Source organism: Seriola aureovittata, chromosome 3 (assembly GCF_021018895.1).
Source record: "Seriola aureovittata isolate HTS-2021-v1 ecotype China chromosome 3, ASM2101889v1, whole genome shotgun sequence".
Lineage (NCBI taxonomy): Eukaryota > Metazoa > Chordata > Actinopteri > Carangiformes > Carangidae > Seriola > Seriola aureovittata.
Window position 1 is genome coordinate 26494207 of NC_079366.1, and position 60948 is coordinate 26555154.

At 40.4% G+C, this 60948-nt stretch overlaps 6 protein-coding genes across 13 annotated transcripts in view; 4 read left to right on the top strand and 2 right to left on the bottom strand.

The window, feature by feature from the left end:
* Positions 1-6591, top strand: part of LOC130162801 (ubinuclein-1-like) — a 7935-nt gene extending 1344 nt beyond the window's left edge. For both annotated transcript variants that reach the window (XM_056366640.1, XM_056366648.1), the window contains exons 3-14: positions 213-317; positions 439-537; positions 846-986; positions 1187-1266; positions 1387-1960; positions 2070-2140; positions 3097-3226; positions 3322-3446; positions 4407-4529; positions 4691-4834; positions 4944-4994; positions 5129-6591. In XM_056366640.1, the coding sequence (XP_056222615.1) occupies positions 213-317; positions 439-537; positions 846-986; positions 1187-1266; positions 1387-1960; positions 2070-2140; positions 3097-3226; positions 3322-3446; positions 4407-4529; positions 4691-4834; positions 4944-4994; positions 5129-5741 (2256 nt within the window). In that variant the 3' untranslated portion in view covers positions 5742-6591. The remainder of the gene's footprint in view (positions 1-212; positions 318-438; positions 538-845; positions 987-1186; positions 1267-1386; positions 1961-2069; positions 2141-3096; positions 3227-3321; positions 3447-4406; positions 4530-4690; positions 4835-4943; positions 4995-5128) is intronic.
* A 140-nt stretch (positions 6592-6731) lies between these two features.
* On the bottom strand, positions 6732-11875 carry LOC130162818 (vascular cell adhesion protein 1-like). The gene is made up of 7 exons (XM_056366659.1): positions 11642-11875; positions 9916-10111; positions 9680-9755; positions 8353-8491; positions 7937-8266; positions 7486-7713; positions 6732-7282 (listed from the first exon to the last, which is right to left on the bottom strand). Exons 1-7 carry the CDS (start codon positions 11694-11696, stop codon positions 7212-7214), a joined length of 1095 nt encoding a protein of 364 aa, XP_056222634.1. The 5' UTR covers positions 11697-11875; the 3' UTR covers positions 6732-7211.
* A 1135-nt stretch (positions 11876-13010) lies between these two features.
* LOC130166571 (pyrin-like) lies at positions 13011-14708 on the top strand. Its single transcript, XM_056372257.1, has 3 exons — positions 13011-13117; positions 14121-14394; positions 14519-14708. The coding sequence occupies exons 2-3, from the start codon at positions 14130-14132 to the stop codon at positions 14671-14673; spliced, it is 420 nt and encodes a 139-aa protein (XP_056228232.1). The 5' UTR covers positions 13011-13117; positions 14121-14129; the 3' UTR covers positions 14674-14708.
* A 2064-nt stretch (positions 14709-16772) lies between these two features.
* LOC130166726 (protein GPR108-like) lies at positions 16773-28794 on the top strand. Its single transcript, XM_056372454.1, has 18 exons — positions 16773-17153; positions 17451-17573; positions 19561-19611; positions 19827-19918; positions 20020-20090; positions 20227-20408; positions 20484-20546; positions 20639-20740; positions 20823-20956; positions 22807-22882; positions 22965-23038; positions 23121-23238; positions 23413-23543; positions 24775-24818; positions 24919-24968; positions 25471-25554; positions 26046-26167; positions 26958-28794. Exons 1-18 carry the CDS (start codon positions 17058-17060, stop codon positions 27043-27045), a joined length of 1701 nt encoding a protein of 566 aa, XP_056228429.1. The 5' UTR covers positions 16773-17057; the 3' UTR covers positions 27046-28794.
* A 1187-nt stretch (positions 28795-29981) lies between these two features.
* Positions 29982-37390, top strand: soul5l (heme-binding protein soul5, like). The gene is made up of 7 exons (XM_056371815.1): positions 29982-30273; positions 31290-31349; positions 32869-32950; positions 33054-33174; positions 33274-33413; positions 34768-34931; positions 35514-37390. Coding segments are annotated over exons 1-7 (1062 nt in total). The 5' UTR covers positions 29982-30271; the 3' UTR covers positions 36007-37390.
* Positions 37391-38130: 740 nt separating this feature from the next.
* On the bottom strand, positions 38131-56105 carry LOC130166290 (calmodulin-regulated spectrin-associated protein 3-like). 7 transcript variants are annotated; one of them, XM_056371813.1, is made up of 20 exons: positions 56073-56105; positions 55654-55949; positions 51084-51361; positions 50751-50891; positions 49876-49962; positions 49277-49312; positions 48672-48719; positions 47525-47663; positions 47087-47226; positions 46323-46416; positions 46155-46206; positions 45936-45997; positions 45813-45843; positions 43154-45533; positions 42937-43058; positions 42523-42809; positions 42327-42426; positions 41641-41756; positions 41407-41525; positions 38131-40564 (listed from the first exon to the last, which is right to left on the bottom strand). In XM_056371813.1, exons 2-20 carry the CDS (start codon positions 55787-55789, stop codon positions 40235-40237), a joined length of 4698 nt encoding a protein of 1565 aa, XP_056227788.1. In that variant the 5' UTR covers positions 55790-55949; positions 56073-56105; the 3' UTR covers positions 38131-40234. The 7 variants fall into 7 exon arrangements, with proteins under 7 accessions (XP_056227788.1, XP_056227783.1, XP_056227784.1 ...); XM_056371808.1 differs by having other exon boundaries at positions 43154-45635; XM_056371809.1 differs by having other exon boundaries at positions 41641-41753; positions 43154-45635; positions 56073-56104.
* Positions 56106-60948: the final 4843 nt, after the last annotated feature.

Genomic DNA, 60948 nt, shown 5'->3' on the forward strand with positions numbered 1-60948 from the left:
GTTTGTCTTCATTTAAATGTTTAAACTTTTCACCAGGATAATTGCCTTAATCTTTTCAAGATTTCACAAGCTGTCCAACTTTAAAGTGGCAACACATTTGAACAACTGAGATAAATGAATGGGGCTAACTGAGCTAAATTTCTGACTCTAGGATACAGAAATATTTATTTTTGTGTAAAATGTAATGGTTCATAAGAGACTTTACATTTTAGATCAACCACACAAAAGCAAAAGACCCACTGAGCAAATATGAAGAGGAAGAGGGGAGAGAGGATGATGAAGTCGCTGCCATTGCCAGGAAGTTGGAGGAAAAATATGTGAGTAGCTTCTCTTTTTTTTTTGCAAACCTGATCCTATGAAGACAGGTTTTCCTTCATTTTGGAATTTTAAGTCTTCATCGTAAACGGAAAGATAATATTTTGCATCCTCTCACTGCAGGGTGGCAAACCCACGAAAAAGAAGGATCGTATTCAGGACCTGATCGATATTGGATACGGTTATGATGAAGATGATTCTTTCATCGACAACTCTGAGGCTGTGAGTCCACTGCTATGTCACATGTTTCAATTTCCCCAGAACTGTTATCAATTCCTTTTTTTTTTTTTTTTCCTATTTTATATATCAGCATCTTCATTGTGTTGCACAAAGACACAGTTTTACATGCTGTATCTAGGCCTTGTTGATTCCCATGTAGTGGAAATTTTTTTGCTTTTCAGCAGTTTACTTCACAAAAAAAAGGTCTTACGAAATTTCCTCTGCTCATATTTTCTTTCGGCTGTATAAATCCGTATTGATAGAAATGATTTGAATCTGATTACGATATTGCTTCTGGCTGGTCTCTGCAGTATGACGAATTTGTTCCGGCCTCCATCACAACTAAATTTGGTGGATTCTATGTAAATTCGGGCGTGCTGCAGTTCCGCCAGGCTTCCGACACTGAGACCGAGAACTTGACAACAGAGGAGAAAACGCTTGAGTCCTCAAAAGTAAGTAGTGCATCACCGTGGAGCATTTTAATGGATGTTTTGTACAGACTTGGAGAGGAACAGAGTTTGTGTTTCAGGAGTGACTGAATTCCAAAACTGTTCTTTGCACCAGTGTTTTGTATCTTGAAAAAGTTTACAATTTGATTAGATTTCAAAACCGTATCTTATCAGACATAATGGCTTCAAACATACATTTGTAGAAACGTAAACTCAATGCTGGACAGGATAAGCCGAAGAAGAAGCAGTGCAGAGCAGATGAAGAGTCAAGAGCCAAGTCAAGGTGAGGGGCGACAAAGTAAATTTATCTTTTGTTTAAAAAGCCAGTTTGACACTGATGCTCGAACATTTGATTCAATATGATTCTCAGAATAATTTTCTCATAAGCGTAATCATCTTGTAGCACTTTGTCTGAACTCGAACTGAATAAGAAGAAGAAGAAGAAGAAAAAGGCTGTTGGCACGTTAAGTGTCACAAGCATGCTGAAGAAGTTTCAAAGAGAGAAGGAGAAGGAACGACAGAAAATGGAAAAAGCAAATCAGAGGGCAGCAGGAATCATCAGTGTACCCACAATCCCTCTGTGCCCGGCAGACGCAGCCGGCGGTGGGGGCTCAGGACTGACCGACCCGCTCCTCAGTTTAATCGGCTCGACCAACGACCACGCTCTTATCCAGGCAGCCAGCACAGTGGACTTTGTTATTGATCTGGTCTCTTTATTAGATGCCAGCGAAGAGACTTCTTCACCAAAACTGGTTCCTCAAGCTGCCACAGAGACGCAGCTTTTCCAACCCAAAACAAATAATCACAGTCTCACTCAAGCCCAACCTCCAAATACAAAGACTAATTTGGAGCGGAGGACTCATCCAGAACCAATCCAGCTCCTGTCAGAGGCCGGCTCTACCTCTCTTCAGCAGTGCGCCCCGCTGCCGGAGGGACTTACCCCAGCACTGGAGGACAGCATTAGAAAACTCGTGGCAGTAAGGTTAAATTTTATTATTTATATATGCTGAAATGAAGATGTCTGTGTGCATGTGTCAATACACTAATGCAGGATGGCTACACAGATGATGTACACTCATTTTTCAGACTGCCAAGACCTCGGAGGGAGGCTCGAAACTCAAGTTCTTCACTCCAGAAATCAACTCAATCCTGCTAGAGTGAGTAATCCAACACCACAGACAGCAAATGTTGTCTTGATCCAGGAGCTCAGTGGAAGCCTGTTTTTAAAACCCGGATCAACTACAAAATGCCAGAAATCGTGCTTTTTAACAACTTTAACAACAGATTTCACTTGTGGAGAAGCATGTGGTTGTTAAGTTGTGTCATTAATCAGTTTAAACTACAGCTTGGATCGCCCAGAATCCACTTGTAAATATCAAATGTTGTTTCCTCAGACTGATCTAGGTTCAGCAAGATTTAGAAGGCAAGATATTTGAATGCTCGAGTCCTGGACACCCCAGGAAGATGTCAGCTGATTGTTTGTATACTGTGGCTAAAAGTATTAAAGGCAGGTTCACACACTCGTGTCTCCCTCAGGATGAAACGTTATCACTTTGGTTATCCATCGACCTTTGATCTGTACCTGCAAAACTGACATTTAGCACGCTTACTCACGTAACTAAGACGACGAAAAAGGTAAACATTACATGTGCTAAACATCGGCACGTTAGCGTTTTCATTAGTTAGTACAGCCTCACGGAGCTGCTAGCATGGCTGCAGAATCCTGGCCTTGTTTCTAGATCAATACTGAAATCAGTTGTCGTGGTAAATTGATTGTGCTTATATTAGCATCTTTAACCTCGGGAGAGTGCAAAGCTTACATACACACACACACACACACACACACACACACACACACACACACACACACACACACACTTTCATACATAATTGATTTTGAAGTGCTAATTAAAAGCAGTGTTTTGCTCGTGGATCAAATCACCAGACCTGTGATCAGTTGATGACCTCAGCTCCCTGAGCTTCTCTCATCCATTAATCTGACCCATGTTCATCATCAGGCTTTCAGTGGTTTGTTCTTTGCTTGAGCCATCCATAGTGTTGTTGAACATAGTGTGTAACAGCATACGTCAACTCTCTGACTTTCTTGGCCCAGTATTGAGTTGCAGTGTCGGGAGCAGGGCGGCCAGTTGCGCTCCAAAGTGTACACACACCTGTCGTCATTCCTGCCCTGCAGCAGAGATGCGCTCTTAAAACGCGTAAAGAGACTATTTCTCACGCACATGGTGAGTGAGGTTAACGCTTTGAGTTGTTTTATTACAGAATTGGTGGAAGTTTTGTGTTTGTATGCGACTAACTTCTTGAAACTGACTCTGAGAAGAAGGAACCTCCTGACGTGGAGGATCCCGTGCAGAAACTTAAGGAGGCCATCGGCAAAGCTATGCCTGAACAGATCGCCTGTTACCAAGCAAACTGCCAAGCATATGAACACGTTAAGGCTTCAAAGTAAGTTCAGTGGCATAAATCGTGGGGGGGGGGGGGGATTCTTCTTATTCACATGATGACAGATGCTATTCATCCATAGTCCATAGCCAACAATGTTATGTGCACCTGGGGTGGATAGCCAATGTAGCTGTTTACGCCTGGATTTTAAGGCTCTTCTGCGGCTCTTCCATGAGTCACATTTTCTAACACATGGTGAACATTGTGAAAAGGTTTATTTTAATCCAAAGCAGATTTTTCTTTAACCTAACCAAATAGTTTTGTTGCCTAAACCTGACCAAACTGACCTAAACACTGATTATAATAACAACAAGATAAGTCAACCAGGTCTGAAAATAGATAAATATCAACTTTTCATTTCACACAGGAGTGTAATCCCAGTCTCCTTGGAGAAAGTCCAGTGGCTAACCCATTCATCCGCCTCGACCTTCTCCCCATGAGGACTTGTCGCTCTTTATAATATCTCACCTGACTTCCTGAAGTCTTTCTGCACTGGTGGCATTTAATAAGCACCTGATAGCAGCAGATGTTTAGATCGCCACCTGGCGTTTGGCACTTGCTACACGGACATGCATTGCAACATTTTGCGTCCTGTACACTATTTTGTAACAGTGCAAAAAAAATGGCTTCGGGAGCCATTAGGTGTCCTGTACGGGTGTAAATACCTGAATCGGTGCCATGTGACTATTTTCACCTGGGTGCAAATAAACAGTTTATTTAAACAATACAAAAAAAAAAACAACAACAATGTAGAGGGTTGTTTTCCTTAAATTTAATTTAGTTAAATGTCAGAGGTCAAATATGTTCCAAGCCTGAAGTGGTTGTTTTAAATTTGATGTCACAACATCACTGCTGTTAATCACAATAGACTACTTATTCTATCTGTCTATAACTGTTATTAGAAGAACAAGAAATAAAATCTGGCCACACTGGAAATAGTAACTGTGCCTATGTCCATGTCAGGGCAACAGAAGAGGGGAATGAGGGCAAACAGAGTGTGAAGGACGGCACAGAGGACAATGTGGAGGAGAGAGGTGGGAAAAGAGGAGGTCCTAAGAAGTTTTTCAAATGGAACGAGGAGATCAGGTCAGAGATGATAAAGACCAGCACACTGAAGTACAAGATCTTTTCAAATATCACGTGTGAACACATGAACAGACAGAAACTGGACATTAAGTAACCTGCTTTAGCACGCATATTCTTGCCTTTTCCCTTGTGTAAATTTGGTCATATTTTCTCTCATGCAGGGAGTGCTTGTGCCATGTGTTACGGCCAAAGATGGACAAATATAAAAATGAAAGGAAAGGCAGCCAGGAGATGGAGGAGTACCTCAAGATGTTGCTGGACAGTGAGGTCAAACCGCTTTGGCCAAAAGGGTGGATGCAATCTTGGTACGTCTCTCCTACATCTTAAGTCATAAAATGTCTTTCAAGCATTCAAAAGTTTTTCACCTAATTGTATATGCAGACATGCCCTTTCTTTAATTGTTTCCTTTTTTAGGGCACTGATGAGGGAGAGCAGGAAATTATTAGGCCTCTTCACCTCATTACCGTAAGTACAGTAATCAGTCCAGTTCCAGCTACAAGTTTCATTTTGTAATTTGCATGAATTTCTGAATGTTGTTAAAGTGCCAACTAATTTGACAGCTCATCAAATATCACTGAATCTGTCTCACATGTCCCCAGAGTAAAGAAGGCCAGATCAGATAAGAAGCAGTCCTCTGTCGGAGGAGCTTGTGCCACAGTGTCAGATGTTCTCCAGGGAACTCCGCCACTGGAAGTAGAACTCCTCCAAGACACGGACGATGTGTTTATTGTAACCTCAAATATTTGCAATTCCATGCAACTTGGTGTGGCGAGGACGGAGGCAGCTGCCTCGAAAAAGATGGAGAGTAAAATTGGAGGAGGAGTGACAGTGGATGCTGGTTCTTCTACACCTGCGGAGTCAGGAGGCGAACTCCGGGTCAACGCCACATCCGCGCCGACTCATTCACTTCTGGATCTCCTTGCTGATCAAGCACTGGCTCGAGAGCAACCTCTCAGAGTTTCTCAGGAGCTCCTGGCGGCAGCTGTTGCAAAATACAAACGATCAGTTCAGCACTGGAGCTTTGAGGTGGACACCAAAAATCTTCTTCCACCTCCTCCAGCTCCTCAGTCCAGCCCAGTCGGCGGTTTGCCAGTGAGCGGGGTATGTCAGGTTGTTTTTCCGCAGCTATTGCCGACAGGAAACTTCGCCGGGCACGTGGATGCTGACCAGATAGAGATCATTTCTGATGATTCGGACATCATCGTACAATGACCACTCCCAGTCCAGATTTACAGTTACAAGTTTTATTGATTTACTTTTTGGCTCACAAGAGACTAAAGGGATTAAAAGAATGATCATAATCGAAGCAGCAGAGGTCAAACTAATCCTCACCTTTAGTCCCTCATTGGATCCTATAATGCGACCAAGAGCATCTTTCTCTTAGACCGTTCCTGACTGTCACACTCCACAACAAAAAATTCCACCCGACATCTGTGGTGCTGAAGACCAAGAGATGTGGCTGAAAGCTCAGGAAAAAAGGTAGTCAGTAGATCTTGGCTTAATATTATTGTGTCAAACTTCTATTTCCAAGGTCAATAATTTTTACACTCATTCACAGCCCCAGTTTATGTCACAGGCTTTCTGTTTAAAACTCTGAGAAAATTCCCCTGATGGATTTAATAATGACGACATCAGTCTTGACAGTTTTTGCAAATCTCATTTTTAAGATAAAAAGAAAACCCCCCCAAAAAAGTAGCAGAGTATTGTATTTTTGCTAAAGTGCAACCCAAAAAACTTTGTTCAGTTGCACTCAGTTTTGTTTTGTAGACTTTATTTTGCAGATTTTATTTATATAATCTTCCACATTTGGTGACCTTCATCATTTCAAGGTGTGTTGTACGTCATCGGAGATGCAAAGAAACTAAAGAGTAATACTCGTGCACTTTTATCAACGAGTAGACAAGTGACCCGACATCTCATCTGAAAACTGAGACCAATCTACTCAGTGAATCACTTCTGATAACCTTTAGCTACGACTTGTAATTGAAAGTATTTTTGTTTGAAATGTAAATAATTTACTTTGAATGAATAAATAATAAAGAGATTAAATGCTATAGGCGTTTTTGTAACCTGTGTTTTGGTTGTGGTGTCAGCAGGTCTGAAGTTTCAGTCACACACTTTCAAACATGTTGCACAGAAGTGTTGCACATATTTGTAACTATAGGGAGTCCATGTCTAAAGCAAGAACGTAGTGCTGCTGGATGCATGACAGTTCATTTTAATGTACAGCAAACAACGTGACCTCAGTGAAGAAAGACGGTGCCACACTCGGGCCGCTCCATTTACACGGGACAAACACTAACATTGTTCAGCAAAGGTTCAGACATTTCATAAAACAACATTTACAGACAAATAAGCAAGGAGGTAAAACCTATGCTAGTATGACTGTTGGATTATGAAGTTGTACAAGATGAGAATGATTTTTGATGACTTGAAATGTACTTGTGCATTACATGGAGACAGCAGAAGAAAGTACCTGGGCAGATGATCTCAAGCAGAGAACTTCATTGTTCCCTATTTGTTTTTTTTTTTGAAAGGTTGAACGTAAAGATGAAGACATGAATCCCGACATAAGAGGAGAGACACAAAGCAGTGAGTCTCCAAACATTTCTCAGAGCAGGAGCAGTTCATCCAAACAGCACAGAGAGACGAATCACAGACCTCGCTGGGTTCTTTTAGGGTCTACAGCCGGTTAATCGTCTGAATAAACAGGACGGCCAGAAGGAAAAATATATTACAGCTGTTTGAGGTTCCTACAAAGAGGGAGAGACAAATGAATTCCATCAGTGCTGGCAGACCTTAAATCTTTGCCTCAGAAGACATTTTGAATTAAACCTCTCAATGTTTAGAATAATGGGAATTTAAAATGTAGATTGCAAGTTTGAACTCTTCGCTGGTTTATTTCTGTTGGAAATTGAGTGTTTTAGTTAAATTTATGCAGATAAAACAAACCTACCACTGCTTTCGATGACTTCCACCTCCACTGTGAAGTTTTTCTGTACCAGTCCTTTTGTCCAGACTGTGTAATTCCCAGCATGCTTTCTGCTTGAGTTAGTGGGCAGGTCGACCGCCTGCCCATCTCTGAACCAGGTGACTGATGGTTGAGGGTTTCCTCTCACCTCAAAGATGATGCTCTCTCCCTCTCTCACCTGCAGTTTTGTGGGACAAATAAGGTGTGGACCATCTGAGGGAGAAGAAACGTCGCAGGTGGGAGTGGAGGAAAAGACAGTTGATATGTTTAACACGAGGAAATGGGCGAGAGGAAGTGATGTATTGAAAAAAAGGATAGAGATTTTAAAGATGTGAAGAGACCCAAGAGAGGTAGAGGGAGAAGAAGAGAGAAATTCTTATAGGTAAAAATTACACGCTTGAAATATGTAATGACAAACGCTGGCAGTTTCACTCACAGAGGACTGTGGCATTGAGTTCTTGTGATGTCTCCACTGGAGGATGCTGCGGTCCTTCAGGTCCCAGTTCCAGCTTGGCTTCACACCAGTACTGGACTCCATCATCTTCTTTACTGGGCAAGATGTCCACAGTGAAGATCTTAGTCACCGGTGTCCTCTCTGTGTCGTTGGACTGTAGTTGACCCAGAGCTGTTTGTCCTCTGTAGAAGGTCACAGTGAGGTTTTGAACGGGAGCAACGTCCTGTACTTCACACTGCAGAGTGTAGTGACGGCCCTCAAACATCGGCCCGGAGTGATCAACAAAGCTGATGGACACGCGGTCTGGAGGCTCTGTGGAGACATGTGTACAGGTCAGCCACACAGAACAGGCTTGATGCATGTTCTCACATGTCAGAAAGATAAAATTACAAACTCACTGTAGACTGTTACAGGGAGATTAATCTGGCATTGTCCTCCATGGTCAGATAGTGCGTAGCATGTAGACGTGATGTTCCACTCAGTCATCTTGTCCACGCGCCAGACCAGAAAATGATTGGGAGTGATATCGAGAGGTGCCTGGAGTTGCAAAAGGTCACAAAAAAAAGCTATTGAGATTCTGTTCACTACAATAGATGTTATCATCTGGGTGGTGGCCTACTCGCTTATTAGGGGCCCCTTAACAGTGTAATCCCACACCACAGCCCTGCAGTAAACCCTGTCTTTGTGGGTGTTCAGGAGGTGCGGCATTCTTGGAGTCTTTGGGTGTGGGCCCAGATAGGGCCACTTCATAGTTTAGCTAAGGCAACAATAGAAAAACTTCGTAGGTGTGACTGAGAATATCCCTGTGGAGATATTCTGCACGTCTAACTGGGAGGGGACCTGGATCCACCCAGAACACCCAGGGGTCCCATCTGGCCTGGAATGACCCTGCCTGGGCTAATGCACTGTGGACATGACATTTCAATACAGACCAATACATCAGCAATAACCACAGTGTGAATGTGACAATAGCGTTGAATCAGCCCATCTGACTCCGAGTCAACAAAAGTTTTATTGCAGGAAAGTTAGAGTAACCAGGTAACCGGGCTGAACAGAAGGGTGTCACTGCTTTCTCTGGCTTAAAGTTTTCACACCCTCCAACTCCGGGATCAGTGCTGGGAGTGGTCAGAGTGCGGTTTGCTGCACTTGTAACTACACCCCAAAAGTGATGTCACATGGGTCCTAACATACGCCTGTACATCACTGTGGCAAGGTGAAAAGTTAAATAACGGGGGGTCGACAAAGACATGATGAGGGATGTTAAAGGTCCCATATTGTATAAAGTGCTCAGTCACACAGAGAAATGCACACAGCCTGTATTCAGAAAATGAGCCTAAAAACTTTGTGATGTCATAACAAAGCAGTCACTGCTCTCAGCCATGTACCAAGACCCGTCCAAATTTGCAGGATTTGGTTTTGGAGTTTTTACCTGAAATCTGCAATATTTTGATTGGATCACTCAGAAATCAGTCAGCCAATCAGAGGCTCAGAGATCAGAGGCTCCTCTCTTCTGATTGGCTCACCGACCTGTTGTTACTAGAGCTCCAGAGGGAAGACTGAGAGAGGAGATGTAAAACTACACTGAGATTGTTTTTGGTTCTTAAAACCACAAATATATCTTCTTAAGGTTATCAAAACTTCAAAACAAAACAAAACAAAAAAGTGTAGAATATGGGACCTTTAACATTACTCAAGTCATACATTCAACAACACTGATTCCCCTACCAGCGGGACTTCCCAACCCAGAAAAGGAAAACCCTTCCCTGATACAGAGCAGTTAGCCGTGAATGGATCTTCAAACCTGTGATGGGAGAGTTTACACGCAATTAGTGACAAATTCACACAGAAACAGGGGAAAGTACACTTCCCACACAAGTCAGTGGTTACACAGATACGGAAAAGCAGAACAAAAGAAAATATTTTGGGAATTTGGTTGTCAGGTAATAAGTTATTTGCCATACCTGACCACCAGAGTGGAGGGTGACAACGTCAGAGGGCAGTGGGGTCTTTCTCCTGGCTCCCCAGGGCTGCCGATGAGGGGAGGGATAGTGAGAGAAGAAGGGAGAGGTGGGAGATTTGATGGAAAGGGTGACGGGGGTGAGATTTGCGATGGAAGACGTGGAGCATGTGTGTTAGTGGAAACAGGGGATGGGGTAACTGAGGTTTCACAGGAGTGGTCAGGGAGAGGGGAAAGGAAGAAAGACACAGTAAGTCATATATAAACAAGTCATATGTAAACACTGAATGCAGGATTAACACAGTACAACAGAAGCCCCCGTCCGCAGCAGCACATCCCTCAGCTGCCTATCTGAATCCACCGCAGGTAAAACAATGACTATGTATAAGCACCTCACACAACCCCATGTAAAATTACCCAAACTATCCCTTTAAGGAGGCCCCATTAGAAATCAGTGGATCAGATAAAAATTCCTAAAGGTCGTATCAGTACATGTTGAGGTATTTGTGGTGATAAATCCAGTTACAGAAATACAATAATATGTCCCTCCAAATGTTTATCTTGGTGCAGAGGGTTGTATGAACTTATGAGTCATTTTCCCCTGCCTTAACATAATACAGCCAAGGGTCAATTGAATTTTGCCATCTCGTGAAATAATACACTTTTTAGCTGATCTGTTGTGAACCATTGTCTTGTAGCGCCCTGAATACACCCAGTGTGTTCCTCTGAGGAAGGAAGGACACCCTGCCCAAGTCAAAAGGACTCCCTTCTCTTTTCTGTGACCATTGTTCCACTGAATCCTGTGCTTGTTCTGCCTATCAGACGATCTCACTGACAGTAGCCCGCCGGTGTGTGTGTGTGTGTGTGTGTGTGTGTGTGTGTGTGTGTGTGTCAGCATACCAGCTGTCAAAATTTATAGTTATGTTTCCCACATGCCACTCTGCAAACTGAGTGTAATGAGACGGCTACCAGGTTCTGTCTCTTCAGACTGTCTCATCAATAGAGCGAGAAGTCTGTCAAAAATCAAACTGTCAGGATGGAATCACACATATGTCTCATCTTTTGACCATTTCACCTATTTTACTGATGCATTAACATGTAACAAGCTCTTTAATTCTGTAGCTGGTTGCAGTGTAGCACATTTTTATCTGCCAAATGTTATGGGAAAACAGCAGTGGCTGTCAGTGACATGTAGTGGAATAAAAGGGACAATATTTCCCTCTGAAGTGCAGTGGAGTTGAGGTGAGTATAAGTACTTCAAGATTCTACAGTACTTTAGTTTCTTTGTACTAAACTTTGCCAGTTAATGACAGAAGAAGAAGAAGATAATATATAACTGCTCCTCAAAATTATTCGTTATTTTTCTCATTTTGTCAGCTTACTTTATACAACCCAGAGTTACATGTTTGTCTGAAAGGACTTTACAAACTCTACAACATACTCTGTCCACACACTCTCAATCCCTGCTCATCTCTCTGCTTATACTTCTGTTTCTTTAATCCTATAAAAAAAGTCTAAAATAATTCAATCTGAAAGTGAAAAAAAAAACAGTCTTCGGTTGAACTGCTCAACAATGTTGACACCCACAATCTGTGATGAAGGGTAGCAAGCACCGTACATCCCTAACAGCAACATCACAAGCTAAAAGAACTGGTTTACTGATTTAAAAGAGCAGCCTGTGTCATCTTCATACCTGTCCATAGCACTCATCCAGGTGACATTTCACTCACCTGAGCCGAAAAGGCGAAACAGCAGAAGCGTGATTGGCCAACCACAAACAAACATCCTTAGTCAGTTTCCCCGGCTCCAAAACACAGACTGCTGATATGAAGTCTCTCTGAAACACACGGTACTTGCTGTGTGACGCTGGCAGCAACTCGGTCTGAGACTTCTGAGAAAAACACTGACTACTTCGGGTTTTTATAGGAGTGTGTGTGTGTGTGTGTGTGTGTGTGTGTGCGTGCGTGCGTGTGTGTGTGTGTGTGTGTGTACTTATGGCTGAAACGAATAATCAGTGATTCCTTTGCTTTGGCCCATGAAACCCACCATGGGCGTTCTCTGTTGGTATATCAAGAGAGGAAGGAAGGGAGGGTCAAGAATAATGTAGTGCAGTGCTGAGGCATGGAGGGCAAGACTGAGTGTGTGTGTGTGTGTGTGTGTGTGTGTGTGTGTGAGAGAGAGAGAGAGATCACTTACACAGCAATGGTAAAGCGGGGCCACTCTCATGGCCTCACACTTTTGGACCCTTTTGGACAATGACAGCTATCAGCTCAGTGACATGACAAACATTATCAGGTTTTTTCTTTATTTGAGAAAATTATCGCACAAAATCGTGAGATAATCAAGATGTAATATGGATGTAGAGAGCGATCTGTCCCACTTTTACATGCGATTTAGTGGGTTCAGTTAATTGATTTTTTACTATGGCTGAACAATTAATCCAAATATTATCAGAATCATAATATGGCCATTTGCAATATTCAAATCATAAGAGCAGCAATTTCTTTTGATAAAGGTAAAATGTGTCACAACAGACCATAAATAAAGCATCGTCATGATGCTCCAGCTTGTAAATCATATTCTACAGACATAAGGAACTTGCTTTTAAGCCCCCACCAAAAATCACATCACCATCATTTTAATTTGATTTTCTTTTTGTGAACTAGAAATGCAAAAATTACTATTCCAACTGAAGCAATTGCAATATCTTAATAAATAATATTTATTATTATTATTTTTTTTTTTCATCTGTCTGAGAGGTGATAAATATCATGTAGAGCTATCTTATGTAATAGACAGGCTTTGAGTCATGTTGTTTGTTGGTTTTGTCTTAGTGTGTAATTTATTGTCAAGTCTCACTGTGATGTTAAATATTCTGTGCAGTAAAATATAAAACTACATTAATGTGGACCAGGAGAAGTTGCTACTGTTAAAATACAGTTGCTAGTGGGGATCTGCATTTACTATTAATTACTATTACATTTAAGTATAAGTATATAAGTAAAGTCTAATAATCTTTCATTGGGTGACTTTTAAGAGAAAAGTCTGTCTTACCACTGGGGCATCAGTCCTGTGGTTTTGTATGAACCCAGCTGCTGTGGCCTAAAGTTTCGTAAACTTCCTGTAGATGGGTTAGAAACGAAACTACCCAGCCTGCAATTTTGCGCCATTTTCTTTACATTATCTGTGGTTCAGTCGGTGACACGGTGAGTGTTTCTGGATTATAGGGCTCATTGAATGAAACGCAGCTCTCGCGCTTCGGTTCTGGTTCTGGTTCTGGGTCTGGTTCTGGTGTCGGTGCGTCTTGCTGCTGCGCCGGTTCCACACTTACAGAGTCACTTTACAGAAGTGTGTAGAGATCGAGCCTGACGGACCTGTTGATTCAGATTGTGTTGTGTACCGATTATGTGTCTGCCGCGACTTTAATGCCGGTTGTTTTATATAAGTATTATTATTATTATATCGTGTAACTATATCGCGCTGTCACACACACATCTGTGTAAACGACTTGTTAAATGGACTCGTGTTTACTGCTCTCCAGGCTTCACGACGTGTCCACTCACATTAGATCCTCAGAGCTAAGAGCAGATGAACCTTGTTTATTGTAAGGGTTTGTGACGAGATCATGTAGCTACAGATCCAGGTGTGAATCCATTAATGTTACAGAGGATTTCTCGTACCACTTTCTCGTAACCCTTTATATAGAAGTTTTAAATTGTAATTAATGGCTCCATTCATGGTAGCAGATCATTTTCTGGTTGCCAGGTTCCTCCTTCGGTATGAAGCACCTTGAAGGGTCACTCCACTGTCAGTTTACTCCTATTCAACAGTAATAATGCCTTCTGTGTTTAAAAGTTGGAGAAAAAAAAATCCTGATGATGTAATAAGGTGGTTGTCAAATCGAAACTAATGTCAATTTGCATTATGGGAAAGCTAATTCGATATGTCATTTGGGGCTCTGGGAAATTGTGATGGGCATTGCTCTCTATTTTTGGACATTATATAGATACAAATTATTCAATTAATGCATGTAATTGTAGTTGCAGCCTGGGTTCAGCACATAAACCCCTGTAAAACCACGAATACAGATGAGAGATTCTTCTCATCTCACCTCATCAACAAAACAAAACAAGAGTATTGTTGAAATATTCCTTTAACCCTGAAGGCTACTCTGGACAATGACTAATTGCTCCTCCTCTGTCCGTTCAGTGAGGAGAAATGGGGGTTGAACTGCTGCTCATGGAGACTCTGGAGGAGCTGGATAATTGTGAGTTTGAAAAGTTTAAGTGGTTCCTCTCGATGGAGCTCATGAACGGCTGCAAACCAATTCCTAAGTCCTATCTCGAGGGAAAACCCCGCACAGAAACTGTGAGTAAGATGGTTCAGATGTACGGTGACGACTCGGCTGTGAACTTCACTCTTGAGATCCTGAAGAAGATGAACATGAACAATACTGCACAGAAGTTAAAGAACACACACACAGGTGCAGTGGATGATGAGTTTCTTAAACTCACCTGTGAATCAAAGTAACCAAAACCAGATTCTTTCCACACTTTGTTTACATGTGTCTGCACTGACTCTCTGTGTCTGTATCTTTTCATCTGCAGGGGGAACAACAGCTGCATCCTCCACCTCCTCCTCTGCTTCGGCACCTGCTGTTGCTCCGACCACAATATCAGCTCAGCAGGGAGGTGTGGTCATCGCCCCGACAGTCAGTGGTTCCACTGCTGGATCATGGAATATAACTATCAACAAAGCGTGATTTGTTACCCTGCTAAATAAACAACAAAACAAGCAGTGTGGCCTGTACTTTTTTTTTTTTTAACATGACACAATATACAACGAGGACTTAGAATAAAAACTGTATAAAGATTATAATCAGTCCTGTGCAACACATACTGCAGCAGTAATAATGAAAACTACTATATAGAAAGTTACAAAGTGTGACTACGCTGAACTGCCACAACTACTTTAAAGAAATGTGTTTAGGAAAGGTGCAGGTGATACCAGTTGTGTTAACACTGGCTCACTTCTTCAAATTCAACAGTTATTAATAAAACTAATTCTGTGACAGAGAGTCATTTAAAAGTGTTGATCCTGGGATTAAAGCAGGTGGTTGTCAGCTCCACGTGGTGCCAGCAGGTGGCACTCTAGGGTCACAATGATGTGACCTCCCCAGTGGACCATAAAGTTTCTGTGTTACTGTATCCAACAGCCAGTTCTCATTTCATTGTTGAGAGCTGTCTATATCAAATCAGTCCAGTTCAATAATCAGGACGAAGTAAATGTGAAACTGGATGTTGTTTTCTTCCCATTTTTATGACATGGTTATTTAACTTTTGGAGGGATTTTCCTTCTGAAACAGTTTCAGATGTCCATCAGTTATTTATCAGTTCAGAGATTGTGACCTGCTACATCTGACATTTTGGATGAACAGACCTGTGGTAGCTAAGCTTTAGCGCATTGTTATTGCTTTAATGCCTACTAGTGCAAAGGGACGTGTCAGCAAACAATAATCATAAATACGTATATATAATTAGAAAGGGAAAGGAAAGAATTAGACATAATCAAGTAATTACATGTGAATTAATTTTCTTTATTATAAGAGACATGATGGTGATTCGCCTGTGATTTGTCTGTTTCTATCTTTCATCATCTGAATGACAGTTGCACAAAATCCCCTTCCTACATCCTCCTCCTCCTCATCTTCTGGTTTCACTCCTAATTCTAAGCTAACTTGATTTTGTATATACAGTATGTTTCAGCCTGAATAGCCTATAGCCCACTGGAAGGGTTTCTTGATAAGGTTGATTGATTTCTGCAGACATTTAAAAGGCTATATTTAAAGTGAGACTATGTAACATCTTAATGAGGAAATAACATAATCTCTCATTAGCAATAAATAACACCCTTGGTATGACCAGTAGTTTATAGCAGCTGTGGTTAGCAAACAATAGATATACATTGTTTTATAACTGACATTAGTGAGTCAGTACTTTTGACTTGTCTTACTGTTACATTTTAGCGAGTCACAAATAAAGATTTTAATGATTTTATCACAAAAATAAAACCAAAACTAAACACACCAAATCTTACCCTGAGACATGCTTTAAGTGTACTGCTTGATTAAAAGTTGGTCTTTAGGTGCCTGTAGAAATAATGATACTGCCATGTATGCTGGAGGTCAATAGGGGCCTAAAAAGAAGTTTTTGCTGTGGCACCCTGTATTAGGTTGATTCGACCGTGGCTGAAGTGTTGAGGGAGGATTTTCCCCAGTCTGGCACCCAAACAACTGCTCTTATTAACAGATTATGACTATTAGTAAGTATTATTAAGATAATCGATTTATTAACCATTAAGGAATACATTAAAATTACAGCCCTTTATAAATGGTGCGTTAGCCAGATGGGGTGCTGAATATAAAATAAAAAGTACAGCTTTTGTCAGTATCTTTCTTTCATGGAAAATAAATTCATAAATCGATAAACAATAACTTAAGTTCCACGTGTCAAACATGTTTGATGTCTGCTGGCAGATTCCATACGACGTGGAGAGTCGGTCACATGAACTCTTTCAGCCGGAAGTTTACGAACCATGTGACCAAATCTAGGACAACTTGCACAAGGTGTAGTCAGGAAGTTAGAAGTAAAAAAAAAAAAAAACTAGATTGTTTAACCGTCAAATAACACGCGACCACGGACTATTCATGTGGAGAGCCTTTATAACTCACCTCTCACTTTTATAACTCACTCTTTTCTATTCTACTAGCTTCTGCTGTACGGCATAGACTCATGAATTAAATCTGTCGCGGATAATGGACGTAGGCCCGCAGCGGGTGACGTTTCTGTCCGCACCTTGCTTAACGTTTTGTTCTTGATTCAAGACCAGGAACCGAAATTTTGCCATCTACAAGCTAGCTGGTACCTTGCGCGATGAAAGCACAAAATAATTGGAAAACATAACATTAATGGTTATGATTTGATAACAAACGACGTATCATAAGAGCCGATACAGTGAATTTAAAAATTAGCTAAGCTTGCATACTGTTAAGACTGCTATCTAGCTCGCTCTTCAGCCATCTGGCAGGATTGTCGCGCGCTAACATTAGCAGTTAGTTACCGTTAGCAGGTTGGTTACTGCCCGGTGATGGCTGTGGCACAGAGAGGCTGTGTTGTGGCTGGGTATTTACTCCTACTGCTGCTGACTGGGTGCAAAGCAAGGATACACAAGCTCACCCTGGAGGTACGGCGAGTATCTCTCAAGCTAGACTGGTGCTAGCTTATGAGCTAACGTAGAGTGTTAAGCTGTTTGGAGTCGTTTTATTAGCTGGCCAGTGTTCTTTAATTAGCTTTAGTGACAGACGGCGATCCAAACGCCGTGTCCTGATGTGACAGTGTAAAACTTGGTTCGAATTAAAGTCATAATAAGCGCAAGTAGTGAGGATGACAAGGAGTGTATTTGTGAACTGAAGCTGTTACTAAAGAGGTTGCCACAGCTGCTAATCTCTTCCTTTTTAAATTTGCTCTTCTGTCCTCACAGAATGAAACTCGGTTTTCCGTCGACCTCAACAATTTTGGTTTCTTTGCTAATGGGACTCTGGATGTCAACCTGACTTCTCTGCGCTTCCATAGTGATCAGTCGGTGAACTACAGCACTCACCCGGTAAAAAAAAAAAAAAAAGTGTTTGTTTTTGTGCGTTTGCCTGTGTGAGAGTTGTGTGTACATTTGCTTACCAAAAAACAAAGTGAAACTGACATTTTTTTTTTTTTTTTTTTTTTTTTTTTTTTTTTTTTTTTTTTTAGTGAAATGAAATAAATGCACTACAGCAATAAAATGTTCAAATGTTAATGTACTTTTTATTACATTAATTTAAGAAATAAAAACAAACAAAAGTTTGGGCATCCTAATTGAAAAACATCCTCCTCTTAGCCAATTATTAAGCATGGGGATGGAAATATTCTGCTTTGGGATTGTTTTGCAGCCAGTGGCACAGGAAACATTTTTCAGAATGGGGAGGGAAGAATGGGTTCCAGTAGATATAAGCAAATTCTGGATGCAAATGTCCTGCAGTCAGTCAAGAATCTGAAGTTTGTTTCTAAATCCACCATTAACTACTTCAAGTAATCGCAAGTTGAAGCTTTTGGAACAGCCCTCTCAGTCCCCTGACTGAAACATCATTGAAAATCTGTAGGTAGATCTTAAACATGCACTGTGTGCAAGATGGCTTCAAAAATGTCTCATATCTTGAGGTGATATTTAAGAGGAGGAGGTGAAGTAACAGTGCATTAACATTTGGAGAATTTTCATGTCTGCTTGCTGCAGGAGTAGCATTTACTTCTTTACACTTCTAAAATCAATATAATGCATACAACTGTACTTCTGAAGTATAGCAACTACTGAAGTTTTCAACAATCAGAATCATGTTCTTCAAAATGGTTATTATTGAAAAGATGAAAAGGAGGAAGTGCAAACTGAGATGCATTTACTCAGTGGCCGCTTTATTAGTTGCACCTGTACGATCCATTACAATTCATTATAACAGCTCTGCAATACAATCTATCTTTGCAAGCTTTGTAATGATCAGTTGTTGTTGTTGTTGTTGTTGTTGAAACTGTCATAAAAGATATGAAAAGACATTTAATCACCAGTATGGCTTTATTACTCAGGTCATAGCTAAAGGTAGTGTTCTACTGGACTACATTATAATGGGAGGTCTTTCCATTTTTTGTCCCTTCCATTTACTTTACAATATAAGAAACACCTTTTGAATATAATGCAGTCCAGTGCCACAACTCCAGAATAACCTCAGTGTTTAAAATCTATAAGTAAATTAACCCCTTTATGACAGTGTCAACAAAACTGAACATGTAGAGTACACATTAGTGTTAAAGGATAAGGCCAGTTATATTGTCTAATTTTCTTACTGTCAATTAATCCCAGTTTTTGGGGACTCTTTCAAACTAGGCTGTAAACCAGAACCAAGAGGAGAGAGCATGATAATTAAACAGTTTTAGCTGTTCTTCACTGGCTATCGGCTAAATCAGCATGCTAAATATTTTTAGATGAAAGCTTAACAAATTGTACTTTGCTTCACACTTATGCGCTGCTGCACTTCTTTTAAAATGTTGTGTCTTACTTGATTTTATGCATTCTATTTATTGTATTTTTTTAACTTTATTTTATTATTAATATTCATTGGGTTTTATTTCCATCTCATGTTATACATTCTATGTATTCTATTTTCAAAATGATATCTGATTTTTATTATTATTATCAAGTGAGTTCTATCTTCCATCTTATGTTAAGCTTAATTATGGATTATGGCGTTCTATCCCTGTTTTTATGTCCATTCTATGTTTATTTTTTTATTTTCATTATTATTGTTATTGATATTGTTAGTATTATAATATAATAATATAATTTATTCCCTTAAGTGGTTAAAAACACCCTTGCACTTAGCATTCTAGCAGGTGGGATGAATGATTTTAATATTTATCATGAATCTGGCTCCACCTGAGAGCTCCCAATGTTTGAAACCAACTTATGGTGGCCAAAGTAAAATCAGATTCATGATATATATATATATATGTACTGGAAATGATGTGTTTTTTGACCCATTGACTGAATGCATTTATGACACTGTGTTTAGGTTGGTTTCAGCCTCTCCAGGTCACGTGTGAACGGGGTCTTGTCCTATACAGTGAGTACATTCAATCATAAATATTTCTGCAGGACTAATTCATAATTGAGTAATTGTCATGCTACTATTCTTTCAAGGAAAACTTTTGTCATGTGTCCTAAGATACTGATGCATCAGATCATTGATACTACAGTGTAGGGTTGGTGATGAGATGTGCACTGTGTTGTTCAAATGTGACTATTCATCTGTGATTTTTTAAATGCTTTTTTCTACAGGCAGAGGAGACAGAAGTGTGCCCACTCACTCTGAAAGAGTCCACCAATGACGAGCCTCTCATTCTTTTTCTTATTGATGTCAACAACCTCAGGTGTGTATGTTTCAGCACCAGTGTTAAGAAGTGTTTATTACTGTGCCATTATAACCTATTGTTAAAGTTGGCTGTATAATGTGTGTGGTGTGTTTGTGTAGTGTCACCATGAACGCTATCAGTGCGAGAGATAACGTCTTGACGGCAAAGCCAAAGGCTGAAGCACCTAAAGGTCTGTGTTGATCACACTTCATACCTCTTACAAAATCATTCAGTGTTTTATTTCCTTTTTTCAGCCATATTTAAGCAGCAGAATGAATGACAGATCATTTTAAACAGACTGTACTTGACCCTTGTGTGTCCTGTAGGTCAGAGGAAAACCAGGGATGCTACTGAGGAGAATAAACCAAAAACGGGCATAGACGTGCCACACGATGAGATCGATCAGAAAACAAAGACTGCAGAGCCTGTAACTGAGAAGAAAGATGTTGACGTAAAAGTTCCAAAAGTTCCAGTAGAAGCTAAAAAAGTGGAGGAAAATAAAATCTATGTAAGTGTTTCTGTGTCAGTTTGTGTCTGTGTGATCTATTCAGGAAATCAGTTTCTAATCTGTACTTGCTTTCAGCTGGAGAAGACCAAGAAAATGACTTTAGCTCTGGACAAAATTAACGACTCCTACAACTTCAGTGTGAGTACGCCTTCCTTAACCATTATATGTAACGTGGAACAATAATATTTAATTTGGCCGTTGTGTTAAATTCTCTGTCCCTCCTCCTGCAGTTCCACATGATGGTCGGCTTGCTGGCGCAGGGTCTGTACAGCCTCAAGTTCCACTACTGTAAGAACAGGGGGCCTGGAGTCAAACTGCCCTACTCCTTCACTGTAAGTTGAGGGTGCTTGTGTTTGTGTTAGTGTGTGTATGCTCAGGTATGTGCATTCGTTAACTTGAGTGTATTGTCTGCAGGTGGAAGTGACAGAGAGGAATCCAGGTGGCTACCTGTCGGCAGCAGAAATTCCTCTGTCCCGCCTTTACATTTGCATGGCTGGAGTCTTCTTCTTTGCTGCCATGATCTGGGTGTACACACTCATGAAGCACAGGTACACACACATGCAGACACACTGACATGAATGCTCACTGTACTGTGAAACAGAAACATACAGCTTCCTCATTTAAAGATGCCAAATCACTCGGTAGTGTGCAGAACAACTATTTGCAGAGTCATGTTTTAGCATATCCTGTAAAGTTTTCAATGCATCCACATTAAATCAGGACCTACTTGTTTCCTACAAGTTCCTTGACCTTCGAGAGCCTACAGCCATGCTAGCACCTCTGTGAGGCTACACTTAGGCACAATGTTGCTTTGAGCTAAATGCCAACAGCAGCATATTAACATGCTCACAATGACAATGCTAACATGCTGCTGTTTAGCAGGTATAATGTGGCCCTACCATCTGACTGACTAAACAGGAAACAGAAAAATCAGACACAACTGCTCCTCAAATCTTCCTACTGCCCTCTGATTGGCTGATTAGGTGGAACCACGTGGCTGTAGCCATTTGCCGTAACTGTCACAGTGTCACAATGCTTCACATTGTGCTTCACATTGTGACACTGGGAAAGGAGAGTGGGCTAGTATAGATGTGCCAGACAAACTCTATTGAGACGCTTGTTGCTTTTTCATGCTGCCTTTCACCTACAGGTTCATGGCGAAGTGCAGCACAGCTGTAGCATTTACATCCGTGTGTGCATGTGTGAGCATTCTAGTGCTGCACAATGTGCTTCATTTGGCTAACGCTACCTCAGTTTCTTTGGTGTGTTAGACCTGCATTTAATTATGTATCGTTTTCCAGTCTGTAAACCACACATGCCCCTGACTGGAAAAGTGGATTGAAAAGGACAGAGCATTTAACTACCATGTAGCCACTGTGAAGTTGTTCAGAGTGGCGGTGGGCAGATAAAATAAACTCGTGTTTAATTTTGCTGTAGAGTAATGTTCTGTACAAGTGTGTTGAAGTTCACTGTCTTTGTATTTAGAGAACATCTATGCATTAGAAATATGTGCAGACTACTCGGCTGTGGTGCAAAAGGTTGTGGTTAGGAAGAGAAGAGGAAGACAAAATCAACAAATGTGCTCACCTAAAAATACAAGGATAGAAGTGTGTTGACCAAGACATCTTTTTTTAACTGTAGTATTAGCATGCTAATATTTGAGCACAGCTGAGGCTGATGGGGTTGTCATTAGTTTTGCAGACAAATTAAAATTTTGACTTGGTGATGGTTCTAGATGAAAAGTTAGACGATTACCAAAGTTATTACAGTTCAGCTTAACAGGAACAGGAATGTCTGTAACAAACATCCACCCAGTCTGCGCCATCAGTTTCCAATCCAACAGCTGCTGAGATAGATATATCAGTATGGACCAAAGTGGTGGAGCGACCTACAAACCAACTGATGCACAGCATTAAGCCTGTGCAGTAAATTAAAGACAACACTAGTAACTCTTCTTGTTTTTTGGTTTTAGTTTACAGACATTACTGTCGGGTGCCACTATCACTCTTAATTAATCATGGTGTTTTGGGCATAACATGCAATGAACCAATCAGAGTGCTATCTCCCATTCCCCTAAAAAGCCAAGCGCACTTGCACCTTTTGGTTTTATAATGGTGCAGTGTTTCACACAGAATTAGATGAGTTGATCACATATTGTGACTGACCAGTGAGTCCTGTCCTGGCACACACACACACACACACACACACACATACACATACACACACAGAGCAGCTCTGAAAGGGCACTGAAGGGAAAAGGAAGGGCTGAGCAAATTGGAGCGCCGTGCACAGCAACGGCACAAATCACAGCATTAGACATCTTTTATGTTGACTGCGTAATACAGATTCACTGGCGTATGAAATATTTGAACATCTTTCCCTCTGCGCTTGTTTGCAGGTACAGTGTGTTTAAGATCCACTGGCTGATGGCTGCGCTGGCCTTCACCAAGTCCACGTCATTGGTTTTCCATAGTGTAAGTGCACCATCACCACATCCTCTCTTCTGTCTCATGTAATGTTGGTTGTTTATGAAACCTCTCTCTTTGTGTCTCTCAGATCAACTATCACTTCATCAACACGAAGGGGCATACTATTGAAGGCTGGGCTGTCATGTATTACATCACACACCTGTAAGTGCAATTCCTCCAGGATATGAAGTGTAGCCTGTTTTACCTGGATTTATACCTGAGTTTGTGTCGATGCGCTCCCCAGGCTCAAAGGCGCTCTGCTGTTCATCACACTGGCACTGATCGGCACCGGCTGGGCTTTCGTTAAATACATCCTGTCTGACAAGGAAAAGAAGATCTTCATGATCGTCATCCCCCTGCAGGTGTGTGTGTGTGTGTGTGTGTGTGTGTGTGTGTGTGTGTGTGTGTGTGTGTGTGTTTTTCTGTGTGTGTGTCTGTCTGTGTGTGTGTGTCTGTGCTTCAGAAACAGTAGTTGTGTGCGATTGTTTACACCCAGTGGATTACTGTTGGTGACCTGCTCACCTGTCACCCTCCAGGTCCTGGCTAATGTTGCCTACATCATCATCGAGTCAACAGAGGAAGGCTCCAGTGAATACTATCTGTGGAAGGAGATCCTCTTTCTGGTCGACCTCATCTGCTGTGGAGCCATCCTTTTCCCTGTTGTCTGGTCAGTGTGTGGGGTCTATCCAGTTCGACTGTTCCATTTAGTTTTCCACTACGGCTACTTGAGATAACAGAATGTGTATGGCAAAACAGAGCACTTTGAGTGCTGTCCGGTTCCTGAAAAGCCCCATTTTCAATACATTTTGTAGAAAAAAATGAATTTAACTTACTAACAGCAGTAAGAAAGTGGTTGATTGCCATGAGACAAAGAATAATTCTAGGTTGCAGGCATGATGATGGGCTTTAAATTAATGATGATGTGATTTTTGCTGGGTTCGTACCAAAAAAGCATGTTCCCTTATCTCTGGAGAATATGATTTGTAGGCTGGGGCATCTGTAGCACCACAATGCTTCATTTATGGTATATTGTGACACATTTTACCTTTTATCAAAAAAAAAATTGCAGCTCTGGCAATTTGGATATTGCAATTTCCATTAGGTTTGGATTAGTTGTGCAGCCCTACTTCCCATTCATTTCTATGTGACATGAGGCAAGACACATTCACTTCTGGTCACAAATTGATGCCCGCCTCCTTCACTATGCGCAGAATCTTATTCAAGTTTAACATATAAACTCGATGTGTGGCCAGTTTGAGAGAAGGGCTGGGATTACCCTCTTATTCAGAAAATATTGTTTGTTTATATTCTTGTTTTATACCTGGATGCTGAAATAATACAAGCAGCAGAAGAGGAAGGATGTTGCTTTGTTTGAGTTGGTGTAAGGACAAATTAAATTTTGACTGGCTCATTTTGGTCTGACTGCAGTTTTAGCTTTTTGTCCTCTCAGCCAACTCGCCTCATGAATAGTAATGAAAACTACTGAAATTTTCAATTTCACTCCAAAATATCCAGGTATAAATTCCAACATAAGTAAATAATGAATAATAAGTGTTACATTGACAATGCATGCAAGTTTACGCATGATGATAAATAAAATTTTGTGTTTGCACAGCATTTTTCAGGATTAATCAATTAGTAATTTTATCTATAGAATGTCAGAAAAGTAGAATCATATTCCGACAGATATTCAGTTTGCAGTGATATTAAACACAGATAAGCAGCAAAATCTTCACAGCTGGGGACCTCAAACCAAAGAGTATTTGGCATTTTGAATAAAAAAGTGATTTAACGATTATTCAATTTTTAGAATAATAATTTTCTGACGATCCACTAATCAATTAATTGTTTTAGCTCTAGTGATTATGTATTCTTAAACAAAAAATTGTTGTTTTTAGGTCTATCCGTCATCTACAAGAGGCTTCAAGCACCGATGGCAAAGGTGAGAATCCTGATCAGTTACAGCTTTAAAACCTTCAGGTTTATTTTTTTGGAGAGTTGGTCATTTATTTGTTTTTAAATTTGGTTAACGTCTCTTTCAGCTGCCATGAATTTGGAGAAGCTCAAGCTCTTCCGGCATTATTATGTGATGGTAAGAGCAAATGCAGCTCAGCAGTATTTCAGTTCTGTCATCGACCCTCCACCCACCCACCTACAAAGATCTGACGATTACTGGATCGCCAGTGAAATTGAAATTGTAAACCACACTATAGTTTGACAGCTTAATCCCCTCAGATTGCAACTCAACATTAAAGACTGAAGTTTGTGGTGATGTTGCTTAATTGTTTTTATTATCTGGCATCAAGCATTATTCTTACAGTAAATTATACTGAGTCATGGTGTTTGGCAAGGCCACCCCGTGCTTCTCATTCAGCACAGTCACTGCTGCAGAGCCAGAACAAAAGCTTTGCAAACAACCACACACTGTGTGACATCTCCAATAATATCCGTCATTACACTTGGTCACAAAGCAAGTTTTACAAACCTTGTCTAAGATGCTAAACGATTGAAAAATCCACATTGATCAAAGCAACCAGCTGCCAGTTTTGTGTGATTTCTGACATCCTGTTCTCTTTTTTTTTTTTTTTTTTTAGATTGTGTGTTACATCTACTTTACGAGGATCATAGCCATTCTGCTCAAGGTCACTATGCCTTTCCAGTGGCAGTGGTGCTATGAGGTAAGGCAGCTACAACAAGGTGCAATAACAATCTGACTTCATTACTTTAAAGAGCATTTGTTTGTAAAGGTCAAAGACATCCTGTACCTTACCCTGACTCAGGAATGAGTCAGGGTAAGGGCATAATTGGTTGTGTATGTGCGCCACTTGATGTTTGCAAACACATTGCATATTTAAAGGCCTTTATTGCTTAGCAAATGGTCAAGAACACCGTTCGTGCCTCCAGAGGTTTGATAGGATCTTAGTATTACTGGTAGGAGAAATTGTTGCAGCCTACATTCATTAAGTCGTGTAACCATTTTTCTATTTCCTGTCAATTTTGAAAATCACTGACAACGCAAGGACTAAGATTTATGTTTGAATGGTATGACGCCAGTTAAATGAAGCTCATTTACATACTGGGTGTGAAGAAGTTTGTTGGTGAGGACATCTTAATAATCTTTCTACCATCTGTCGTTGAACACAATCCACACTCTCTTATGTTTCTTCAGTTTCTGGTGGAGGTGTCCACTCTGATCTTTTTTGTGTTGACGGGCTACAAGTTCCGGCCAGCATCCAATAACCCCTACCTCCAGCTCCCCCAGGACGAGGAGGACGTGGAGATGGATGAAGTGTAAGCGCACACATCTGTATGAGCCCATACCTTCCATTCAACCCTTTGAACTACACTGTTTTTGCTCAGTTTTTACTACCTGTATGTGCAGGCGTGTGGCTCTACATTTCTTACACAGTGTTTACATTTACACAGAATGCATTCAGGCACAGTTGTGAGTATAAGTCCCTCTTGTTTTTGGTAGCGGTCAGAGCCCAACACTCAATCACTGTAGTTACGAATGTGAAATGGAGGAAAATGGAGTTGTTACCAAGCAGCAACATCCAGGGCTGAAAAACAAAGCTAACACGGAAGCTCCAAAACCTGCAGATCTTCAAATGGCCACTTGAGGCTGGCTCCAAAAGCAAGTCCATCCCTATAGCCTCCCATGTTAAAATGCCAAAATTTACAGTAGAAATAAACATATTTAGAGCTTGGTACAGAAAACGGGTTTGGTCTCTGTAGCTAATATCCCCCTTCATGACCTGATTAACTTTTATTAAGGCTTAAAGTTCTGCATAATTGAGGGTGTGACGCTTTGAGTGACAGGTGGGTGAGCTTGCCACAAACCGGCATTCACCAAAGTCTCGGCTCCACACCTCTTTGCCTATTTCTCAATTAGCCGGGGATTAGGCGGAGTCAGGAACTGCCAAATTGGCGACAACAGATCAGCCCACTCTGAGCCTCAAAACCCCTCTACAGAAACCTATGGATGATGTCATGGAGGCTAAGGCCATCTTTACTGAAAGGCTATGATTGATATGTAAAAATTTAGAGTATTATATAAAACTCTGTTTCTCCCTGTGTCCAGAGTGACTGAGTCAGGTGCACTGGAGGGTATTTCCAAAGTGAAGAAGACGTCTAACGGACGTGAGCGCCAGAAAGAGTCGACCTTGTGAGCAGGAAGTTGCATCTTCGGGAGGGACCCGTTAAACATCCCCAGGCCAGCCGGTATAAAGGGGTGCACATGGACCAAGGCTCCCCACCCACATTGACAGCTATCATTTTGAAATTCTTGTGGTTGCAAGAGTTTCAAAAGGTTGCACTTCCAGAAAGGAGGCGTGACCACTGTCTGGCTATGCAAAAAAGAAAAAAAAAACGAAAAAAAAAAAAAAACACTAACTTTGTTGGACGCTCTCCATTTCCTTGAAACACTCCACCGAGAAACTCTGAAAGGTTTCAGGAGGAGATGGGTTCCTGCCACATGGATGGGTGGAGATATGGAAAGGAGCTCTGAGGTTCTTTACAGTTCCCCTCTCTCTCTCTCTCTCTCTCTCTCTCTCTCTCTCCCTCCCTCCCTCTCTCCCCCTCTCTCTCGCTTCCTCTCTCACTCTCTCTCCCTCTCTCTCTCTCCCTCCCTCTCTCTTCCTCTCTCCAAAGATAATTATAATTATCATTTTAGAGAAAGACTTGCTTTCGAGTGTGTTTATATCAGCTATTTAAAAACGGTACTTCTGCGAGCCTCTTAGCTGTACCTTCTCGTGTGTAATGTGAGTAAACGTGTGTGTGTGTGTGTGTGTGTGTGTGTGTGTGTGAATGTGAGACAACACAGGATTTGAACACAACTGCTTTTTCCCCTTTGGAGACAATAGCCCGTACTCAGGTAAAAGGCTAATCAGTATATATTAAAAATTTAGGCAACAATCTAAACATGTTGTTTCTCTTTCCCACTGTTCAGGGCTCAGTAACGTCCCATCAGTTAATACACAACGTCACCACCACACAGTACATATGTTACTTTTTCTTATATATTTGATTTATATATTGAAATATATATATATATATGGACGGACGGAAGATGTTGTATATTTCAATATATTGACTTATTGCATATTGAAATGTTATATTTCAGTATTATTGTTTATGTTGGAGAGGTGAGAGTTCCTCCCAGTCCGTCATATGGACCGCTGCTGTAATTTAGCTTTAGTGGTTGAGGTCGACCCACATCTCTGTGAATCCACTCCAGACGGTGACGTGGACCTCTTAATGTATAAACGAGTTTTTGGATCAGTCTGTTAAACAACCAGAGCAGTGGCCCTAATTGTATTCAACGACAGCCTTGTTTTTTTTCCTTTTTGTTTTTTTCTGGGCAGAGAAGTGACCTAACTGATCATTTTTGAATTCGACTGCTTTTTGGTTTTACCTTTTTGCTCTTGATGTGAAGCTTGTTTTATTACTTATTGATGACTTATTGGTTTATGAAAGAGCAGAAACATTTGCAACCAAGTAGGTTAGGTGGCCATTTGTAAATAATTTACAGAAGAAGACTGTTGATACAAAAGGAGGCACATAACACTTTCATAAGAACTGCATAGGAGCTTTATAGACAGTGTTTCAGACAGCAATGACACAGGTTCAGTTTCAATGAGATTTTTTGATTCCATTAATAAATGAAGGGGAAGAGTAAATGTTAATCAAGGAAAGACTACTGAGATTTAACCACAGACACTTCTGTACGTGGAGGACAGAGCTGCACGGTGTTTACAGACTGTAAATGTGTCTCCAGGCTCTGGGTGTCGGGTACCTGGTAGGACAAGAGTTAACAGACAGTAAACCAGTTGAGTGAAGAAGGTTTTGTGCTTGTTACACAGGGCTGTTTGTGTGAACTGTCACAATAAAGCTGGTGTTCTGGAAAGGTCTCAAATGAAGCTGTTGTGTATATTTGTCTTGAAGCAATATTTATTTATTTTACTTATTTTTTGTGTCTGTTCAAAGGAATAGTTCCACATTTTAGAAATTGTCTCTGTTCACTTTCATGCTGAGAGTTTGATGAGAGAATTGACATCAGTGTCATATCTGTCTGTTAAATGTGAATCTACAGCCAGGAGAAAGTTATCTTACCATAAGCTAGCTTGGCACTATCCAAACGTAACAAAATTCAGACTTTATCTCTCAATTGCTCAATACATACAGAAACCAAACTGTAAAATGACAAGTTATGGTTTTATAAGGGATTGTGTGCTAGCTAGAGTATTTGGAGGCAGTCAATGTGCGGGACCAGGAAGTAGTCCAGCACACAAAATCTCAATTTGTCGTTTTTACACAAAAACAATTTGATTAATCGATTAGTCAATCAAAACAAAATTTAATTTAGCTCTCCTATTATAGTAAATTGAATATGGGTTTTTGATTTGAAGTCTTCACATCTGTGAGTTCTGCTATTGCTACAAAGCTAACGTTAGCATTAACGGCTGTTTACTTATCAGTCTAAAAGAAACGTTTTCAGTTCAGCATCAAACTTCCTTTACTCGCCGAGAACTGTCTCCAGTGTTGTAAAGCAATGCTAATGTTAACTTTATCACATTTTTTCTTCTACTGAAGTTAGCATGCTAACCAGCTCGCCCCAGTCTGGCTGGACTGTCTCGTCACTTTCCGATAGCGAGTCAGTAGCATCCAGGCCGCCATGAAGAGGTAGCGCTGCTCAGATGGCGTATTATAACCTCTTGCAAATGCAACAACGGCTGAAGCTCTTAGCTGCTAAGTAAACAGTTGTTAATGCTAATGTTGGCTAAAGGCAAAACTCAAAAATAAAATAATCTTTTAATGCATTTATTGAGAAAATAATTGGTTGATTAATAGATAATGAAAATATTTTTGGTCAGAAATCCATAACTTTTAGTTACAAGGTAGAAGATGCCAAACCTTGATATGGTCCTATACAATAACCTTTCTTTTCTTTTTCTTAAACTCAAACTACAGCTCAGTTTTGCTGTGTTGTCTTGACTATGCAAACATTCTGTAGACCATTATTAGCCCATATAAGGAGAGCATTAAATCTGGGACTTCCTCATCGTCATCCTCTCCTGTTTGTACAGTATGAAGGATTATTGATGGCGGATGCTAGACCAGACTTCCTATTGTCTGGGTGCTGCAGCGCTGGAGGTAAACTCCCAGTCATACCAGGCACATATCATCTGCTCGGCGTTGGTCCAGTAGTTTGCAGCAGGCTGGTGCCAGCCGTAGCCCCTCCCTCCCTCCTGTGAGCTGCAGGCGGACTCTGGTCCTCACTGCAGTCCGCAGTAAGTCCACCGGCGCCCGTCAGAGTGCAGCAGTCTGCAGTCTCCATCACACTCCTCCCTGCGCTCCCCTGGCAGGTGGAACAGACACACAAGCCGGGCCGGGACAATGTGAGTATCGGCGCTTATTTATTATAGTTTCAGTAAATATCACAAAGGTATATCGTTAGATTTCTTTTCAGAAATGTTTGATGCTTATTTTTAGCGACTTTTCTGCGGCGTCATGGACAGGTGAAGTTGATTTTTTTGAGTCGGTGTTAATCGGTAATGCGTTCATGGAAATCTAACCTTTTTACTCAGTATTAAACAGGCTGCTGCAACACCTGTGCAAAAACATAGAGACATCAGCAGATAGATTTGAAACTGGACTGGTGATTATATTTTGAAGCATTTAATCCTTTTATAAATAACCTTAATTTCCTCTCAACAGTCTTAATCTTTAACCTGTTAGATTTGATTAAACTGTCCAGAAGGTGATGATCACGGGGATGTAATGAGCTATTGAACGCTGTTCTTCCATGACCTCAAAACGCCTTTGATTTAGAAAAGACAGAGCCTGATGATGCAGCAGATCTCTCCCCCTCTCTCTCCTCTTTGCGGCGCATTGACAGCAGGGAAACGTGTCCCATTTCATGTCTGCAGTGCAAACGGCGGATTGCAGCACAGTGCTGCGCTGACTGGCTCATACACACCTAGAAAGCCTTTTAAAAATCTGTCAGTCACAAATAAAGATTCATTAAATCCAGATTTTTTTTTGTAGATTTAAATGTTTTTCTTTCCTTTTTGTTTTTGTATTATAGCCTCCAATAGTTCTCTTATTGGTTCCTACACTCAAGGCCTTTAATTTAAAATACATAATGACAATTATCTTACATTATAGAGCTTGTTAACTTTGTGGCAACTTCTCCCTCATATTCACTCTTAGCCTGAGCATACAGTAATTCATTGTCTCTTTTCTCATTAATTAGGGTTATTTATTTATTTATTTATTTATTATTCCTTGTTACTACTGGACAATTGTACAGTAAGTGTTTAAGTGGTGTGTGTGTGTGTGTGTGTGTGTGTGTGTGTGTGTGTGTGTGTGTGTGTGTGTGTGTGTGTGTGTGTGTGTGTCCTTCCTTCCTCAGGGCTTTCATCTCAGTCTTGGTGATTTTGGCCCTCGTGGTTTCAGCTGAAGGAAGTGTTGGGTAAGCTGATCGTTTCAGATACAGTAGATGTACTAAGTGGCCAAAAGTATGATGACACCCAAACGTTACACTCATATGTAAATTGTATTATCACAAATGAATTCAGCTTTTTGACACTTGCAGCCAAAACAACTTATATTTTTCTCCCCTGCCACACGAGGACAAATAATGAACACACCTAAACATGTAAACAGAGTGGGTGGACCGTTAAACATCGGACTGGTGGTTCAATTCATGACTGCTCCTGTGATCGCTGGTAATCTGCTGCTATAACACCCTCCACTCCTCCAGGAAGGCTTTTAACCAGATCTTGGAACCTGGCTGCAAGAATTTTTCTCCCATTCATCCACAAGAGGATTAGTGCGATCGGGCACTAATACAGTTACCAGATGTTTCTTTCAACAAACAAGGCATTACATTGTCATGCCCTTCTCTATTTAAAGGAGTTGTGGCACCCTCTGACCACTGGGCGGAGCCTCAGGCCTCCTGAACAGGGACCTCTGGTTGTTCCAAGGTCAAAGCGGAAAACAAAGGCAGCTGTTGTTGCAGCTGCAAAAAACTCTGAAATAGTCTCCAAGTGTCAGATAAACCATATCAGTGCACATCTTCAGAAAGCATTGGAAGATAAATTGTTTACTTTGTGGGTTTTACTCTAATCTATAATCATGCTAGTGGCATGGTGGCGACTGAGTTGGTCAGTCTGTCCGCCACTTTGGTCCAGACTGAAATTACAGAATTTCTGTGAAATTTTTAATAGGCATAGTCCCCAGAGGACGGATCCTAATGTCCTAATCCCCTGATTCTTTCTGTAGCACCATCATGAGGTTTAAATATAAAATTGTCATGAAATTTGCAGCAGATATTCAAGTTCTTTAGAGGATGATCCTCTGGCTTTTCTTTTAGTGCCACCAGCAAGTTAAACTTTCATGGTTTATCTCAACATCTACTTGATTGATCGGCTCCAAATTCTGGAGAGACATTCATGGCTCCCAGAGGATGTATGTTAAGGCTTTCTCATGACTCATTTCTGGACAGTTATAGGTGATGGACTACCATGAAATCTGGTACAGACATTCATTTTCCCCTCAGGAATTAATTCCACTGACTTGATCTTCTGACTATTTATTTCCCGACCTGGCACCATCATCACATCTGTGTCCCCTATACTTATATTTTTGACCAAATGCTTGCAAAACGAATGACGGTCAGCCACGGCTGTACTTTGTGTTTGCTAAATGCTAAATATTAGCATGTTAGCATTGTCGTTATGAGTGTTTTCTTCAAAGCTGTTAGCATAGCTGTAGATTCTTAGTCTTGTTCCTCTGTTTTAGTGGATTTGGTTGCTGGTTTGTTACTGATGTTGGGTGATAAAGCTCAAATCTGTTGAATGGGATTTTCCTCAAATTTCCTGCACAAAATCATCCACATACTCTAAAGTTTCAACAGGGGTGTCCGCAGAGTTTTGGCAACATATTGTCGCTAAATAATAAAATTGAATTGTATTACCACTCTGTTATAGACCGAGTACCAACACCAGCTTCTGCACAGAGTCAAAGGAATGTCTGGAGTACGAGCTAGTCTGCAAAACAGATGAATATGAGGTGAGTGAACCCCTTCGTGTGAACCAGCACATATACTGTACACACACACACAAGACCACAAGCTAGTTCTCTCTTCTCCCATTTTGTGTCTGTGTGTGTTCAGGTGCGACACTACAGCCCCACTCGCTGGGTGTCAACAGATGCCGAAGCCTATTTCATGGGAGTGGGTGCAGCCATGGCTTTCAGGAGACTTTTCCAGTACATCACCGGAGCCAATGAAGGAGGTAAGGGAAAGTACAGGGAGGGAAAATCAGCCTCAGTAGAGTGTGTTTGTTTTCTGTGTGTGTTATTTTGTATGTGTGTGTGTGTGTGTGTGTTGACAGGCATCCAGATGGAGATGACCGCCCCTGTCCTGGTTAAGATCCCAGAGGAGACAAAGATGTGGGAGCCGGCTATCTACACGTTAAACTTCCCGCTGCCGGCTGCCTACCAGGACAAACCGCCTGCACCCACCAATGACAAGGTGAGCTGAGCCTGGCAGGTGCTGAGGGATTGTGGGAGAAAGAGCCTTTAAGTGCAGAGGGACGCAGTTTTTTTTTTTTTTTTTAGAGCTGGGTAGCCGCCCTTGCTTATTGTGAAGTCAAATGCTTTTATCCTCCCATTATCTATGTGTAATTCAATCAGTGGTTATTGCTTTAGATCAATAGAGAGCATTAATGGATGAACAGTATTTAGCGGAGTTGGCTGCGGTGCTGCTCTCACTCAGCAGGATGGAACTAGATACTGCTGCATCATGAAGGTGTCAGTGCTGCTGTCCTGTATCTGTTGCATGATTTCATAATCTATAGTCTGTGTAGATGCACATTCTTAATCTGTTTTATTCATCTGAGACGGATCAGAAACATCCTTCTTCTCCAGTCATGTTTCAGTATCGTGACTCGTGTCATGCCTGTGATTGACTAAACTTAACAACAGAGAACCCTAATTAACCTTTTGCCTTGTAGACTGTATGTAACACTAACACTAATACTACATTACATGTTTATTATTTCAGCTCCATTATTTTAAGTCATCATATACTTTTACAAAGTTTAAGGAAACCATTTTCCAATCCAGAATGTTTTTCAAGGTCATATTTATGTTTTGTAGATGTGTTTACATTCATTTGGAGGACCAAAGCAGAAATACATTCATTACTAAGTAAATAAATAAAATGCTCAAATAAACAGAGAAATAAACTTATTTATTATTTTAATATTTATGTTCTGTAAATTTGTTTATTTTCATGCAATCTGGACCAAACCTGAAATACATTCATTGATGAAAAGTAAAAAGTAAATAAATAAAATGCTCAACTAAACTGAGAAATAAACCAATAACAATGTAAAAAAAAAAAACAAAAAAAAACAAACTTAATGTAAAAAATATACATTTTTAATAAACACATATCACTTTGGTCAATCTTTATCAAGTTATTTTTCCATTTCATTTATCTCACTTATTTACAAAACTTATCCCAAAAGCTTCTCTTTATACAGCTCCCACACATAATATTATACATATTATTCATTCAACTCATTCAAACTTTACATGATTTAATTAGTGCTACAGTAAGTAGGGTGTGACTTTTTAAAACTTCCTGCAATTCACATGATAAAAATCTTCCAATTTTAATTTTGGCCGACAAACATTTCTTCTAATGGCCACGACATCTTACTGACGTCTAGTATAAACGTCCCAACTTTGCACTTTAGTTGCCGAGACAATATACTTTTCTAATCATTTACATGTCAGTGAAGAAGATTATTTGTGCCTGCAGCATTCACTGTGATGGAGCTTTGTTGTTTGCTGATGTTGTGTCTGTGTCTCTATCACAGCTGTATTTCACTGAGATGCCAGAGATGGACGTGTACGTGAGGAGCTACGGAGGCTGGATGCTGTCAGTGACCTCCAGGCTTCACGCCCACCTGCTGACTAAAGAACTGGAGAGAGTCCGAGCTTCCTACAACCACAGCTACCACTATGGAGTTGGCTATGACAGGTATGACTAACTCATTTTCATGTTCGAGTTCTTCTAGTGTTCTAGTCCTCTGAGTTTTGTGCATGTGATATTTGGAAAAAATTACTTTTTGATTTATACAATCACATCATCAAACACATTGCAGTCGCAACCAAATTCGGGTGACAGGTGAACAAAACAACTCGTTCCTGTAAAATGTAACAGCATTTCATTTTTTGGTGGAACAACAGCACCATGGTAAACTTAAATCACAAGGTCATGATTCTGACTCACTTGTAATTTTGCATCAGTGTCATCAGCCAATCAGCATGACCATCACCATCTGCTTTTGGATCCAAATCTGGATCCATATGCCGATTAAAAAGAAATTACAGTTTTGTGTAATTAAAGAAAAAACACAAATCACTGCACACATCACTCACTTTTAACTGTTGTGTTCATCTTTCTTTCTTTCTTTGTGTGTGTGTGTATGTGTGTGTGTGTGTGTGTGTGTGTGTGTGTGTGTGTGTGTGTGTGTGTGTGTGTGTGTGTGTGTGTGTGTGTGTGTGTGTGTGTGTGTGTGTGTGTGTGCGTGTGTGTGTGTGTGTGTGTGTGTGTGAGCAGTCCCTTGAAGTTGTTGAACAGGCACAATGAGGTGTGGTATGTGGCCGAGGGAGAGCCGGTTTGCACGGATCCAAGGGAACCGACCCCCGCACACACACCCAGGCCGACTCTGCCCGCCTCACCAACAGACTCTCCGTCTGACCCTCTCCCGCACACACTGTCTGACTCACTCACTCCCTCCAACCTGTCCTCGAACACAACATCCAACTCCACCTCTTCCTCCTCACAAATGCCGTCTGACACGCCCTCTCTCCCCCCGTCTAACGCTCCTCCCAGCCCTTCGTCCCACGTGCCCTCTGAAGTCGCATTCAGCCACCCTCCTACCTCCGCCCAGATCCTGCTGGACCCCACAACCAACTCCTCTGATCCCGTCTCTGTGAGCCCGTCTCTGGAGCCCCAGTCTGACGTTGTCCCGTGGAACAGCACAGCCCACAGCTCTGTGGACACACAAGCTGACAGTAACCCTGTGGTGGAACCAGATGACGCTCATTAACAGCCTTCACGATTTCTTTAAGCAGCCATTCCAAGTATATTAACATGGAAACTAAAGAAAAGAAACAGTGGAGGTTTGGCAGAAGGTTGAGTGAATGTGAGTAATAGACGGACATGTTGGTCTCTTCTTCCTTATCTCTCTATTCCTGTGTATTACACCAACTCCTCCTTATGGCACTTAGTATTTGACTATATGTTCTATCACAGCTTTGCGCCTGCAGCTTCCTGTATCAGCGAACACATGCCTGTACACTTTGTTGTTCTGAGGTTATCATACAGCTGCATTTAGAATTAAATAAGATCGATGTATTAGTTAGAAAGTTAGAATTCAAAGTTGCTGTGTTTAATGCAAAGGCAGAGGAAGACGCCTTTTGACATCAGTTTAAACCAAAACTTGATTTAGCTACTACTAGGACTTCAGTGGAAACCTGTGTGTAACTGATAAATCAAATGCTGGGACTAACCACGGTAGGCCATTATATCAGACGAAACTTTACTGTGTTCTATCCACTCTCGTAAATGGACTTTGATGATGTTATTAATTATTATTATTAATAAGCTTTTACTCTCTGTTTAGCTTGTCGTCAATTACTTTCATGATGTGTGGCAACATATTAGTAAATCATAATAAATTCAGTACGCACATTCATTGGGATCTTTGGTGCAGCCTTAAACCTAAGAAATAAAACTGTATGGCTCTAATTAATAGTGTATCTTATGAAATTTCCCAGATTATAATTATTCTTATTGTTCTTATTATTATATATTTTTTTTTTTTACCTTGGATCAAACCTTTGTCTCAGTATTTGTGCTCAAAAACTAAATAAAATAAAAAAATAAAAACCTTGGACATATGTTTTGCAAATTGTATTGATATTTTTAAATACATTTTTAGGTAATTAAGAAATTTAATCAGATTTTGTGATAGATTCTTCTGGCTCCCAGAATTTAAAGAATATATCTATTACAATAATATAGCTTTGATTATGACATAAGGGATATTAATAACATACAGCCAAAATAGCTTGTTTTTCAATTCTCCCTTAATTTACTGTTAAAATTTTAGCTTAAAAAAAAGATTTAGAATCAACAGCATGATGGATTTTTCTTCCTGCTAACTTGGATCAACATTCAACCTTCAGACAAGTACAGAACAGGAGGATTCATATACACAAACACAGACTCACCCTCTCAGCTCTGGTCCCTTTTGAGTACTGTGATAACTGTCGTCCATGGCGTCAAATCTAACTGTGGTAGGTCTGCCCCAAAGATCCCAGAGAATCACGGCTGATCGAACCAATGCAATAAGAGTTATATCAGTTAATAATCTCTAGGCTACATACTGTATGTTCTGAGGAAGGTGCAATAAAAACCCATAACAAACACTTGGGCTCATGGTTTTATTGGTGGCTTTAGACTTGATTAACCAAGCGAATAATTTACTTTTGGAAAGACAACTTTGGTGTTATCTGGCGGTGGTAGTATTAACAACATTGGTAGAAAGCAGCGCACACCTCACGCTCACCTTCACCTTCACACCTGTGCACCAGACTTTCTCGTCTCTCGTGAAATGACCTCGTTGTTAGTGACACTTCTCAGTTTGTCCTATAGTTATTGGTTGGTGGCTCCAGGATCTACACCTGCTCCAGACAGGCACCATGGGGCAATATGTCAGTGTTTTATTTTGAGCTTGTTGTGCTACCCCTAAGTGGCCAAAAAAAATTGTTAATGCAGATTTAAGAACTGCATATTATCTTGTTTTCTACAATGCAAAGTGACACATAACCTCCAGTTTTGGTGCATTAAAATTCTCTGAAGTTAAAATGAACAGTGCGACCTTTCCCAGATCCAGCCCTGATTCTGCTGCAGAAACCGAAGCTGCTCTCAGTGGTCCTTGGCAGTGGCTCGTAAATCTGCAAAATCTGAGAACTGGTGTTCACAGGTGAGTCATTTATTTTATCAGGAATGTTTGACTGCTGCTGCTCGCCCTAACCTGTGTCACATCTTGTGGACTGTTCCCGAGGTTTCGTTCATCAGTGTGAGGAGAAACGATAGGCCACCAGGGTGAAGGGAACGATATACCAAGAGAGAGAGACGGGGGGAAAAAAAGTAAGAAACGGAAGAAACAGCTTGATCAGTGGAGTTTAATCCAGTCTGTTATTTCATACATGAATGCTGGTCTGAAAAACACCAAATTTTAATTGTGTGCACTCTACCAAGAGTAGGGATCGGGTTCAATAGCATTTTATCGAATCCACATCCTTTACTGAATCTTTTTAGGTAGTTTTGCTTGTTTGGAAATGAATACATTTGAGTTAAAACGCACAAGTACTGTTTTTATTTCACTAAAACCTAAACCAACCAAATTATAGATTTCTCTACATACAAGAAACACAGAACATTACCACACGGCGGATTTGTTGTTGCTTTGCTCAAGGTCACAGAATACAGTGTAACACCAGCTGTAGGCTGAGGCCGAGCACTTGATCGTCCTTCTGAAGTTATCAGAAATATCACAAGTTCTTATTTAAGCAGGGACTTGTCATTCTCCCCTTTGTCATAAGTGCTGTTATGCAAATATTGCATTTCATAGCTGTTTCGCTGACTTGGGAACATTTAAATTAAGGCGGTCCACCATGTTCAGTCATGCAGTGTCATTATCAACTGTGTCGCTGAGTTAGAAATTGTTTGTCACCAATTTTTTTTCTTTGCAAAGGAGATTATCTAAGAGAGATTGAAGATTTGATAGACGATTCAATTGCTGCAGATTTTAAAGGAGCTGTTTGTGAGTTTTGCCATTGCTACATAGCTAGCGTTAGCATTAACGGCTGTTTACTTACCAGTCTAGAGGAAACGTTGCAAGTACAGCAACAAACTTCATTCCTTTATTCATCAACAGCTGTCTCAGGATGTGGAAAGCAACATTAATGTTAACTCTTGTCTCTATCACGTCTTTTCCTCTACTGCAGTTAGCACGCTAATCAGCTAGCCGCGGCCCGTCTTGTCACTTTCTGATAGCACCTCGCTTTAGCTTCCAATCTTGTCTGAAGACGTAGTGCTGCTCAGAAGGTGTATTATAACCTTTTGTATTATAAAGGCAACGATGACTGAAGCTCTTGTCAAGCAACAATCACCAAGAAACCACGTTTGTCTGCAGAGAAAACTTACAAATAGCCCCTTTTAACAAATCTGGGCATTTTAACAACTTAGAACCAGATCCAAAATGGACCCGACTATCAGAACCCGTCCCTCACCAAGAGTGCAACAATCCACGTAAATGTAAGTTTGGCATGACACGGCATCCTTATTATGCTATTAGTTCAGTGTACAAAATTTGTTTTAATTGGCATCTGCTGCTCATACGTATACCCATTTTCAACATAGTTTCATCAAACCACAAGTTCTCACTGCGATATTATTTTGAAATAAGCTTATACCACATACAGTAAATAACCATTCATGCGGTGGTAATCATTGCTGAAAACCACTGACACATTTACAGCTCTTTGACTCCAAAAAACAAAGTTCAACTCTGCTCTCTGCATCATATAGTTATGGCTATCTTAGTTTTGCAAAACAAATGTGCTTTGATCCACCTGCTGACTGTTGAAGGTAGAATTAAACTTGAGGGTCATACAAAATAAAAGTCCTGCGTGTCTCTCTGACATGAGAAGGCATTTTCTCCATTGTTTGGCTTCATGTATAAAAGTGGTATTCTACTTGAGGACTTCAGTCCACAGAACCAGAGAGGGACCGGACAGCAATCTTAAGTCTTATGAAAGTCAGTGTTTTTCAGTAAACAATAAAGTTTCCTTTTCCTCTGAAAGAAAAAAAAAAGTAATTTTTCGAGTTCGTACTTCAAATAATGAAAGTATAAATAATGAGACTTTTTAAAAGTAACTCTTCCTTGTAACGTTAACCTAACATTTTACAAAACCTTCCTCTGTACACTCTGGATATGAGCGTGTCTCTGTTTTCTGTGTAGTTGTGCTGTTGATGTTTTCATGCACATTAAGGGGACTAAAAATAAGTTTTTTTATATTTTGTACTTCTAGTTAAATCCAAGAGCAAGACAGCTAAGATGTATGTACGCACACAGATGCCTAAAGGCTTATCTGTGTTCACATAAATAACTGTTTTCCACTGCTGACTACAGTTTTCACTATAATTACAGTGTGATTATAGTGTTTTCTTTAATCGTGTGTCACTGTAATGTTGTGTTATGTTCCTCACTTGGAAATAACCGCCTTCTTAGTAATGCTTGCTCTCCTGCTTCCTCCTCCTCCTGCGCCTCCTCCTCCATGCCAAAGATGGCTGGGGATGGTGAAAGCATCCACGCTCATGCCCATGGTTTTAGAGGGGATGGCACTAAACTGCTTCCTGTCTGAACTGTATTTGTAGATGGACTCCACCTGGGTGGAACCAATTGTCCGGGGACCCACGCCAGCCAATCGTATGAGCTCCTGGGAGTCAGGGTTCATGGTGTATACGCCCCTGAACTGGCAGCTGGAATCCCGGAAGAGGATAAGGAAGTGGTTTGCAGGAGACTTCTCCATCTCCTGAGGTTGGTACAAGATGAGGAGTAAGAGAGAAAAATGCATCAAATCATATTGGTGTTCTAGTTTTAATCGTCATCATCAAACATGCAAATGACCCAGTTTGGTGCCTAAAAATAGTAACAGAATTCATGTTTTAATAAACAGAGTGCTGCAGGAATGAGTCCTAAAACCTGGAAATTAGTTAGTATATTAGCAATTATGGTTCCCAAAATCCATGGATGTTTTGAATGGGTTTTTTGTTAAACTGAAATAAGGTCTGTTAACATAAGCTCAAGACATTTTCACATTTTATTTTACGACATTTAAAATATGTCAGTAAATACCCCAGTCATGATTTCTTTAAGCTTTTGTGTCTCTTAAAAAAGGTTGGTAACTAACAAGTGGCTAAAGGAGACTACGGTGGTTTTCAGGGACATTTTACATCATCACCGATCTACTCACCAGTCCACTTTTGCAGCCTTGTTTTGATACTCGCACTTTTGCAAACTATTGCTGACTTTATTAGAGGAAAGACTTTTGTAGAAGAGGAAAGTTGTAGTTCATTTGTAGCCTAACATTAGCTTTGTACTACTGGTGATTGTATTTAGGCTGGTGTTCATTTGTGAACATTATCTTGCTGAACAAAACATATAAATATCATAAATGCTCCTTTGTCACAGAGTTTATTCTCTGCAGTAATCCAAAAGTGAAAAGTGTGAAAGTCCCATTGGCTTTTCTTGAGGGAACCAGGGTGATGCTAACTTAAGAGTTGGCCCACAAAAGTATGTCATGCCTGCAGCCCTCTATTAATGTCATGAATTTTAATAAAAGGGTCGATACAGAATACAAAGATGAAAATCTACCTCAACTATCTTGTTTTTTTGTGCCTCGTTGACCTTTCCAGCCAGGCAGCAGCGAGAGAGAGCGTTGTGAATGATAAATTTGTTGGACTTGAAGCTTGGTTCTTTGAAGAGCTTTGGACCTGAAAATACAAACACAGACATGCTTGATTATGCAATGTGCACAATTGTAAGCAGTTTGGCAATGCACAGGAGTACTCAGGAACTGAGAGATACTGTGATGTTGCAGAGCTCTACCTGTGTATTCTGGGGCAGGTGAGGTTCCATTGGAGCCACTCTCCCAGTCCTTGTCTCCGTTCAGATTGGCCAGTCTACTTGGTGTCGCACATCCTGACGGTGAATCAGGACGGCTGCTGGAGAGATCAAACAATGAGCCAACACGCCATAACCTTATATCTGTGCTAAACTTGATAACAGAACGATTCATGCCTACATCATTAATAAGGAAGTAGTGATTGGTGAGGTTTTGGTTGTAGTGATTTATTTCTACGTGAGAAATGAGTCAAGTAACAGTACTTCTACTGGGTGCTAGTCTAGTCCTCTTTCTACACCTTGTTTTGGCACCAAGTATCACCCAGAAGTAGCCAGAACTAGCACTTAGAGCCAATTAGCATCATTAACAAGCATGTTTTCAGCTTCTGGATGTTAGCATACTGAAGTTTAGCCTGTAACCTGCAATTTAGCAAATAATATTGGCATGTTAGCATTTACTTCAGCTAATGTTGGCAAGTTTACATTCAGCATGTAACTTTTTGCCTGTTAATCTAACGTGATAACTTTAGCACATTAGCATTGATCCCAGAGTAATTTGGTCTTTAATCTTAGAGGTACCCTGTCATGACGTGAAATATTGCACAAGTGGAAATTAAAAACCTTGTAAATGAGAGGTAAGAGGTATACAAATGACGTATGCAGCAGTGTACCTGTGAGGTTTCTTCGTGGGGTCACTACCACGGTTTCCTGTCTCATCTGTTGCTGCCAGGTTGAGGGAGGAGTGAGAGTAGACTTTGGTCAACTTAGAGCCTGGACAAACATGAAGACACGAAAACAATTTAGTCACTTAAATCATCTACAGACAGTTAACTTGATATATGATATATTTTTCACTTTTGACTTCACCAGTTGTTCTCTTGGCTGGACTCAGAGACAGCTGTGTTTCCTCCCTGGTCATACTGCGAGGCCGAGAGCGGGTCTTCTTAGCTGAAGATCGTCCTTGATTGGCGGTTTTCTGGCGGAGCACTTTGTCCAGGTCCTCCATGATCCTGAGCTGTTGCCGTCGCGCATACTCCCCTCGTGTGAAATCTCCCCGACGGGCTGGAGTAGCAGGAGGTGTGGGTGACGGGGAGGTGGTGCCTGCAGGGGGTGTATTGGAGGGAGATGCTGCTCTCCTGTCTGAAGACACAACTCTGAGAACAGGAGAAAAAAGGTTACTTTCACATGGGCGCCGTTGAGCTTTGGAGTCTATAAGATAAGAAAATTAAAGCAGTGCAAACTTGGATTCAACATGCTAAGATATATGTGGGTGTGTTGTACCTGATTTCCCTTTCTTGCTCATGCCACTGTCTCCTCCTCTTCAGCTCCTCTGTTCTCTTTTGCTGCCTCTCCAACAGGAGAGCTCTACGCTGGGCCATCTCCCCTTCACTATGTACCTCCTCCTACGACCACACAACCATATACCCAACTGTCATGACGAGATTCATGTGCATTCAAAACAAACAAAACATCGTATTTCTCTTTTTTAAGCACTCACCTTGAAGAAGAATCCTATTCCTCCTTTGGTTTCCAGCTCGCTCTGTTCTCCACTTGGTTCCAAAGTTTCGGTCTCTCCTGTTTGTTCTTTGGGTTCGGTTTGTTGTTCCGGCAAATCCGTGGCTTCCATAGCCAGATTCAGCTGCTCTAAAGGATCGAAGGGCTCTGTGGCGAGTCCTCTTGCCGGTTCCGCAGCAGATTCTGTGTGATCGCTCATTGAGTCAGAGGAAAACTCCTGCCCTTCATCGGTTGGTTCGTCGCTGCCTCCCTCTGGCCCTCCATGAGATGATAGTGACACCTCAATCATGCTGCAGCGTTTCTCTGCACCTCTGCCTCTTCCTCCTTCCCCTACTGCGCTGTACGCAGCGGAAATGGACAAAGTCTCGCTCTCAAATGAGCACTCTGAAGGAGCACCAGAGCTGCTGCCGCCAGCAGCCCTGCGACGATCTTGTCTGGGCTGTGACAAGATCGGCAGCCCTCCAACAGCCTCTACATCCTCTTGCTCCAGCTCCAGGCTGAACTGGGTGGGTGTCTCGCTAGAGCCTGTTTCTGAGTTGCTCTCATCAGGCTGTGGCTGCTGAGGCTGAGGAGATTCCTGAGGAGTCCGGGGACCGCCGATACGGAAGGAAGAGGACGTCTGAACCTGACACTTGCTGGGGGACACACGGCGCAAGTGGGGGAGGGTGTCCACAGTCTGGGTTGGTGTCAAGACCCGATTGAGAGGAGGGAACTTGAGTTCGGAAGGCCGTGGATGGGGGCGCTGATTTTGGGGGCGTGGGTGGTGTTTGGGGCTCCGAGGTGAGGAGGAGGAGTGAATCTTAGTGCGAGGAGCAGGGCAGGAGGAGGAGACGACTGTTTTTGGAGAGGTGGACAAGGTCAGAGCGTTAGAACGCCGTGAGGGAGAGGAGGGGAGATTGGGATTGGTGGGGATCACCCAAGCTTTACCGTTGCTCCTGGTAGGAGTCTTTGTCGGGGTTCTCGGAGGTGTCTTTGTTGGTGTGTGGGGAGGGGTTCTGGGTGGTGTTTTGACGTTACTTCTAATCACTGACTTTGGAGCGGTTTTGGGTGTATTTCTGGGTCTTTGGTTGCTCATGAGCTGCTGTTGCTGTTCTGTAAGTTTCTGCATGTCCTTCTGTAATGACTGCAGGGCTTCACTCAGTTTCTGCACGACTTCATTGTATTCCACAAGAACACCGTCACCAGCTTTCTCTTTCTCTTTCTCTTTTTCTGCCCCTTGCTTAGTTTCAATAGAGAACGTGACCTGCTTCTCCAGCCGAGGAGGATTGGAAACGGATAGCTTTTCTTTCTCCTTATCTCTGTCTTTTTCTTTTTCCTCCTTTTCTTTCTCTTCCTTCTCCTCCTCCTGTTTCAGTTGTTCCTCCATGTGGGTGAGGCGCTCCTCCAGGCTGAGATTATCCTCCCCCAGTCCCTCCCCTCCTCCCTCTCCTTGCTCTCTTTTCAGTTGAAGGAAAGCAGTTTTTCCAAGCCTCTGTCTGTGTTTGGCAAAGATGGCTTCGATGCGTCTTTTTTGGGCTTCAATGCTTTTGCGTTTTTCCTCCAGACGAGCCCCCAACTCCCAGGCCTCGGACCCTGGTTCAGGGCCTCTGGGACCTGGGCTGTCCTGTCGGCCAGGTGCCCCCGCTGGGGTTGAGGGTGTATGTGGAGTTCCTGGGCTTGTTGGGGTCGCAGCAGAGGCTGAGTCCTCTCCGGGAGCAGCCGAATGTCTTCTCCTGCTGTCTCGTCGCTCAGCAAAGCTTGTCATTCGTGGGCTATTGCTGGTGTTGTGGTTTCCCTGGCGACCGTTACTGGGTCGAATATTACCAGGGGCATTTCTTGGGGTATCATCTGATAGTTCAGAGGAGTCGACGCTGCCATCCCGTAGAACGGAGTCATCGTCACGTGACATATCGGAGCTCCGTCCTGATCTCTCCCTCCTCTCTCCCCTTCCTTGCCTTTCCGTATCACCCCCTTCTCCTCCAACAGGTCGGCAGAGGACTCCAGAGCGACAGGGAGCAGAGCTACTGAGCTGCGGATTATCCTCCTCGGGGGAGTGCAGGAAGAAACCAGCAGGGGCTCCCTCGGGACGTAACCTGGGCTCGGGCCGTCCTCCCAACACTCCTCTTCCACCTTTCTCTGGCGTCCTTCCCTTCTTCCGATCTTTGCTGTTGGGAGTATGAACCACCTGTAGCGCCTCCTCGATTGTTGGCAGCTCTCCTAGCGGTGCCGTGTGTGCGTAAGGGCCCCAGGAAGACCGCTGCGATGGGGCCGAAGCGCTGACCAGGTGGCTGAGGTCCTCCGGAGGGCTGTACGGGACACGAGTCATCCCTGCTGAAGTCACCGGTGAGGTCATTACAGGGATGCCGGTGGTTAGGCTGTCAGTGCTGACAGAGCGAAAGACAGAATCTATTGGGTTTCCCATGACAATGTCAACATCACTGTCCAGCCCAAATGGGATGCTGAAAGTCACTGCTGACAGAGGACGACTGCAGAGAGGTGGGTGACGATGGAAACATGGACCAATGGATGGGTTGTGCCACACAGTATGGAAAAGCAGAGACCACAGAAGCCAAAGAAAGAAAGAAGATTAAAAAATTAAGATAAAATATGAATGCAACACAACATTTACTATAGAAATCACACAAAGCTTTTAAGCTACCTACCCGATTTGTTTCTTCGTCCAACTTTTGTTTTCTGAAAAAGACAGATAAAACTAAATAAATAAATGAGTCTATAAAAGTTTATTCATTTCAAAGAAACACATTCCTGTGCTCTGTATTTCCTACCTGGTGACACTGGAGAGGAGATGGGCACAAAGGGTTGTTTGAAGATAAAGGAAGGAGAACCACTGAAACAGGACAAAACAGTGAAATGCTGCACATTCACACATTTTTTCTAAAAGAAACCCAAAACAAACTAAAACTGTGTGTTACAGCTTTGATTCTCAGTTCAAAACATTAGGCGTCTACAACAGATTTCTCTTTTTTCTTCTTGCTTTCTAATACCTGTTGCTGTTCCCAGTGACGGGACTTGTGCAGTCCAGTAACCCCGAGACATCTGAAAGACACAGAGGCCCTGCAGTGTCAGAGGCTGGTGTTTATTTATCAAACACTCTAACAGCCAGTGCATCAATATGACAGGAACGTATTAGAAACAAACTGTATGTTACAGACCTGTGAGGTCAATGGGTTGTGTGGGCTGGACAAAATCAGGCTTCTTCACCTCAAACCACTCCAGCAGTTCTGCTATGAAGCTCATGATGTTCAGCTGGACACACACACACACACACACACACACACACACACACACACACACACACACACACACACACACACACACACACACACACACACACACACACACACACACAAGATAGCCAAGAAGATGACAGACTCAAACATGTTGGATTTCAGTGGCATGTAAATAGATATTGCACAGATATTAGACCGTCAACACAGTCAGCAGTTTGTGTGCATGTCTGTAACTCCCTGTTCACACTTTCAAAGACTGTTAAAGCCCTAAAGACATAATTTCCTTAATCAGCTGTTTATCTTAAATAGTAGTGTCTTACATGAACACACTGTCTGCCTCAGGTAACATTAGAGATTACTGTATTTGACTTTGTTGGAAAAAAGGGTGAAATCAAATATTTTCACAAAACAGTCTAAAAATATAGGAACCAGAATCTGACAGTCTGTTGTTGTCAGGCAGTTGTTGGGTTGTAGGGAGACACAGCTCCCAGTCAAATCCGATCAAACCACACCCACACAGTCTTGATGGAGCACAGCTGACTGTTGAACTCTAACTCAACTTTAACTTTGATTGTTGCTCATTTAGTGACAAATCTTTAACTTTAAGGAGAACTACTCAAATTATCGAAACCAACATTTCAGGTGCTTCAACTACAGTGAAAACACAGGAGGTCATAAATGCTCACATGGAGAACGGGTGGAGCGTAGAGCAGGTCCTCAACAGCGAGGGGGCAGCAGCTCTGTAAACTGTTCTCGCAAAACTCTTTGACCAGCTGCAGGTTGTAGAGACTGTCGGCCAATGACATGGTGTCCTTCAGACACACATCTGGAGGGGAAGAGACAGGAATACATACATTAATGTGTGTGTGTGTGTGTATGTACGATTATTAAATATATTTGCTTCAACTCGAACACACAATTCCAAAATATAAAGGAAATTTCCAACAAATGCTTTCTCAGTAAATGTAACATACATTCAAGATCCCACACTTATTGGCATTTTTTTTATATGATGGGCTCATTATTTAAGCTGCTATCAGCATACATCACCTTAATTATTAATATTTCCACATCTAACGTGAATTTGTATGCATGTGTGTTAGCGCCTGAGTTTATGTGCGTACCCTCTAGAGGCAGCAAGCTGGGGCAGTAGTAGTGCAACACAGCAGCTATAGCACAGCCATTAGACAGATCTTTGACCGCGGACACCAGAGGGAAAGTAGGAGTCAGCTTAGATTGCACTTTGTCCTTCCTATAGCGGATCTAGAGAGGAAAGAGAAGGGAGGGGAGGAGGAGAAAGAGAAGAGGGTAAAAAGAGGAAGAGTTGTGCAAAGACAGGTAGGAAACAGTAAATGGACAAGTGAGGGGAAAGAGGAGAGAACATAAAGCAGAAAAAAATTACAGATATGAAAAATACAGATTCGAGTTAGAGTTAGAAAAGTGACAAAAGAAATGTAAAACCAGCCGGGAGTGTCCGTCTTTCAGACAATAAATAAAATCATCGACTCAAACTGTGCAGCCAGCCAAACTCCAGGAAAATTGCAAAGAGAAGAAAACCCACAGAAACAAAGCGCAAGACCAGTGATGCTTCATTTGAGAAACATTTGCACACATAGACACACACACACACACCAACCAGGAGGTGCAGTGCAAAGGACTAAAAAAAGGCAATACAAAAAACTGAAAGAAAATTATGTCAGTGATTATAAGTGAAAATGAGGACGTTTCTCCTCTGGTGTCCATGCAGCAGAAACAGGCACTGACGACACTGATCAGGTAAAAACCACATAATCAGATTCTTTTTTTTAAATGAATTTTACAGCTCAGATGCTGGATTGCTCTTTTAAATGTGCACATGAGATAAAATAAACCCAAAAACAAAAAGAAAGGGTTCATGTCTTAAGTGCATCAGCTGTAACTTGCTGCTAAATGATTTTGCGCAGCCTTGTTGTAGGAGTACAGAGACGAAAAGGTCAACACCCAGTCTGATCACGCCTCCTACAACACGGCTTTTTAACACACACTTTAAAGAAAAGAAGTGAAACATAAATAAATATGAATAAATAGTGTTAAAAGCTAATGAGTTTTAATTGATCCATCCAACCTCGGGGTTGGAGTGGTGATTAGTTTGCAGTCAGTCAGTCGGTCATTGGTCGACAGCGTGGGAGAGGTGTGGCGATTGGTCAGGTCTGTCTGTAAGTCAGTTGTAGTGCGTTGCTACGGGAGACGTGGAGGATGAGGGTGAGATAAGAGCGAGATGTTATACGTTACCACTGGCGGCTTATTCCCCGACTCCTTCAAACAAAAAGCGATAGCATGCTGGATGGGGGATGGCAGAGAGAGGGAAACAAGCATAAATGACAAGGGGGCCGGTCATCATGGGAACTGCCACACCACAAAGTCACATGGCGCTGCTCAGGGAGAGAGGAGCGGCAGGGGAGGAGGAGGAGGCGAAGAAGGGGGCAAAGAAAGGGGCAAACAAAGGGGGCGCAGAGGTAGTTTAATAATCAGCGAGGAAGTAATTTCACCTCCCTCCCTCCTCTCCAACATCTACTCCTCCCCCCTCCGCTCTGATAATCTGGGCAGTTTGAGATGAAACCGATGACTGAATGTAACAAAGTCAGAAACACCCTCAAGGTCCAAAACATCATCAGTTGATAACAATAGTAATAATAATAATAATAATCACAGGACATTTCAGTGGCATCTGATTAATCAGCTGAAAAGGTCACAGACAAAAGGCACTTTTCATAACGAGACAGATAAGAGAGTATGAGAGGCATTTCCAGCAGGCACAGTTAATGTCAGCCACAGCAGATGGACAGACTCAGAGAGAGAGAGAGAGAGAGAGAGAGACAGGAGAAGGGTACACTTACTGGGACTAGTTTCCAGTACCAACGGGTGGATTGACACTGCCAGAGAGCAAGGCACGACAGAGATAAACCAGAGGGAGAAAACAGAGAAGCAGAGCAAGGTCGATGTTAGAAAGCAACACAGCAACGAGAGACAGTCGTTTTATGACGAGTCGCCGAGCAGTGTTCTGCTTGTTTTATCAAAGACTTCAGTGAATCATTTTCAATGAAGGGACAGAGCTCTGCCAACGTCATCAAGAATGACAGCGGCTCCGTTTCAAGGATGTGTAGTACGAGTGATGTTCTGTACCACCGAGTAGAGGAAGTCACCGTTGTAAATCGGCCAAGATGACAAACTTCAGACACAGTGATACGACACTATAACGTAAAACAGTTTGGCATCAATGATAAGGAGGTCACCCAGACAGTTGGTGGTGTGACCAGGATCATAAAAGTCGATGCACAAAAGTGAAACCTCAGTTCATTCCCGGGACTGAGCTCGGTTTTGTTGCTACATCACGTTGAACTTAGAAGATTGTGTTTTAATTGAGTGTGTGTGTGTGTGTGTGTGTGTGTGTGTGTGTGTGTGTGTGTGTGTGTGTGTGTGTGTCAGGTATTTTTACCGAGTCCTGAACAGCCTGCAGGTCTGTACACGTCTGCGACTTGACGGGTTCCTCTTCTTCTGTGCTTTCTCTCAATTTCTGGTTCAGCTGTAGACACAAGAAACTACTGTTAAAGGACAAGTTCACTGTTTTTCCCCTATTGTCCCTGTTGTTCTATTTAATTAAAATACAAAAAAAATTATTTAAAAGTAAGTTTTATTTACAAATTAAATTTAAGTTAAATTAATTTTTTTAAAGACTTCAAGAAGACCAATGGCTGTTGACTACAAAGACCATCATCTTTGAAGTCAAATAATTGTACAAAGGAAAATGATTCCTATTAATATTATATATTCAGCTTCAGCAAGGCTTCACTTAATGAATGAAAACAGGATCAAAGATAACAGGGACAAGAACAAGTTTATATGAGTATAAATTAAAATGAGAAGAATTACAGCAAGCCAAGACTGTGCAATAAAATAAACAATAAAATTAGTTTGAAATACTAAAATTAAATATGTAAATAAAATATTAGCAAATAATAGCTTTTCATTACAGCCACACCCAAATACTGCTCTTGTTTTCACTGATGAAAATATATATATACATATATATATTTTTTTTTTTTTAAAGAAAAACAGTTTTGGTTTTAAGAAATTCAAAAAACTTGGACGATAATTAAGACCAGTTTAAAAAAAGATCTTTGAGTGTGTCAGACATGTCTGTGTCTTCTAGTGATGATAAAGACGTCACACTATCGGCTTGTTTTGCTCGTAAACACAATCGTAAACAGAAAACTGTGCAAAAAGTCAATGACACCCGACAGAGAGCAAGTTTAATGTAATCTGTCCTTTAAGCAAACAACTTGAGTAAGGAGGGAAACAACATGGTCTCACCCTGTTGACCCAGAAGAGCAGCGCGTTCTCCCATGGAGAACTGACGCCCATCTGCTCCGCCTCCGTCGCCATCTTCACCCGGCCCACTGTCTCTTTAGCAGCCAGTGACATCAGAGCGTCCATTAGGGCAAGGTGGGACTTCTGCACCAATCAGGGACAAGTGCTTTTTACTACCTTACACTTATTTGGCAGCTGTAAAGTTGTAGGTCCTACTTTACTTACACTTTTCTACTCAAGACTTTTACTTTGGAAATTTGGGTAGATTCTATTTTTCCTGTTTGCAGATCAAACTGAAATCAAAATAAAATTACACACAGCCACAGACACACTTACTGTCTTGATGGGGACGTTGCTGAGATCCTCCTCGGTGACATCTACATCCTGGACCTTTGGGGTGAAACCTTTCTTAATGAGGAACTGCAGCAGCGCGGAGTTGTCGGCCGGGGACCCCTGCGATGCCGGCAAAGAGACCCCGTGTGCCTGGGCCAGCAGGGCCTGAGCTCGGCAGTAGATCTCCGGGGAGAGAAGCAGCTTGGACACGGACGGCTTGAGGTGCTCTTGTTCATACTGGTCCTTGTAAAGCGGATCCCGCAACTCCACAGGGACATTTTCTGAAGCGAGAGAGAGAGAGGGAGAGAGAGAGAGAGAGAGAGAGAGAGAGGACGACTCTGTGAGGCTTTTTTCACAAAATATTTTTACAGACATTCATGGTTCCTAGAGGATGGATCCTATAGACTTTGCAGACTGATTTTTCCTCTAGTGACACCATGAGGTTGAAATTTCTGGGCTGAAGTGAAATGTCTTGACAGCTTTTGGAGGGACTGCCATGAAACTTGTTTTGCATATTCATAGATGCACTTAGTATGCTACTGTTGTTGACATATAGAAGCAGAGAAACAACCATGTTTGCAAACTCAGAAGAGCTCTGAATTAATATTTCAGTAGATGGATGGTGCAAGTTGAAAGAGTCCACTCATCATTTTCTATAAGCAGAAATCTGAGTGAGGGCATTCATTCATCTATTAGAGGAGGTTCTCTGAGCTGCATGTGAGGAGAAAGAGAACAATGAAGCTTATGGTGCAGATATAAGATATTTCTTGCCTTTCTGCAATTTTACTGTATGAAATGGGAAAAATGAGTCATCCTCTCTGCACTGGAAAGACAGTGGCGCTTACTTCAACTGCAATGCATAGAACTGCTTGGTCAAGTCATTGTCCCATGTGGAAAAGGTTACAGAGGTCACCAAGGCTGCTGCAGAGAGACTGCAGATCCTCTGTATTTCTGTTCTAACAGAGAAAAGTGAATAACTACTGGATAAAAGTGAAGAAGTTCCCCCACAGTGGAAATTAGGCGACAGTCAGTGATGGGGGGTGGGGGGTGGGGTGGGGGTGGGGGGGCTGCAGGAGAGGATAATGTCATCATCTGCATGAACAGCTCAGCTCAGCGAGGTTACCCAGACAAGAGTGTGGGAGTGAACATCAAGTAATCTATGATGTGCAAGAAGATCTGACCATGATGAGTGGGTCATTTCATACACACACACACACACACACACACACACACACACACACAGGACACGGAAACACGCACTTTCCTGACTGACCCATATTCCAGCTCTGTAGCTTCTGTACGGCTGCACGAAGAGTCAGGATAATCCTGAAGATTGAAGTGGACTTCTTAAAGGGAATATCAGAGTCTACATCTCTTCCATTTACTCTTTCAGTCAATCTTCTTTTCCTTTAAGCCTTTACCAATTCACTCCTTTACTCCTTCATCTGTCCATACACATCTGACTACGACTCATAATGAGGGCTACAACTCCTCTTTTTTTTCTTTCTCTCTGTAACCTAATGTTGTAAGGCTCTTATATGAAACTGTAACTCCTCTCCTCATCCTCTTCTCCCTTTCTCTCTATTGCAGAAGAGAAGAGAAGAGAAGAGAAGAGAAGAGAAGAGAAGAGAAGAGAAGAGAAGAGAAGAGAAGAGAAGAGAATCTATCTGTGTCATTACATAAACAACAGTTTGAACACACACTCCACTGCAGCGTGACACACACACTCTTTGGGGTTAAAACCATTGCCTTTCACACGCTGCAGCACTGGGACGAAGTAGGGACTGCTGTCGCTATGGGAACGGTGGAAATGGAAAGCGGCAATTCTGTCCCGATCACAGCAGAGGCAATGAGACTGGACTGCTGAGTAGGTCCTAGCTAACCCATTTAACATAATACTAATTTCATCAGGAGGAAACAGAAACAGACCTGCGGAGCTGAATCGGCACAACACTGTTACTTTGTATAGATTTTAGGAGCATGGTGCTAGAAATCACCTAAAATATACAAGTTACTGACAAGATAATATAATGACTCATTCATTCACTCACTCCCTGCCACAATGTCCTAACACGTACAAACATGTGCTCAAGGCTGCAATGTTTTTTTTCTATTTTTCTATTTTTTTCTCTCTGTTTATAAGTGACTTGGTAAAATCTAGCATGCTTCCGAATGACAACAAGAACCCAGGAAGAAATAAGTTATTTTTTGTAGGGGACATCCTTTGGCCATGTCAGATACAATAAATCTCAATGGCACCAGGAGTGTGTGCGGTGAATGAATCTCATGTGTGACTTTATTAGTGCTATTTTCTTTCGGGCTTCCATTAAAATTCTATGAGGCACCCACTGGGCATTTTCAACAGCTGACAGCCTCCCTGCTGAGAGGCTTCCAGCTCATCTCTCCTCCTGTCCCACTGACTCCAAGACTGGACGCAAATATAACGTGAAATTCTGTCTGAAGCTATTACTGCAGCACAAAAAAACACGGATTATTACATAACGGACAACTGTGTAAGTCTGTTATTGTAGATTTAGTCAACAGTGTGATGTCACTGTGTTAGTCAGCAGAGCCTGAACATACACACAGACCTGGTGTTTGACTGGAGCATGCCATCTGTACCCAGAAATAGAAACAGCACTGAATAAGTTGAGCTACAAAAAAACTGTCAACCACAATTTTTTACGACAATTATTTAAAAAAATCCAAATATACTCTGATCCCATACAGAAATGTAGTATATGACATATATATATATATATATATATATATGTCTGTATCAAGGGTGATGTCACCATATATGTCATCTATGAGGGGATATATTATTTAACATATTTACATTCTCTGAATATAAGAAGATAGTTTATAACATATGCGAAATACACATAGTAAAATTTGTACGTTGTAATATATATAAATATATATTAAAATTGTTTTCATGATGAATTCTTATATGGTATAGCATGTTGCAATACATATGTTTCATTTTCATATATGCAAGTTTATTAAACAACATACGTATAAAAATGCTCTATACTGATACATATATATATAAGTATAGAGCATTTCTTTTTAGTTTCTCATTCATTTGAAACATATCTATCTTCCTGTTCTGGGAAAGTGGTTTCAGACTTTTGGACCCTACTGTTTATAATATCAACATATACTGTATTAACAGGCTTTGGGATGGATAGTGTACATACATAAACATACATATCTGCACAGAATAGACATACAGTATCTGTCAATTGTTCTAACTTCTAAGGTTTTATATATCATTTTTACATATATGTTTTTATTTTATATGTACATATATTTCATATGTGGAAACTCAATATATGTACATATATTACATTTATGTAAGGGATCCCAGCATCTCAAACAGGATTAGCTGATTTTCACTGTTTTATACCATTTTAAATAAAATTGGTTTTCAAACTGTCAGTTGGACAAAGTGAGCAATGTGATGACTTCACCTTGAGCTCTTGCAACTTATAATATGACTGTCACTACTTTCTTTCTTTCTTTCTTTCTTTCATGATAGATACAGTAGATTGATCAATAATGAAAATATTCATTGATTGCAGCCCCAGCTAGAAGCACCTTTGCAGTATGATGTCATCCAGTAGCCTACAACATGACCACAAACTGTAGAAAGAGCACAAAGATGAGTCTGTATGTCTGGCGCCATGTCAACAAAAGCACTACATTATACAAGCTTCATCCGCCTGTTAATTTATCTCAGTCAGATTAAATTGAATCACATTGAAGTGTGCAGGTGTTGCTGTTTCTGGCTCCATCCAGTCTATCACTACATCCAGTTTGAGCACAGCAAAAAAATAAATAAATTAAGTGTAAAAGAAAACATGCCTCTGCACCTCTGTCCTGCCATATGATGATAAACAATCTCTAATATATTCTTAAGTGGCTCATGAATTTAATGCATTTGCAGCAGTTAGAACCAAAAACACTCCATTGTCTTACTAGACACTATGTCACCTTCACTAAAATGCCACGCGCTATAGCTCAACGTGCGTGCGTAACACTGACACAAATATTATGCGGTCTTGACCCATTTACAGCCGGCCCACACATAAACAGCCCACATCTTTTTCTCTATGGTTTTTAAATGAAAAGGTAATGAACCCAGGTTACATCTAGGTTATATTTTGCCTGGTGAACCCCTCCACGGGCCTAATGTAGCGGCTCTGACAAAAGGCTTTGTTGCACTGCAGCGATGACAGCCTCCGGTTCCTTCATGCATCACGCACCACGGAGGAGATTCCGTCTGACAACCCACATATTCATGTCAATAATTGGCTGAAAATCATCCTCAGTCAATATGGTAACTACATGCTCTGGCAAAAGCTGCACAGCCTGGGAGGAAACGAGCATCATCAGGCAGCGGCTTGATAAGGATGGATGCTGAGCGGTTGGATGCTGGAGGTTTCCCCTAGATGCCAAATAAAACGAGTAGCGTCTAACTCCAAGCTCCATATATAGCTGGATAAATTATTAAGCGCCCCACCCAAAGCTGCGCGCCTCAGTGATGTGAACAGAGACTGGAGTGTACCTGCAGAGCCGTACGACTTCGACAGCAGCCACCGGACGCTGGCGCGGATCTTGGCCCGGCTGAAGTCGTACTGGTCCAGCGGTTTGATCTCCGGCACTGAAAAGGTCTTCTTCATCGCGCTGGGAGAGTCCACCATGGCCGCGCTGTGCCGCACGGACGACACGGAGGCAGCAGCAACAGCAACAGCAGCAGCAGCACCGGAAAAATGTGAGGAGGAGGGATGGAGGAGGAGGAGGAGGAGGAGGAGGAGGAGGGGGAGGAGGACAGATGGAGGAACACTGTGGTGCAGGCGCAGACTGGAACAAATTAATGACGACAAAATCACAAAAAGTTAAATAGAAAGAATATATTTACAGAAAACAAGTCTATTATTATCCTAGCATATAAATAAAAAATCTGTTTTATGGAGAATAAAATACCACACTTCAGCCGCCTTCAACCGGCTCCACGCCCCCATGAACGTCACATTCGGCCAATGGGGATGTCACACAAAATATGATTTTCAAATCCTTCATATTTTGGATTCAAAGCAGCAGAAAAAACAGGTCAAATGAGAATGTGTCACCTTCTTCGATTAAATGTTAATTCTGAGGAATAACAGACTGTCAGGTTTCGACTGACTGGGAAATACATCAGTAAGTCAGTGTCTGCCTTCCTCCACGTGGAGGTGCCCTTGAGCAAGGCACTGACTTCACCCCATCAGCTGACTCGGTGAACTGGTCAGCGGAAGTAAGAGAAGTTGGTTGTAGTGCAAAAAATGTTAAAATTCGACATGAACGAACACACAGCAGGTTAAATGTTCTGGTGTTTGGTGATTCAGGGTTTCACATATCCTAGATTCTGGTCAAATTCAGCAGATTAGATTCAGTCCACTTCAAAGTCTTCCCCAGACATGGATTAATCAAATCCCAAATTATTACAATAGGCAGTTTTAAAGTAGGTTTCTCTTTCAATTTGAATTCTGTCAAAAAATCCCATGAAAATGGTGCAATGGATACTATAGCTTTTTATGCCTCACTATACTATGATGTTGTTTTGGCGTTTTTATGCTTTAGTTTTCATGCCTTACTATACTATGACACCTTTTTTACACTTTTATGCCATACCATACTATGACGTTTTTATGTCCTTTTATTTCTTAATATACTATGATGATTTTTTGACGTTTTATGCCATACTATACTATGACGTTTTTTGTCATTTTTATGCCATACTATACTAGGACGTTTTTTGCCTTACAATACAATTTCATTTGATGCCTTACCATACTATGATGTTTTTATGACTTTATATACCTTAATATACAATGATGTTTTTTTGACATTTTATGCCATACTATTACTATGACGTTTTTTGTCATTGTTATGCCATACTATACTAGGACGTTTTTTGCCATTTTTATACCTTACTATACTAGGACGTTTTTTGTCATTTTTATGCCTTGCAATACAATTTAATTTGATGTCTTACCATACTATGATGTTTTTATGACTTTATATATCTTAATATACAATGATGTTTTTTTGACATTTTATGCCATACTATACTATGACGTATTTTTGAATATTTTTATGAAATATTGTACTATGATGTTTTTTCTACATTTTTATGCCTTACAATACAATTTCATTTGATGCCTTACCATACTATGATGTTTTTATGACTTTATATACCTTAATATACAATGATGTTTTTTTGACATTTTATGCCATACTATACTATGACGTTTTTTGTCATTTTTATGCCATACTATACTAGGACGTTTTTTGTCATTTTTATGCCTTACTATACTAGGACGTTTTTTGTCATTTTTATGCCTTGCAATACAATTTCATTTGATGCCTTACCATACTATGATGTTTTTATGACTTTATATACCTTAATATACAATGATGTTTTTTTGACATTTTATGCCATACTATACTATGACGTTTTTTGTCATTTTTATGCCATACTATACTATGACATTTTTTGTCATTTTTATGCCTTACTGTACTATGTTGTTTTATTTCTTACCATACTATGACGTTTTTATGACCTTTTATGCCTTAGTAGTCTATGACGTTGTTTTGACGTTTTATGCCATACTATACTATGACGTTTTTTGTCATTTTTATGCCATACTATACTAGGACGTTTTTTGCCTTACAATACAATTTCATTTGATGCCTTACCATACTATGATGTTTTTATGACTTTATATACCTTAATATACAATGATGTTTTTTTGACATTTTATGCCATACTATACTATGACGTTTTTTGTCATTTTTATGCCATACTATACTAGGACGTTTTTTGTCATTTTTATGCCTTACTATACTAGGACGTTTTTTGTCATTTTTATGCCTTACAATACAATTTCATTTGATGCCTTACCATACTATGATGTTTTTATGACTTTATATACCTTAATATACAATGATGTTTTTTTTGACATTTTATGCCATACTATACTATGACGTATTTTTGAATATTTTTATGAAATATTGTACTATGATGTTTTTTCTACATTTTTATGCCTTACAATACAATTTCATTTGATGCCTTACCATACTATGATGTTTTTATGACTTTATATACCTTAATATACAATGATGTTTTTTTGACATTTTATGCCATACTATACTATGACGTTTTTTGTCATTTTTATGCCATACTATACTAGGACGTTTTTTGTCATTTTTATGCCTTACTATACTAGGACGTTTTTTGTCATTTTTATGCCTTGCAATACAATTTCATTTGATGCCTTACCATACTATGATGTTTTTATGACTTTATATACCTTAATATACAATGATGTTTTTTTGACATTTTATGCCATACTATACTATGACGTTTTTTGTCATTGTTATGCCATACTATACTAGGACGTTTTTTGCCATTTTTATACCTTACTATACTAGGACGTTTTTTGTCATTTTTATGCCTTGCAATACAATTTAATTTGATATCTTACCATACTATGATGTTTTTATGACTTTATATACCTTAATATACAATGATGTTTTTTTGACATTTTATGCCATACTATACTATGACGTTTTTTGTCATTTTTATGCCATACTATACTATGACATTTTTTGTCATTTTTATGCCTTACTGTACTATGTTGTTTTATTTCTTACCATACTATGACGTTTTTATGGCCTTTTATGCATTTATATAGTATGATGTTTTTTTGACATTTTTTGCCATACTATACTATGACGTATTTTTAAATATTTTTATGAAATATTGTACTATGATGTTTTTTCTACATTTTTATGCCTTACAATACAATTTCATTTGATGCCTTACCATACTATGATGTTTTTATGACTTTATATAACTTAATATACAATGATGTTTTTTCGACATTTTATGCCATACTATACTATGACGTTTTTTGTCATTTTTATGCCATACTATACTATGACATTTTTTGTCATTTTTATGCCTTACTGTACTATGTTGTTTTATTTCTTACCATACTATGACGTTTTTATGACCTTTTATGCATTTATATACTATGATGTTTTTTTGCCATTTTTTTGCCATACTATACTATGACGTATTTTTAAATATTTTTATGAAATATTGTACTATGATGTTTTTTCTACATTTTTATGCCTTAAAATACAATTTCATTTGATGCCTTACCATACTATGATGTTTTTATGACTTTATATACCTTAATATACAATGATGTTTTTTTGACATTTTATGCCATACAAACATCATTGTACTATGATGTTTTTTCTACATTTTTATGCCTTACAATACAATTTCATTTGATGCCTTACCATACTATGATGTTTTTATGACTTTATATACCTTAATATACAATGATGTTTTTTCGACATTTTATGCCATACTATACTATCACGTTTTTTGTCATTTTTATGCCATACTATACTATGACATTTTTTGTCATTTTTATGCCTTACTGTACTATGTTGTTTTATTTCTTACCATACTATGACGTTTTTATGACCTTTTATGCATTTATATAGTATGATGTTTTTTTGACATTTTTTGCCATACTATACTATGACGTATTTTTAAATATTTTTATGAAATATTGTACTATGATTTTTTTCTACATTTTTATGCCTTAAAATACAATTTCATTTGATGCCTTACCATACTATGATGTTTTTATGACTTTATATACCTTAATATACAATGATGTTTTTTTGACATTTTATGCCATACTATACTATGACGTTTTTTGTCATTTTTATGCCATACTATACTATGACATTTTTTGTCATTTTTATGCCATACTATACTATGACATTTTTTGTCATTTTTATGCCTTACTGTACTATGTTGTTTTATTTCTTACCATACTATGACGTTTTTATGACCTTTTATGCATTTATATACTATGATGTTTTTTTTTACATTTTTTGCCATACTATACTATAACGTATTTTTAAATATTTTTATGAAATATTGTACTATGATGTTTTTTCTACATTTTTATGCCTTGCAATACAATTTCATTTGATGCCTTACCATACTATGATGTTTTTATGACTTTATATACCTTAATATACAATGATGTTTTTTTGACATTTTATGCCATACTATACTATGACGTTTTTTGTCATTTTTATGCCATACTATACTAGGACGTTTTTTGTCATTTTTATGCCTTGCAATACAATTTAATTTGATATCTTACCATACTATGACGTTTTATGCCATACTATACTATGATGTTTTTATGACTTTATATACCTTAATATACAATGATGTTTTTTTGACATTTTATGCCATACTATACTATGACATTTTTTGTCATTTTTATGCCTTACTGTACTATGTTGTTTTATTTCTTACCATACTATGATGTTTTTTTGACATTTTATGCCTTAATATACTATGATGTTTTTTTGACATTTTTTGTCATTTTTATGCCATACTATACTATGACGTATTTTTAAATATTTTTATGAAATATTGTACTATGATGTTTTTTCTACATTTTTATGCCTTACAATACAATTTCATTTGATGCCTAACCATACTATGATGTTTTTATGACTTTATATACCTTAATATACAATGATGTTTTTTTGACATTTTTTGCCATACTATACTATGACGTTTTTTGTCATTTTTATGCCATACTATACTAGGACGTTTTTTGTCATTTTTATGCCTTACTATACTAGGACGTTTTTTGTCATTTTTATGCCTTGCAATACAATTTCATTTGATGCCTTACCATACTATGATGTTTTTATGACTTTATATACCTTAATATACAATGATGTTTTTTTGACTTTTTATGCCATACTA

Excerpts from the sequence above, each read along its gene's own strand:
- LOC130166290 (XM_056371808.1), bottom strand. The coding sequence starts at position 55,789 with ATGGTGGACTCTCCCAGCGCGATGAAGAAGACCTTTTCAGTGCCGGAG. Across the intron at positions 50,892-51,083 it reads GCAACGTCCCCATCAAGACA|AAGTCCCACCTTGCCCTAAT; the intron begins GTAAGTGTGTCT and ends TGATTGGTGCAG. Across the intron at positions 45,844-45,935 it reads CTCCTCTCCAGTGTCACCAG|AAAACAAAAGTTGGACGAAG; the intron begins GTAGGAAATACA and ends TGTCTTTTTCAG.
- LOC130166726 (XM_056372454.1), top strand. The coding sequence starts at position 17,058 with ATGGCTGTGGCACAGAGAGGCTGTGTTGTGGCTGGGTATTTACTCCTA. Across the intron at positions 19,612-19,826 it reads ACGGGGTCTTGTCCTATACA|GCAGAGGAGACAGAAGTGTG; the intron begins GTGAGTACATTC and ends TTTTTTCTACAG. Across the intron at positions 20,957-22,806 it reads TACACACTCATGAAGCACAG|GTACAGTGTGTTTAAGATCC; the intron begins GTACACACACAT and ends GCTTGTTTGCAG.
- LOC130166571 (XM_056372257.1), top strand. The coding sequence starts at position 14,130 with ATGGGGGTTGAACTGCTGCTCATGGAGACTCTGGAGGAGCTGGATAAT. Across the intron at positions 14,395-14,518 it reads GTTAAAGAACACACACACAG|GGGGAACAACAGCTGCATCC; the intron begins GTGCAGTGGATG and ends TTTCATCTGCAG.
- LOC130162818 (XM_056366659.1), bottom strand. The coding sequence starts at position 11,696 with ATGTTTGTTTGTGGTTGGCCAATCACGCTTCTGCTGTTTCGCCTTTTC. Across the intron at positions 8,267-8,352 it reads TCTCCCTGTAACAGTCTACA|AGCCTCCAGACCGCGTGTCC; the intron begins GTGAGTTTGTAA and ends ATGTCTCCACAG. Across the intron at positions 7,714-7,936 it reads ACTCAATGCCACAGTCCTCT|ATGGTCCACACCTTATTTGT; the intron begins GTGAGTGAAACT and ends CTTCTCCCTCAG.
- soul5l (XM_056371815.1), top strand. Across the intron at positions 32,951-33,053 it reads GCAAAACAGATGAATATGAG|GTGCGACACTACAGCCCCAC; the intron begins GTGAGTGAACCC and ends GTGTGTGTTCAG. Across the intron at positions 33,175-33,273 it reads CACCGGAGCCAATGAAGGAG|GCATCCAGATGGAGATGACC; the intron begins GTAAGGGAAAGT and ends GTGTGTTGACAG.